At 37.9% G+C, this 72089-nt stretch overlaps 1 protein-coding gene across 2 annotated transcripts; it reads left to right on the forward strand.

Annotated features, from left to right (window-relative positions):
- Positions 1-4189: 4189 nt before the first annotated feature.
- On the forward strand, positions 4190-41024 carry MACC1 (MET transcriptional regulator MACC1). 2 transcript variants are annotated; one of them, XM_023920448.2, is made up of 5 exons: positions 4190-4567; positions 23622-23736; positions 25800-27838; positions 30284-30472; positions 35997-41024. In XM_023920448.2, exons 1-5 carry the CDS (start codon positions 4565-4567, stop codon positions 36207-36209), a joined length of 2559 nt encoding a protein of 852 aa, XP_023776216.2. In that variant the 5' UTR covers positions 4190-4564; the 3' UTR covers positions 36210-41024. The 2 variants fall into 2 exon arrangements, with proteins under 2 accessions (XP_023776216.2, XP_086710789.1); XM_086854663.1 differs by lacking the exon at positions 35997-41024 and adding an exon at positions 30668-34367.
- The last annotated feature ends 31065 nt before the right edge of the window (positions 41025-72089 follow it).

Raw genomic sequence — 72089 nt, forward strand, 5'->3', positions numbered from 1 at the left:
ACACACTTGTGCCTTGGCTGTAGCTTCCCATGCTATGGTACTCCTGCCACAAGTTCTGTGTATTCATTAAAGTCTGATGTCACAGACATTAAAACACATAAAATACATTAAAACACACTGTTTTATACCAAATCTTCACCTTGACTAAAATCTAAGAGACAGCCTGCTGGGGGTACAACACACTTTGAGAGCTGTTTTTTTGATGTTTAACATTGCCCAGAACTGTATCCTGCCCTTCAGAAACCAGGTAATATCTTTCTGATTCCTTTGGTTCACGATTTATCAGAAAAAGTAGGTTTGCCTGCCTGGGTGGAGTAGTCATTAGAGTTTGTAAAGCCTGCTTTGTTTTAGGTATGTGTGTTAGTGTAAATCATATCTCTCAAGAATGTGATTTTTGGCAGTGTTTGATACTGGCAAGAGCCCTAATGTGATACAGAACTGGCAGGAGTGTTCTTACTGGTATGGGATATACTCAGAGGCCTGGAATCAGTAAAAGCAGCCAGAACTGCTTCTGCCAGCATTACTGTATTATTAAGCATTTTCCAGCATAGACCTGTCAGAAAACCAGTTTTCACCCCCATGCTTCTCTTGGTTATTAATTGTTATTTTATTGGGAGGAATGTCCAAGCTGCTACCTCATGTGTAAGTATCTTTAAACTGAATAGTTTCTGCCAGGGAAGTTTTTGTACGATTTGTGGGAAGGGGCAGGGGAAGAATAATATATTTGACCATGTCTGAGTGGATTTTTTATATCCAGAATGTCCTGACATTGAACCTTTTTCTCCTCTCCCAGCTGCAATCATAAATCATAGTGTAGTGACCACAGCTAATTTGTGTTGGAAATAATTATAGAGGTAACTGTCATGTAGCCTACAGTTAATGGTGCCCCACTTCTAATGTCTTGAGGGGCAAGGAGTTTGTGGGGTTTTTTTCATGAGCTTTAGGGACAACTGAAACAAATGGGATTATAGTGATACACAATGTACAAGGAGGCCTTGGTTTTCCCCATTCTTCTGATAAGAACTGCAGCAAACAGATGCAGGTCCAAGAGTATATGTTACTTTCTGTCCCAGCTATTCCATCTGCTGCAAGCAAATAAAATATGTTTACACACAGAACCTAAGTGTGCCCTTTGACCCTACAGTCACTGCTAGGTTTAGCCATCAAAATATGCAGTTATTTAAATACAAAATCAGTGGAGGGGAAAGCACATGCTGTAATCAGACAAGAAGTGAAGGCATGGCTGCCACTTCCCATCCATGTTATGTTACCTCAAGCTAGCATGTGATTGTTTATGCTCCCAAACTTTCCAGGATCCTGCCACCACTACCAGTAAGATTGCAAAAGCCAAAGGATGTGGCTTGGTGGCATTCACCCACCTCCAAAGTGGGGCTTTTTTTGCAAAGTTTCCTGTGGTGTTGCTTTTGCCCTGGAGTTGGCAGCTACTGGAGACCATCTCTACTGCTTTTGCTGCAATTTTTCTGGGCTCAGATGAACTGACCCACCGTGTCTGGATTTCATCCAGGGTTTACCATATACACGTCCTTTCAGCTGCCAGACTTCCCTTCTTGGAATTATCCTCATTCATCCCTCTTCTGTTCCAAGAGATTTCTCCCTAAATTCCACTGATTTCAGTGACAGAAATATATCTGAGAAGTGGGTAAAACTTAAAAATAAAAAAAAATTAAAAATTTCCAGGTGAGCCTGTCAGCATCTGAGCATCTGTGATTGGTTTTGTCTGTGTGTACAGCACACATGTACAACCAGGGCAGTTAATTAAACCCATGAAAGTGCTTATTAACTGTCCACATATTATTTAGCATTCCTAAGGCCCAAGAATCTAAATCTCTTTCTGGAAGACTTTGCTCTGAAAATGAGTCAAACTGCAGAAAACTGCATCAAAAAACTGCAGAAAAAGAGCATCAAAAGATGTTCAAAGAAAAGCTGTTGCACTCTGGGCTTCTGAGGAGTTTGGAAATGAAAGCTGACCAGGTCAGAGCTGTTTCTGGAGTGACAGCAGACTATGCAGTGCCGTCTTTTAAATACCTGGTTTAGATGCCTTCAAGGTAAACTTTATTATGCAATAAGATAGAAGTGGCAGACTTTAATAAATATGTGGGAACTAATAGATGGTCACCCTTGTAGGGAAAACCCAGATAGACTATGTTAATACTTGGGCCTTTTTGTAGTTAGGAGTTTTCCAGTGCCTAAAGGGATGCTACAAGAAAGCTGAAGAAGGACTTTGTAGGAGCATGTAGGGATAGAATAAGATAAAAGGACTTTAGATCGAAAGAGAATAAGTTTAGATTAGATACTAGGAAGAAATGCCATACTGAGAGGATGGTGAGGCACTGGGACAAGTTGCCCAGAGAAACTGTGGATGCTCCATCCCTGGAAAAATGGTTGAAGGACAGGTTGGATGGGACTTTGAGCAACCTGATCTAGTGCAAGATGTCCAGCCCAAATAATGTTATAATTCCATAGTTTTATAAGGCCCAGAGAACAACTCAAATCCTGTAGATGCTTTATGTGACTCACCAGGGTCCCAGCTGCAGCTTTATGGGTTCTAAACTCATTTTCTACCTGAGAAACAGCTGGGAGGGATACTATTTTAATTGAGTTTTGATTCATACCTATAAAAAGGGATGTTAAAATCATCAGCCTAAACTTAAGGCCTTTCTGTTTATGGTAAAATACCACTAATAATTTTTAAATTATTCTTTATTCAGAAGAATGGATTATTAAAAACATCTGGCTCTGAAAATACTTCTACTTTTAACCAACATTTCTTTTATGAGGTAATGGTCCATTCAGAGAAATTAAGCTTAAGAAAGGTATCTTACCTAAACAAAATTTTAAAGAGTAGTCTGAGATAACAGAAAAGGTATTGAAATTTAGAGTTTAGGTCACCAAGATCTTAATTTATTTTTAGATTATATTAGTGTGACAGTGAGTTTCAACTGGTTTGGGTTATAATTGTCATTAGTATTAGACACACATGATAGACAATACGTACGTCAAGAAAACTCATAAAAACCAGAAAATGAAACATATAACAAAAATTAAATGCTTTCTTAATAGCCCTGGGTAAGCCACTAAATGTCACTGGAAATTTTTCCCTTCACCTCCTGGTGTCTGACAGGGTTTATCTCCTACATTTTCTATTTCCAGATCTTGATTTTCCAAACTATGCCTTTAGAGAAGCAGTGGTAGCCTCTGACAGGATGCTCTCTCAAAAATCTATCTGGTTGCTTAAATCATCTGGAGATGGGGAATCTCTTTTTCATCTTTGTCATGTATGGTGAGGTGGAAAAGACTGTTTTCTGGATTGGGTGGGAGAGAAAGTGTTCAGTTCTCTGAATGGTGCTGTAATGGATTGAACATTTAGTTGAAATAGTTGGCCATTTCAACTTCATTTTTTTCAGGGTGAAACTATTTGCTGAGTTTCACCCCACTTTGCTGTCAGATCAAACATAACCACTTATTTTGGCAGGTTGCTTATTTGATGAAAATTGCCTACCAATTAACATTATTCGTAAACAGACAGGATTCTGCCTTTCTCCAATTTTTTGTATCCTGTCTGAGTTATACTTCAACTCCTTGGATTCAGGTTTAGCAAGCCTGTGAAACCTCTTTCCATGAAAGGGGGGGATTTCAGCTGTGAGCCCTAAGTGTCATAAACACACAGGCAGCAAAAAAAAAAAAAGGATAGGCAAATCATCCCTACTCCAAGTCCCTGTGACATTCCTGTCATGTTTTTTGTTGTCTCTCTGTTCCTGTAACCTTTGTCCTTCTGAACTTTATTCTATGAAATCCTTCAATCACTGAAAAAAACCCCTGCAATAAAACATATGGGAAAAATTTTCTATTTCCTAAAGGACATGGGGCTAAAAAGGAACATTTCCCTCCTCACCCTGCCAAATGTCTCTGTATTCCCTCCTCTGCAGATATGCTAGGCTACTGCCACCCCTCCTTCACTTGCTTCCTTATATCCATTCTCTGACTTACACAGAGATGCCTAAACCGGTCATACAGGTTCAAGCAATTTCAGTCACTGTATTCACTGCCAGTAAATCTAATTATTTCTAACTTCACCTTAATCAGAAGGCCACTCTTTGAACCCCTCCCAGCAATTCAGTATATCTGCCACATAGTGTGTAAAAGTAGAAAATCCTCAGTCTGTTCCAGTGGCACACAAGGAGCCCAGGCTTCCTCCTTCTCCTCTGCTTATCTCTCTCCCCCCTGAGGTGAAACTTCCACACCACCTCTCCTGGTTTCAGGTGTAATCATAAACCAGCTTAAGGCAATTATGGGTAATGTAGTCCCGTGGTTCACGCCTGTCTGTTTGAACAAGCGGTGCCAGGTTCCTGCTAGACTGCACATTCCAGCAGGCATTGCTCAGCACTCCAAAGAGGGAGGCTCACCAGGTGTGCTCAGCACCACCTGAACCCTGAGCACGCCAGAGTGTTTCAAAGCCACAGCAGGAATAAGTGCTCCTTCAACAGTACTGATGTCTTGAACAAAAACCAAGTTTGGATCTAGGGAAAAGCTCTTGGTTTCCAGAATGGTGAGTTAGCTTTTTTGTCTTTCAAGTGTCTTTTGCTGATTACATTTAAAATACATTGGAGGATCTGAAACATCAGTCTATTTTTTTGCCTAGTACTATTACATCAGCCTAATACTATCTTTTGGCCATTTCTAGTTCAGGTGCTGCTGGAGAAGGTGCAGAACTTATGTACATTTTGAATTGTGCGATATTGTACCCTAGGGTGATTTGGGATGTGTGGAGAAAGGCACTTGCTGAGTGCTGGTGATTACCTTTGCTGAGAGCACAAATAATGGTGAACCTCCTAAAATTTTTAATCAGTCTTAAGCTTGCCTTCTCTGTATTTTACTTCTGTGAAATGAGCTGCTGTAGATCTGTGTGTGTGTGCACATGCTCCTCTGTGGGGTTTGGTTTTCTTGCTGGTTGATTGGTTGGTTTGGTTTTATTGAAGCACTGTATGAACTAAAACTCTCCACGCATGCAGCTGTTGGGTTGGCCTCTGGCTTTGTGAGATGGAGATCAGAATGGTGAACACCCCTTAACAATCCTCCCTTCCAACAAGGCAGCCATTAGAAGTCAGAAAAAGAGTGTTTAAAGAGCACATGTACTTCTAAACGCTAAAATTTTCATTCTCTATTAAAAGAATCCTTCAAAGGCAATACCTCCAGCCTAAATGGAGGCAAGACCTATCATGCTGACATACCTTGAACCAGCTGCCTTAATGGCTAAAAAATAACAAGCAGAGCTGGCTGGTCTGTTTAAAATTAGAAATATTCAAGTGAAAGACAAAAAAAGAAACAGTTCTTGTTCTTTTCCTACCTGTTAGCCCCACTCAGCTAATACCTCCTTCTTTCATACGGATGTAGTTTTTTAAGAAGAAAGATCAAAATTTTAACAGCTTGGGAATACTTTTTGTCTGGCTTTATTATGAAAGGGAAATAAATAGGTGTCCTCCTGAGTAACTGATATAGGGAGAGAAGAAGTGAAGGAATTATTCGGGCTGTGTAGATCTTGGGATGTGCAAATTGCCACACTGGCAGCACTTTTCCTGGCCCAAAATCATGTATTTGATAGTAGTTAATATAAAAGGCTCTGACACTGAACTTATACACTGAAAACAGTTGCACAGTGTCTGTGTTGGGTGGGACAGACACAGCAGGATTAACAGCACAAGTTCAAGCTGGTTATTGACGTGTTAGAATCCAGAGAATGGCGTTTGCCCCGGGTACATTAAAAACAAGGAATACCTACATCTGTATTCACTAAACTACACAGTACAACAATATCCTGTGGGAGAGTGCTCAACAGGCTAATTACATGGAGTCATAGAACCAAAGAACTGCTTAGGTTGGAAAAGACCCCTAAGAACATAAAGTCCAACCATTACACCAGCACTGCCACGTCTGTCACTAAACCACGTCCCTGAGAGCCACACCTACACATCTTTTAAATACCTCCAGGGATGGTGACTCCACCACTTCTCTGCACAGCCTGTTCCAACCCTTGACAACCCTTTTGGTGAAGATTTTTTTCATAATATCCAATCTAAATCTTACCTGACACAACTTGAGGCCATTTCCTTTTGCCTTATTGCTTGTTAGCTGGGAAAAGAGACTGACCCCCACCTCACTACAGCCTTCTTTTCAGGCAGTTGTAGAGAGCAATAAGGTCCCCCTTGAGCCTCCTTTTCTCCAGCCTAAACAACACCAGCTCCCTCAGCTGTTCCCCAAAATACTTGTGTTGTACCCCCTTCATCAACTCTTTCACCCTTCTTCAGACTTGCCACAGCAATATCTTGTAATAGAAAGTTTATTTAGTATTTAAATATTTGGTTTAAGTTCTTGTTCTGTCTCACTTCCTTGTCTTTCTCCTGTTATAAGAATTCTTGGATTATGAGAATTGTGCTCAGTTGAACACTTTTTTTTATTTAACATTTTTGTAACTCTTTATCATAGTGATTTCCCCCTTTAGACCAGCAATATTTGTGTTTTGTGGACTACATGTGGGAGGTTTCTATGAATGGTATCCAAGGAAAAAAAAAAATCTTTGATGATCGCTATCACTGGATTTGGATGTCATTCCTCTCTACTTTTCAAGATATATTAACTCAAGGTCCTTGAGAAACTACATCTGTTCATGCTACTGCAAACTTTGGTACGAGTCCCTGCAGGGAAGTCCACCCTTGAAAAATGGATACAAAATATGTGGAACAAACATCAAAAACCAATACAGTGCAGAAATATAAATCACACTGCTGTAAAAGTCAAAAGACAATCTTTTTTTGGACAAAACAGCCAAATGGTCAACATAATCTGATGATCTCTAGAGGATGTCCTCCTTTCTGAAGAGCTGAGCTCTGAAGTAGTGGCAGCTGTAGTTCATCATATTTCTATACCACAAACATGGTACATATTTGTAACAAAATTTGTAAAACAATAAGCATAGTTCTGTCTGGAACTATAGGCTCTTCTATCACTCTCCTACTGCATAGAATTGTAATTTACCTCACAGATCCCACAATGGAAAATAAAACATGATTTGGAAAGATAAAAAAGCTAATTGAATCTCATCCCTTTTCTGATCTCCCATATACTTCTGCTATCACCAAATGTTTGGTCTAATTTTAGCTTAGATCTTTTTTACTTCTATGGAAGCCTTTTCTTCTCATCTCTTGCCCTCTTTTTGGAATTATTTTCAGTTCATCTCCTTCAAGTCTGTAATTTCAGGAGAAAATAGGTGGGTTTTTTTTTCAGAAAGTGAATTCCAGAGTAAAGGTGATATCATATAGTAATGGAAAACGTGCTTCAATTATCCCTGCAATATTTTACCATCTTTTCATCTTCTTCTCAGTACAGATTAGTATCCCATTTGCATTTCTACATATCTTTTTTAAACTGCTGAAGGTCATACTTAAGCTTTTCTAAGAAATTTCAACTAGATTAGAAATCAATGTTTATGAGTGATTTCAAATTGTTCCTTTGAGACCACCTCTTATCTACAACAAACCTAATCTCACGCTGTCTGATTTATTAGGCTTTCCCATAGTTCTTCATAGTCTTCTCTAGTGTTAATAATCTCAGTCATTTTGCTTTGTGAGCAGTCAAATCACTCTCCAATGACTTTCCCTTTCCACCCTCCAGAATTTCCTCAAAGTGCCTTAGGTGTACTTCAATATGTGGAGTCACTGCAGTACCTCCCTACCAAGGAGCAGTGGTGAAGCTGAATCAGAGCTTTGGAGCACTGAAAGCATCAGAAAACTGAAACAATTGTATAGCTTGTGGCAAGGGAGGTTTTGGGCTCTGGTTTGGTGTCCTTTTGGTGATGAGAAAAGTTTTTAGGTTTGGAGATACATGGAATTTAATAGGAGGCATATAGTGATTAATTGCTGTAAGAGCAGGAATCCTTTTCTTGTGCAGCTGAACTTCACCTTGTAAGCCAGCCTGATCAGGGAGAAGATGGCTGACTTTTAGCTGAGAACTTATTATATGCTCCCTCTCCCTTGCTGTGTGGGTGACTGCAGGCTGAAATGCTCCAGAATCCCACTGCCCAGAAGAGAATAACTGAAGCTATAAATTTGGGATATGTATTTAAAAAATATATTAGATTACAATTATTTGAGTCCAAAATGTTGCCATTTTCTTCAGCTCTCTCAATGGGGAAAGGATATTTCTGAATTATTAGAGGAAGTCAGCCTTCAGTGGAGACTCAAAGTTCTTACAAATCTTTGTGTTCTTCTTTGCTGCGCACCAGCGAGATGGAAAGCCGCCACTTTAATTTGGGTAACTCCTTGAACTCCATTTAAGCTCTGTAATGGCTGCATGCTGCAGAATGGGGCAGTCCCCTTTCTCATACCCAGCCACTGCTTCCTGCAGGCCAGCACAGGAGAACATTGAGTCATTGTGCCTGGACCAGCTCCTGGTGAGACCAGACAAGCACCAGTGTTGATGCAAAGGAGATGTAGGACTGCTGTTTTCTGGAGCAGCCAGACAGCCAGCCACCAGTCTGATGGCATCCCAAAGACCAGGCTTAGCCTCAAGCACAATGCCATCTCATTTCTTTTCTAATACTTTGAAGATCTGGGAGACTTGACCCTTCTTCTGTTCCAACTAGAATTGTTGGTAGCTCTGAATTAATTCTTTAATCTCTCTCTCTCTCTCCATGTAGGCATATAATATTTCCCTGCATTAAATGGGGATTTACAAGTATTTAAATTGATTTAAATGATTCTAAAGCATATTGGTTTATACTTTAATCTGCACTGACCTCTTGTTAGGTATAATGATATTATTTCAGGTCTCATCTTTACCTACTAATTAATAAATGCCAACAGCCTTGCTTGTCCATTGTGCCAGTCATCCTGTGATCATGCCAAAGGAAGCATCTCCTTTTCCCTGGCTGAATAAGCTGTATCGCAAAACATTCATGTAACAACTTGAAAAAGAATTGCTCAAGCTCTCACCTGAGCCTACATCTGTAAAAAAATCCCAAAAGTTTCATGAGTCAATGAAAAACTTGTGACCCATCAGTAGCAAACCCTAAAGCCTAATTTCTGTCCTATGATCTTAAATGGGACCAAAGTTTGGATATGTATTTACATTGAGAATCAACTGTTTTTCTACATACACTAAGCTGTGTAATTAAAAGGAAATAACTTGGGGGAGGGACAACTGAAAAGACTTTGAAGTGGTTTGTTTATATTCATACATGATCTCATGCAAGACCTCTGAGCCCTGGAGAATAGGCTGTGATGCAATGATAACCTTCTTGGATTCATTCTGATCCTCTAGCTTTAGCAGGATCTCTGTAAAGGTGGGAGGGGTGGGGCACTGCAGAGAGACAAGAAATATCAATTTATTCATAGGACTGCCCTAATTCCTGTAGCACTAATTGTTACCTGTTGCTCTGTGTGAAATTATAGTGTCTCAAACATGAGTAATGACAGATTGTTCTGCTCAGGGATTCTTTTCTTTTCTTTTCTTTTCTTTTCTTTTCTTTTCTTTTCTTTTCTTTTCTTTTCTTTTCTTTTCTTTTCTTTTCTTTTCTTTTCTTTTCTTTTCTTTTCTTTTCTTTTCTTTTCTTTTCTTTTCTTTTCTTTTCTTTTCTTTTCTTTTCTCTCCTTCTCCTTCTCCTTCTCCTTCTCCTTCTCCTTCTCCTTCTCCTTCTCCTTCTCCTTCTCCTTCTCCTTCTCCTTCTCCTTCTCCTTCTCCTTCTCCTTCTCCTTCTCCTTCTCCTTCTCCTTCTCCTTCTCCTTCTCCTTCTCCTTCTCCTTCTCCTTCTCCTTCTCCTTCTCCTTCTCCTTCTCCTTCTCCTTCTCCTTCTCCTTCTCCTTCTCCTTCTCCTTCTCCTTCTCCTTCTCCTTCTCCTTCTCCTTCTCCTTCTCCTTCTCCTTCTCCTTCTCCTTCTCCTTCTCCCCTCCTTCTCTTTTCCTCTCTGGCTTGCACCAAGCAGTGGATACTAATACGGCAGAGCAGAGAATTGCTACAAATCAGAAAAATATTTAGGAGAGCCCTTTTTGCACCCTGGAAATCCCTGGTATATTTTAACCAGTAATGATTGTTCTGTAGTCACACAGCAAAAGGCATTGTGTGCACTACTCACATGTTCCCCTGATAAGTAAGAACTCCCCATGACTTTTCCTCATCTCATGTAATAAATGGTAGCAGAAACAGAAGGACAATATTTTGGAAATCTGAACTTAATCGAAGTTGAATTTTCCACCACTGCAATTTATTTTTTTTCAATAATACAGTATCAGACTTCTAAGTTTGTCTGCTATTACAGCATTTTACCAGATAAATGAAGACATGAGAGAGAGAAACACTGTAAGGTGTGTGTATCAGTAATTTTCTGCTATTTGTTATACATAGCTCCAGTTTACTTCTATCTGATTTCTGCTCATAGCTGGAAAGGGAAGACAAACATAGCAGTGTCAAAGCCTGCCAGGAGGTATATGAATACCTGCTTTGCTCCAGTTAATTGACTTTTCAGGCTGTGAGCACTTGAGAGAAGGGCTCTGGTGATATTTATGCAATTATTTTCATCCCTTTGGTCTGAGTGACAGGTCTCTCCCCATGGCACTTTCAAGTCCTGTTCCCATTCACTGGTTTTCTGAGTGGTCTGGGACAAGTTGTTTGGAGATGGATTTTTAAGGACTTAGCACATGTTTACACAATTCTTGCAGCAGGGGTTGAAGATATTGGAATATGGTTATCAGTTTCTTTGTGGTTTAGTCTTCCCGTCTTGGTTTGGAGTTCGGACTAGTTAACCTTCAAAGCTTACCTTTGAAGGTGACCTTCCAACCCAAGCTATTCTATGATTTTATGATATATAAACTTGTCTATCTCCATTGTCCCCCATCTCTACCCCTCCTTATCTTGTGCATTAAACAATCAGTTAGTTGGTACGATGCTCTGCTTTTTATTTATTTGTACAAAGCTTAGCAGAGGGATTCTATTCCAGTTAGTTCTACCAGAGTATCAATGAAAAAGTAAAAGAAAACCCTGATTTGGGCCCCAACACAATATAAACACCACCTCTGAGGCCCAGAATTGGATTTTTTTTTTAACATTTTCAGCTCAATAAAAAGTGATACAGTCACAAAATTTGTCCACAATAACAGATAGGTACAATTCTATGGCCTTGGTTCTTAATAGGAAGAGAAAAGATGATTGTTTTGTTGTGTTTTATTTCCTCTGAAATATATGAATAAATAAAATTTAGTGATTCTGAAACTATCAATATAGGATTTACTGGATTCTTATGTCTGTGGTGCCAAAAACTGTGTCTTGGCACAGATATGTCTGTGAAGCTGAAAAACCTAAATGTTTCCTAGGTGACAAATCACATCTCTCCTAATATGCAGAAAGTGCAGCAAAAGCTCACTCTGTTTTCCTAAAGGCAAAAAGTTCACTTATAGACTATGGGTTATAAGTCAGGGTTTTTTTTTTAAATGCTAATCTCTAAAGAGCTCTAAAATGAAATTACTTTTGTGGATGCTAGTGATTCAACATACTGAATGATGATGATAGACAGTGAGTTACCATTTTAAAATATTGCTAAAATCAGCAATTTGAGATGAATCTGCACTGTAAAATAAAATTATCTGTACCAGTTTTCACAACAGAGCAAACTTTAGTTACATTTACCAAGACTGCTGGGGCATAACATCATTTCTTCTTGGTAGGGAGTGAAATCTCCTGAAGTTCTGAAAATTAGAACTTGCACCATGTTAGACAAGTATCTTATGTTCTCACTGATGACCTTCTGTGTGATACTTTTCACTTTTGGTGGATGTGACATAGCTGTATAATAGCTAACAGAAAAGCATTACATTATAGAAAGTGTTTAGATCATAATGATTCAAGTTTTGAGCAAAGTTGTACATATTTTTATTTTTTACTGATGAAGGAACCTATACAAATACAACCCTGAGTGGTGATCTGTCAGGAGCCAACCTAAACCAGCTTCATGATGGTCAGCCTTTGGACCATGCACTTCCAAGAATATTTGCCCAATTAAAGTTTAGATGAAGTTTTGGAAGCGGAATATATTTAACTTGAGTATCTATTGACATACTTTATGTTTTTCTTTCCCTTTCTGCATTAGACAACACTTTGTTGGAGAATCTTGTGTTCTGCAAATATCTGCTAGTCATCATCAGTGACCTGAAATATAGATGATTTCCATAAGAGGGAGGCTGAAAAACACATTCAATAAATTGCATAATCAGGATTACATGTGTCTGTAGGATAGAGATAAAACAAATAACAGGAGCCTCCTGTCTCATTACAGCCAAGGAAAAATGCCTTAAGCAAAGTTACTTGGTGTCATGTGTCAAGGTGCTCATCAAGGTGTGTGCTTGATTTGCTATTTGTAACCTAAATGTTAAAAGGAAGTTTATGATATTTAGGACAGCCTGACACTTGTATACTTTAATCAAAGAACCACTGACAGTGATGGCAAAGATATGTGTGCAAAGGTAGGAGTGAGCTGATTGACCTAAACACTCTTTCAACTGCACTGTAAATGTATTGTGTATGTTGTTGTATACAGAAAAAAAAAAAAATCCAACACAAAATAACAAATCTGGTTAGGAAAAACTAAACAGTGGAATTTTGCATGTATGGTTCTGCATATTTCACATAACAAAACACACATTTTGAACCTTACTATCTTGAAGTGTAGGAGCTAGTTAAAAGTGTAAAACTCAAGACTTGCTGCCAAGGAGGTGAGATGAGTAAGGGAATGCTTTGATCATCAAAGTCAGTGACCTTATGGAAGGGCTGTGAATTCTTCCTCCCACGTTGTGGTACAAATGGAGCAAGGACAGTAAACTTATGAAGGTGAGACCAAAAAAGTTTTTCTTTAGGGCTGGCATTTGGAAGGTGTTCCTGAATAGGCTGAATTCTCCGAGCTAACACATGGCAGGTGCCTTCAGGTTCCTAACTAGGAAAATCAAAGCACTAAAAATCTATTGTAAGTGAAGTCTGGATTTCAGCTTATTTCCCTTGTAACCTTGTATTTGGTTCATTTCTGTCTAAAGCAAAGGCTGCTGTGCTGTTTCTGATCAGACTGAAACAGGCCATCTAGACTAAGAACTCTGGCTTCCCAGAAACATAGATCTCAAAAGAAATGGCTTGTGCTGGTACTTGTAGGGACTTTGTGTCCTGTGATATTTGAGATGGATGTCTATTCCTTTCAATCTGCTGTAGCCAATGTATGGGGCAGTGTTGGTAGTTTCCTCCAGCAGGGAGAGACTATCCTCCCCTCCTGCAAGCCAGGCTGTCAGGAAAAACAGCTCCAGAGGTCACATGAAAATTTCATTTCCAGGTAGTCGTTGTGAAATTAATGTGGTTTTGCACAATGTTTAAATATCCTAGTGCTCTCAAATCCATTTTCTGTAATTTCTGTTGTCTATTGTAGACAATAGTCTATAGAGAAATTTCATTTTGCATACCAGACAATTATTCTTTCTAGTGAGTGGAGCATCACATGGCTATATAGGTGGGTTTAGATGATAAATGCCACACAGGGGTTTTTTTTGTGTAGGAAGGGAGTAAAATCAAACAGCTTCAGCTTTTTCCAAGGACATAATAATATAAAGTATTGAACTTGCTTAGTATGTATAAAATCGAAAGTCAGGCATGCTCAGTGTCTGTGAATGGTGAGGCAAAACAAAGGATTGACACTAGGATTGTCACAAGGCTTAAGAGTTGCCAGTTCTTTCACCAGTTTTCTTGGTGAAAATTAATTTTCTGCTTGTAAAAGTTCTTGGAAAAATGCAAGAGTGGTTGGAGTTGTGGATTTGATTTGGTTTAGTGTTTAGGGTTTTATTTTTGTTTGTTTTATTTGTTTGTTTTTTGTTTTGTTTGTTTTTTGTTTGGTTTAGTTTGTTTTTGTTTGGTTTTTGTTTTGTTTTTCATTGGAAGCAAGGAAGGGGATAGGGACAGAACAAGGGAGAAGCTGGACAAAACATACAGTATAAATGCTGTGATTCTATCTAGAGTTACTGATCTACAGCCTTTCACTTCTGCTGAAAAGGCAATATCTTCAACTGTGGTGAAAAATACTAAAGCTTGCTGAGACAAAAAAATTGAAATAAAAGTCTGGCAGATATTTTGAATTGCTTGAGTATAATCAACAGCATTTCTGAATCATTGTCCTGGAGATTTTCTGCAGGGGTGTCTGGGAGGCTCTCTTTGGGAATTTGATAAGTTTGCTTTCTAAGCAATTTATGACTACATCTCTTCAGTTATTACTTTTATTTCAGGATGTCAGCCAGATATTTTGGGACAAATGAAAATTTTATTGCAACTAAAGTGACTATTTTTTTGTATGTAAAAGGATGAAATTTATGATAATTTAGGGGTTGGTTTGGGTTTTGGGGTTTTTTTTTGCCCTTTGGCATGTGAGAGGAGTGGAGAGTTTTTTCTATTATGGAGCTTGAGCCACTGACATCCTCATTTTCTGTCCTGTGCTCATTCCCTCAGAATCTCTAACACAGTGTCATAGCCAGTGAACCTGTGTGGAGATAGGGAAAGAAATAAGAAAGAAGGAAGCAGCAGCTTTATGGCTTCTTTCTCTTTGCACCACTGCCACATTAAATGCAGAGAAGAAATAACGTTATTATTAACATTAAGGTTTCTTCATGGCAAATGATATGGAAGGATGTTATAGAGCTGTGTGGGATAGATTTATTGCATCATTAGGCACTCATCAGTGTATAGTCCAGACCATACTGCTCCTGAGCAATTATAACTCCCTCAGCTGCTTTATCCAATTTTGCCCTCAGTGATGTTGGCTCAGAAGGAAGAGCAGGAACCAGTGGGAAGGTAGGGTGCCTGTAGCAACCTGATGGTCAGGGATGCCAGGAAAAGTAAGTTGGAGCTCTGCTGTTGCTTTTGGGGGAAATAGAGACAATGTGAGATAAAAGTCAGCAAGGAATGCCTGGGCTAATGTGGCATCAATCACTGATTGATTTTGGAGATCAGCCAACTGTCTGGTGAGAACCTCAGGAATGGCTTCTGAGTTGTTCAGGGAGCCAGGACAAGAGAATACACAGCCTTAAGATGCTTCCAGTGGGTAATACTGTTAATCACAATATAATAGTGTGGTTTTCCTGGATGGGAAAATTTGCTTTCCATGAGATACTTCATCTAGGCTAATGGTGTGCGTTACCAGAAGGAGAACTGCTGCTGAAAACACAGCTGGATACTGTGGTGCAGTGAAGAGAATGCAGGTAGATAAAGAATATAGGGATGGGAGGAAGAAGAGACCTGGAACAATTATCTCTTACACTTCTTTAAATAGAAATTTCTTGAAGAGTGACCATAATTGCTGCATAAAAGTGGATGAGACTGAACATGTTATTCTGCTTATTGTACCAAATGTTAATGACCAAAAGTGTAGATGCCCTCCTCTGAACACGTAGGAACAGAGAGTTCAATAATTGAATGTCAAGCATCTAGATTTAAAACTGAATTTAGACACATAAGGGCATGCAATTTATTGGAAACTTGTTGCTTCAAATCTTCCTGAACTTGATTTCTCCATCAAGTCCTTCAAAAGAAGATCCCCAGTGACAATGAACAGTGTATTAATTATTTTAATTTTTTTTTTTTATTTTTAATTTTTTTTTTACAGAATCACTGTCATTTTAGTTCTAAAACTACCAGAAATAGTGGAAGTAGCAGTTCCTCATTTTCATAGTTAGGGCTTCTTCCTTTTTCATCTGAAATGTGCAGTCTTCTGTAATTAGAGGTGGATCATTAAATGGGACCTGATATTGCATGGCAGTTTATCTTTCTCTGACTTAATTTTTGTTGCTGGATCTTTATCATTCTAGTGTCAATATGACTGCCATATTATTTCAGTGAAAGTATTCAGTTAACAGTAAAGAATAGTAGTTAAAGAGTAGTAGTTGAGAGTACAGTTCAGAGGCTCAAATGTCCTTCATTAGTAGAGAAACAATCCATTTAAACACGTATCCTATTTGATGGAAATAATTGGGCCTTTTCTTGTCAAGAGCATGTGTGATGGTTATGTAAAAGGAGAGTCTTCTGTATAATGAGAGGTGCTGTTTTTGGCTTTTAGAGAACAAAATGCATTTTTATGAACTCCCTTCTTCCCTTCAAAATTACATTGTCAAAAATAACTTTATAATATTGGCAGGTGTAACTTAACGGACAGCTCAGACTATTATTAACAACACAGGCACAAATGTTTTAAATGCAATGATGTCTCACTTCTGGAGAAAAGATCCAACCAAACTTTGGGAACTGTAATTGCCATAAAAAGCAACAAAGGAGAAGTTCACTTTCTGCAGTATATCTTGGAAGATGTCTCTGTGATTAAGACTCCCTCTCTGATGCTATTTTTGCCATGTTCCTAAAGTGTTAAGGATTATTAAACAAGTCCTTCAGTCAAAACAGATCAATACACAAGAACTAGGTAACAGTCTTTCCCTGTGAATATTATTGCAATCTATCAAACATACTATATGTGCTGGTACCTGCTCCTTGTGTCTTATGTGGTCAGTCAAGTAGAAAAAAATGTAACTTGTGGATGTATTGAAGAATGATCATACTTGCAGTTATTAACTCTTTGAACTGACCTCTAATTATAGCCAGAGGAATCCTTACCAAATGGATTTACATTCTTCTAATATATTTAATATAATTATTTTTCCCAAATAGGTTGTTGCCTGTTTTATTATTTTTTTTCCATGTTGAGCTGTTCATGTGCCACATGTTTTTCATTGTTGCTGCTATCTCAGTATTTATCTTCCTCTATATTTTCCAAGGAAAATGGAACAGGTGATTGTCATGTCTCCCCCCTCTTCACCATGCCATTCCTGCCCTACACAACTGGGGTACCTGTTTTGCTAGTTTATACTTTTTGAAAGCTTGCCTGAGTTAATTTAAACCTTGTAAATCAAATTCTTCATGTGTGTTTCTGTGTTAATTCATTTTTGGGTCGGTATGTGTGCTGGGCTTTTTTTTGTCCCTGCTCCAAATTAACCAACATCAAACAGAAGTGGTTCCATGTAAAAAGGTTCACCTGACAGTACAGACTTTCTGACATGTTTTTCCACTGTGTTAAGGCAGAATTCTGTCGTGCTCATGGAAAGAAGCTTTTCCAGTACCTCATCTCATCAAAGGCACAGCACATTGTGGTGTCCCCTGTATCCTTCTCTGGGCACTCACCTCAGTTTGCTGAAAGCAGGGCACCAGGAGCCCAAGGCACCTTTTACATGCCTGGCTATCAGGTTCAATTTCCTGCAAGGCTCTCATTGTGTATTTTGCTCATGCATCTTTAATCTACACCTGTCCAAAATAAAGTGTCGCTATCCAGGCAGCACACTGACAGGCAATTTAGTTCCACAGTTGGATGTTCAAGACTGGATCCTGACATAGTGTCAGCCACATCACTTTGTCATATCATTCTTAGACTGAAATAGCAGAAAAACCGCCCTACATATTTGCAACCTATCCAGATGATTTGGGTGCTCAAAGTCTGTTGTTAATATTAATTACAATAATAATTTCAAGGGCTTTAAGAGCTGTGAGTGACTAAAACACTGATCTTTCTCTGTGGGTGGCTTCCTTGATATATTCTGCTTTACCCTGATGCTGTGAAGAGAGCACAGCTCTTGCAGGATTTTTTATCCCATCATTGGGCCAGATGAAATGTTTAAATGTTGAAAGTCAAGAGGGATTTTTTTCCCTGCCTGTGCTCATCCCTTAAATTTAAAAGTAATTATTTCTATGAAACATGTAACTCACAAGTGCCTAATTGGCAATTTCTATGGAAGAACTGAAGAACTACACTACTTGACTGGGGTTTGATTGTCTGGAAAATAGATCCTTTGCTTACTTTCTGGCTGGATAGTAGATGTGCTATTTTCTATATATAACTGGAAAAGCTGGAAGAGTGTTGCTAGAATCAAGTCTTTGGGACAGAGGAAGCTTTTTTTTCCCCTTTCTGGTCATGCCCCAGTGACTCTGAGGCATACAAAAATTTCAGTTTGTGCTACCACTACTTCTGTCCCCCACCACTGCTTCCTGCCCTCAAAGACCTCAGCTCATATCTATCCTGCTCAAAGATGACTTGTGGCATTAACAGATTCAGACATGAGCCTTTCCCAGGGAAGGACATAAAAAATACTCTGCAGGGTTGGGAGCACTCTCTAAGCCATGCTAGTGGGCAGATGTTTCAGCCTTTATCTCCACTTGCCACTGACAGGAAACCTGCTCAGTTAAAGAGAGTAATTCCTGCAAGCAGCCTAGATGTGAGAAAAATTCTTAGTGGAAAGAGAAGAAGAAATCAGGGTAATGAAATATAGTACTTTGGAGGTATCATGTACTTAAAACCTGTGATCACAGCTATAGCTCACAGGGATATAAATAGCTAGCAGAGATTTTGAGAATCCTGGTAGCTCCCACTTCTCTAGGTTGATTAAAAATGTTGATAGCTGAGGTTTCTGTGTCATCCTAGCAAAAGTACTTAAAAGTACTTAAAGAAAAGCAGCAGGGCTCTAGTTCACATGCAGAACATGGTAGATACAAGCTTTGCCTTGTCCTGAAATGCTTAATGCATTAGTTATGGTGACATTGAAACAACTTGTGGCACCTAGAAATGGAAATTTTATATTGTAGTGAAACTTCTAAATTAAAGGTTTTCCACACAGAGTACTTTAAATATCCACTTTGAAGAAACAGCTGTTGGCTTCAGTCAGTAGTACAATATTACAATACTTGTAGTATTGTAAGCTCTGTGAACCAAAAGCTGTTTCACAGAACCACCAAAAGAGAAGAAACTAACTGTGCTTCTAAAGCATTCACAAATATACACACTAAGTGAGAATCCAGTGTGGTTTTTAACATTTTTTTTTACAGGTGTAAGGACATCCATAGAAGAATTAGGCTGATAAACTTGCAAAGTTTTCTCTGTTCATGAAAAAGAAGAAATATTGTAATTCCACAGTCAAAGTTGGATCATTTAATTATTTTGTTAGTGAGATCTTTACTTTCTGTTTCCTGTTCTTGAAAAAGTTTTTAGTGAAGTAAGTAGAAGGCAACAAGTTTCTTTTTTCCTGAGGCCTAAGTGAAACAGTGGAGTATTTCAGAGCAGTAGCTAAACCCTAAAAGACAACATCAAAACTTGAATACACATTCCTGAGGCTTTTGGAGAGCAATATTCCCAAACGTGAAGTTTATAATTGAAAGTAAACATTCTACCACTTATGCTTGTAACAACAGTTTCAGAAGCGTAGATGTGTGTAAGGGAAGGAAGGATACTTGCCTTGTGGAAGGAGTGTCTATGGTACAGCTATTTTTATTTGCACAGTGTTCCCCAAACAGGTGGAAAAGCAGTCAGTTCTGGGTTGTGCAGACCTGAGCAGAGGCTATAAAAACCCACCTGCAAAATAGTGGAAATCTACTGAGAGGATGACCCACTTCAATTCCCATTTTTGTTGTGCTGAGAGTACCAGCTCTACCCTTTAGCTCCAGCTCGGGTGAAGTATTACGAGCTGTGATTGTGTCAGTTCCAAGCAGTTCCAAGCAGCCATGCAGACATATGTTGGGTCTGCAGAAAATCCAAGCCCTGGCTTCAGTGTGAATGGCTCTGCAGATCCCACAGGGCGATAAATTTTCAGAACATTGAAAAAGTAGGTACCAAACTTGGCAACTATTTAACAGCAGAGTAAACTTGTAGATGTATCTGTTGAAAATTCCTTTGATTACAGTCAAAATGGCAAGACACTGGGTCATACTAAATCATTGCAGCTGGATATTAGCACTTTAGGGGTTGAGGGGTTTCAATGCTGAACGTTAAAAGCCAATTTTGTCTCTGTTAGAAGTGAGATACAGATGCATTTCCTTGACTGCCTCACACGCACCAGACTAAAATAAGTCAAAGGCTTCCTCACTTCAGCTGAATGTTCCATTTGCTGTGCTGTACTGCCACTGCCTACAGTACCCCAGTACACTGTAATCAAAGGTTAGTAGCTTGCATCCAAGAGCCTCTCATTGAACCCTGAACTGCATAAAGCTGTCCTAGGCCTCAAGAGCCAAGGGACAGCTAAAATATGGCTTATTAAAGTAGCTAATGTTTACTCAAATATATGTTAGTCTGCTGAGAATGAGCAGTGGTTTAAGTTTGTTGGTCAAGTGCAGTCCTTTTGTAACAATCCCTCTTCTGTGTGTTGCTGTCACTTTAGAATTCCTGCTCTTCTCTCTATGTAATAGAATTTCAATATTTCAGTATACTCAGTATTTGGTTAGATGAGGAGAATTTTACTTAATATTCTGCTGCATTTACATTTCTCCTTTCTTAGAAAGAAACTCAAAAGCCTAACAACCCAACCTATATAAGTAGGAAGTCATTTTTCCCCATGTAACCCAAAAATGAGCCTGATGAATGAGACACATCACCATCACCTGTGTCTGTTTCTTGCTCTGCCACTGCTAATACAAAGACCATGAGTCTTTCTGAATAAGGTAGCACTGTCTGTGTGGGGAACACGTAGAAGTCTATGGGGAGACATGGCCACAGGAGAGCTCTGTTCTTAACCAAACCTACCTTTGCAGAAGCATTAAGGTAAAATGGAATATAAATTTCTAGTGTTTTGCTCTGGGATGCTGATACTTCAAAATGCAACAGAATATGTTCTTATTTTTGAAGGCAAAGGCTGTGGGAAAGTGTTCACCTTTGGGCTTTTTTTTACTTTCTTCATTACTAGTGTTTTAGACACAGCAGGATATGGTGGTGTTTTGGTAGTGAGACTGGGAAAAAGAAAAAGGTGCACTTGAATTTTGAAAGACCTGGAAGAAATTTCCGGAGGCATTTTATGCAGTGAAATTGCTGTCTGTTGCAAATCTGTCTCCTGACTTCTGTGAAACTGAACTTTCTACCCAACACTTTCTTCTTCCTCTAGGGCATCGAGTACATTTTTCTTCTTCTGTAACAGTGCTGCCAGCAGTGCTCTGGGTCCTGAGTTACATGCTCTTGTGGGTCAAGCAAACCCCAGCAGAATGCACCTGGCTAACTGTGGCTTGCCCTCATACAAAAAGTGCCACATCTCTCAGTAGTCATTCAGGTTCACTCACTGGTCACCTCCAGAGCTGATCTCTTTCCAACCTCTTCACTTCTTCATTCCCTCCTGACTTCCCACTGTGAGCTGACATGCCATCAGTCAAATAATTCCTTGCACCATTAAGCATTTGTCAGTTTACATCTTCCCTATTCAGTTGCTACAGCAAATGAAAAGCTTGGTCTCTGGTTATTCCTATACATAGTTCCCTCTTTATGCAGAAAAAGCTTTTCAAACCTTTCCCTTTCAATGTTGATCGGTATGGCTGTATATCCCACATGCATCAATCTCACTTCTCTTGTGAATGATTGCTCTTCAGGATTTGTTCAGGTAAGTTCCTAGTTAATAGGTTTGTGCTATCAAAAGTTTAATTTGGGATGCTGTTTTATTGTAGAATGTAGTCATGGGAGAGCATTTGGTAAGGATTTGGTTTTCTTATTTTTTTAGTCTCACAGAAAGAAACTGGGGCTTTAGCCATTCCCAGCACTCAGGCTGGAACAGAGAAGAGGTCAGACCCAACCCTGATGTCAGCTCATGTAACCCTGTGCAGGAGGCACATTGCCCAGTACCCAGGGGTGTGTGTACAGCTTGTCCCCAGCATTTCCCACATCCCTTGACATTCTGGCCAAATGTGGTCATCTTTTGCCCAGGAATGTTTATATATCCCCTTTTCTCTCATCCTCTGCTTGGCTGTCCTGAAGACGTGTCTCAATCACAAGGGATCCCTCATCATCCTGTCATACCAAGAAATGCTTTCATGGGGGTGGAGGATTATTTTTGAAAGTGGTTTTCCTTTTCAGTATCTGCCTTTTCTATCTCTGTGCCAGGCTAGTGATGAACATTTTGAGGAATTCCCAGAGGGAATGTTTAGGAAATGGTTTATTCTATTTGCAGAAGTCCTTATTGTTTAAAAAACTTCCACATGCAGTCTTGTTGTCATGTCTCTCTCAATATAATCCCCCTGTGTAAAGAGATTGTTTTCCTTTCTCTCTTCCTCTCTTCTTCTCCCTTCTCCTTGGGTTTCCTATTTTAGACCCTGTACATTTGCACTCTTATGCTCTTTCTTCAGCCTTATTTACTGCCTCCCACTTTATGCAGCTACTGAAATAATTGTAGGTGTTTTGACTATTTAAAGAACTGTTCTTAAATTCTCCTGTGTATTACCAGTAAATTGTCAGTTAGAGATTAGTGCTGGCAACAAGCACTAAGTGACTGGTACTATAAAATGAAGACTTAGTTTTTGTACATTTATTGAGATTTTAGACTATGGATACCTTATGCTGGCATGATTAAAACTCCACAGTGTGTATGTAGAAGCCAGAGATAAAAATCTTGCGTGTTTATACAATGTGTTCAGTTTCTCAGCATTTTGAGATGTAGCAGCAAAGCAAAATTTATTACCTTTGAAGGAGTCTGTATGTTTATCAAATATACTCACTAATCAGAGACAGAAGAAACAGTGATATCTTTATACAGATATGGAATGCCAGATCTTGGAATCAGTGGTGTTGGGATTAAGAAGGTATCTTAATTTCTAGTTTTGTTCTGGTGGGGTAGTAGCAGCGGAAGCCAGAATGTATTGGCATTGGAGGCTAGCTTTACCTACTAGCTAAAATCAGGGCTCCAAAGGCCAAATAAAAGAGATTTCTGGTAATAAAGGAACCTGAAAGTCCATACAGCCCTCAGAGGTGCTGGGTGACTGACCTTGCATGCTGCTTGTGTAAAAACAGCACCATTATCTGAAGACACCACTTGTGGCATGAGGAAAAAAGTACCAATTTACATTTGCAGCGAAAGAAAGAGATATCTTAAACCATGGCATTGTACAATGAAAAAAAAACAGCTGGTTTCTGCTTTCTGTGCAGTAAGCTTGGATATAAAGTATGCTTCCTCTTCCCATAACTCACCTACTAGAACTGGAACAGAAAATTCCTTTTTCTAACAGCCACAACAGCAAAACCAGGCCAATTTTTTTTTTTTTTCCTAATTTTAAACATGATAAAATGAGATCTGAAATGTTTGCTGCAGAAGTAACAGGCTGCAATATATCAGACTCCTGAAAAAGCTGACTATGTTATCCCATGTATGGACCCAAAACCTTCTGGATTTTTTCTTCCCTCTTCCTCCCCCTTCCTTGTTTCTTTATTTGTCTCATTTTTTCCCCAGATATTTTAATGTATCTGTTAATCATATGGTATGTGTGAGAGGATTCTGGGAAATTCACTAGGTGATGTCCTGCTTTTTAGCACTAACTTGAAGAGTGTTTCCACAAAAAAATCTCTCATATTTTATTTCCTCTAGCCTTCTTCTTTCTGGGATGCAGTAATTTCAGCATGTAGGACACTAAATGCTTGCTTGAAACTTCTGTAACTTTTTTTTTCATGTCACACTACAGGAACAAAGCTCAATTACTCTTCAACAGTTTCCCCTTTTTCAGATTGCATACTTGCTGATATTTTTATATGCTTAACTGTCTTCTAGGAGGAAAGCTCTTCCAGTAGTGGAACAGATTCCCTAAGCAGTGGAGAGATTCCACGAAGCCGGTCAGAGGGGACTTTGATTGATGTGGATGACCGGACACCTTCAGACAGCTACAGTATGGCTCTTCTGCTCTTTTCTGCTAAGGCTCTCCAGCTAAAGTCCTTATTTCTGCAAAACTCTGTGTCAGGCAGGTTGGCAGGAAGAGTTGAAATCTTTAACCTTACATTAACAAAGGCTACTTAGATTAAGTTTACTGGGGGTCAAGGTGGGGAAGAGAAGAGGAAGTTCTTAGCCAAACTAGATTAATTTAGGGTTTTGAGAACATGATTGAAGTTAGCTCAACTTAAAACCCGGAGTCTTGGAAAAGTCGACTTAATCTCCTTGCTATTTTAACCCCAAAGATGAGAAAACTTTGCCCTCCACAAGGTAGGCATTCTCTTAGCTTCTTGTCCAGTAGCAGATATAACAGCAAGCCTGACACTTGGTGTGTAAGTTGTGGAGCAGGAATTATTTCTTTTCAGACATGCTGCACCCCAGTAATTGTGCTGTTGCCTTGGCGTGAGAAAGTGTCTGTCCTAGTGACTCAGGCTCTGACAGAGATTTCTATTCATATTTTTTCTTGTAGAAACATGCCCTCTAGGATGGGGAAAAACCCCAAACGCAAACCTTATGTTTATTTTGGGTTTAATTAATCTATACTTTTAATATTCAGTACTGATTTGACTGTAATAACATCGCAGCACAAGGAAAGATTTTGGCCTATGAGCAGAGACAAAAGAACTTTTCAGTGGGTGCTTGAGCAGTACATCCCCCTCTGGTGATCCCCTGGTCAAGACAGGGTGCTCGAGGAAAAGGAGGCTGCCCCTGGGCTCAATCCCCCTGGCAGCTCACCTGGAAGGCTCTTGTCAAGACAGAGCTTTGTAGATAGGCAGCTGGAAAACAGGTAAATTCCACCTTGATTCTTCCAAACTGGGAATTTTCCGGAACCGTGGAAAGACTTCATGGCTTTGGCTTTTTATTACAATTTGAAAAAGGAAACAAAAAGAGAAGTACTAACATTAAATTTATTTATTATTTTATTTTTTTTTGTGGCTGTATGCACTGTCATGTTTGCATTTGTGCAATATAAAGTAACCTTGGGAATGGAAAGTATTATGGAAAGTGTAATAATGTAAGCTATAGATATGGTGAAAAAAATAGAAATAGTGACTTTTCCCTCTAAAATTCAAACTCTTTGCAAGAATGTATAAAGAAGGGATGGTATAACCTCTATATAGAGAGGAAAAAATGGCAAAATGAAGTAATAGAAACACTTAGCATAAAAAGTTGTAGGTATTCCATTGCAACAAGGGTGAGTCACAATCAACTGTAAACCAGCTTCTCTGAAGAATTGTTATTATAAAATGTAAGGATGCCTTTTCTTCAGAAAAAATAAATATTACTACTAATAATGAGTATTTTTACTAGAAAACATATGTAAATATCAGTTATACACCCGTATTTGTCTATTTAAATGCAATCTCAGAAAATTAATAGTTACACAAATATGTCTCTCCAAACGTCAAGTTGTACAAGGTCTCATAAATTATATCAATGATTGTTTTCTAGTGGAAAGCTATTATAACTAATTCTAGACACATGGAGATAAATTGTAAGAGTGCTGTTATCAATTTATTGCACATGCACTAGCATGAAGGGAATCTTGAATAGTGCATTTATCTGTATAGTCCACAGTGATTGAAAAATGAAACTGTAGTTTAATCTTTGCAAAGAGATAGACACAAAGGAAAGAAATGCACAGCATTTTGTAAGAGGCCAAAGATTAATGGAATATAATGGTTTGAACCTTATGGAACTTTATCATACTCAATGTCAATTAATAATCACACAAGTTCATAATGATCAACACCTCAAAGAAGATGCTTTGCATCCTTCAATACTAATTTGTTATTTAGCGCTAATTTGTTAGCACTCTTTCTATTTAGAAAGATTCTTAATTAAATCAACATTCATACCATTTAAAAACCTGAAGGAGAAACATATATATAGAAATTATCTCTGTGTATTTGAGGAGGAAAATTTAGTCACCTCTTAGTTTAACAGAATATCAGTTGGACATGTATGGAATTTCTCAAGTCTCTGTGCTTTAGGAAATGCTTCTTTTTTTCTTTTAAACAGATACCAATGAAAGTAAACTGGATTTGGATATTGACTGGCCTGGTGTATTCAAACATGCCCAAGCTGTTTCCAAGACTAATCCTTTCTGGAATGAACTGTCGGGATCCAACCCTTTTGTACATGACATAGCTGCTTCCAATAGAAATGAAAATAATAAACGTCTTTCTATCTTAAAGGAAAAACCTTACTTGTTCTCTAAAATTTCTAGCAATAGGGACTCTTTGGATTCCTCAGGTGATGAGCTGAATATTGATTGTCTCCTAAGAAAGACTTCAGTAAGAAGATCTGGAAGATCCAAGAGTGTCTCCGACTTCCTGGATATAGTTGATAACCAAAGATTTAATCCTCACAAGACAGCGCCTCAAAAAACTATAGCTTCTGATATGACATGGTTTCAAAATGACCGCGAGGCCTACAGGATGGCTTGGCTGAGTCACCGACAGCTCACCCGGTCCTGCCTGGATTTAGAAGCCATGAGCCACAGCCCTGGATGGGCACAAACACAAGCTACAGACATCCACGTAGTGTGTAAACTGAACCACAAAGGGGGTTCAGTACAGCTACCTGACTCAGATATCAACATTCATGTCCCTGTGGGTCATGTATCACCAGGAGAATTCCAAGAAGTTGGTTTAAAGGCTATCCTTAACCCTCCATTGTCGTGCAACAATGAGCTGTCCAGCACAGTAAGTCCCCTGATAGAACTTACACTGAGCAACCTCAACACGAGCGAAGCCATTTTCCTAGAAGTGAAAGTTGCGGCTAAAGTGAAGAGCGATCCACTCAGCCAAGTTATGAGTGATATTGTGTGTTTTTTTAGTCTCAACAAAGAAGGACCTTTTAAGAAGCTGGAGAATTGCTATATTTATCAAGATACCATACAGGTGAAGCTAACAGACCTAAGTCATGTGATGTATGCAGTAATTGCTGTACAAGCAAGCAAAATCCAGCCTCCAGCAACTAATGTGTGGGACTATGTCCATAGAACAGTCTCAGTTGGAATTTATGGTCCCAAATATATTCATCCATCTTTTACAGCAGTTTTTACAGTCTTTGGTCATAACTACATTCCAGGAAAACTCACAATTTGTGATATAAAAAAAGGGGGGAAAAGTATGCCTCCTGTGGTGTTTCAGCTGTGGGGAAAGCATACATTCCTGCTTGAAAAACTGCAGGATCTAAACATTTCTTTGATATCCTGTGATCCAGACTTTCAAGTAAAAATGGAAGATCAAAGCAAAAATATTAAAAAGGAGGAGTTGAAAACTGGTGAAATGGTGCGCCAACAATTCCTGTTTTCCATGCTTGGATGCAGGGAGATGCATTTCTTTGTTTTCCTTGTTCAGATTAAAATCTTGAAAAGCAGCCAAGTAACACAGTTCCACGTTACGACTCCTGATCCTGCTCCAAAATTAAGTGGAATTATTAATAGGCCAAAACGCCTACAAAACCGCAAAGAAATCAAGTCTGCACCATGGCTTTTGATACCAACAATAAAATATCCAAAGTTTCAAGACAAAACTTTGAGTGTCAATACTTATGGAGTGGCTTTGAAAACTGTGTTACGCCAAAATAAGATCGACTATTTGCTGGAATATTTTAAAGGAGACACAATAGCACTGCTTGGTGAAGATAAAGTTAAAGCCATTGGACAAACTAAAATGAAAGAGTGGTATGTGGGAGTTCTCAGAAAAAAGATTGGTCTTGTACATTGCAAAAATGTAAAAGTGATTTCCAAAGAACAAGCTATGGACACTGCTGACAGTGAGCTAACAACCAGGAATCTTGTTGAACAAATTGCACTGCCTTTCAAAAAATTGACTTATATCTACTCGGTAGTTCTGTCTACAGTATCAGAGAGTGTTTATGACTGGAGAGCTTTAGCTGAGGTGTTGGGATACTCACACATGTCTTTGGATGACTTTAATGAGGCACATATTGATAAAGAATCAGAAAGAGTTGCGCATGTGGTGAAGAAGATGAAGCAAGACTGCCATGCTAACAAAAAAAAAAGACTATTTCTTTATGAACTCATTGTTGTAAGTATTGCATGAACTAACTGGCTTATTGGGAATGAATTGCCAAGAAACTACTCAGTAGTAATGTGGGAACATGAAAACATTATTCTGTAACCTTGCAGGATCTTTATAAACCTGAATATATCACTAAAAGTTGTAGACACCAATAGGTGGAAAAAGCACACAGACTCTAATAAAGAATAATACTTTGATCAATTAATCCTGAAAAGTCTTCTGTTAATGCTCCAGGAGCTGTATTCCTTCAGTAGGTTGACTAAGATGACTTTTTTTGATTTTTAAATAGTCACGATTGAAATTGTTTTGTCTTTTCTCTTGGTAAATTGCTTTCCTGAGAAATTCACATTCCTGTTTATTAAGTAACATTAATATACTGTGGGAATTCCACTATACATACATAGTTATAGATAGATATCATCTATATGTATCTATGTCTATATGTCTGTCTATATCTATATCTATATATGCATAGATTTTTGTCTATGCTAAGTTGAATGTCTAGCTTAGCTTCAGATATTTAAAAGGGACATCTTGATCCAAATGTTGAGGGCAAGTTTTTCTATCCACACCTTACAACGTCGTGGTCAATGTTATAGTGGCCCAAGAAGGATATTGCAAGTATTTCAGAATGTATTTTCATGGACCTCCTTTGTAAGACATTGGACAACTTCTGTGTGACTACATACTGCCAAATGGGAGTCAAAAGATTATTCTAATTACTTCCAGGTAATAAGTTGCACTATCAACAATCTTAATTCACTTACTGATCTGCCTGCAAATTCATTTGAAATTAATTAATGGTCACTTAATACTCTCCTTGGCTTTGAAAGAAAAATTGTCCAACCTATTAAGGGACAGAAGGTAATTAAATTTCTTATATGAAAATAAAGCATTGCAGAAATGGATGCTTAAAAACTCACATTGTAGCTATTCACCTAAAACCTGAACTGTAAGCCTCAACTGAGTTTACTTTTCATAACTAGTCTATCCCCTTTGAAGTGCTGACAGAAATTTCAGCAGGATTCAGAAAGTTTGGATCGCAGAGGCCACTTAAAATTCTTAAGAGCACATCAAAGTTTGTGGAATAAAACTGAGCCCGTGTGAAGTACAGCAAAGTCCGTCATGTCTCTTTACAAAAAGGGGAGGGTGACCTAAAGGTGAAATTGTCCAAACTTTTAGCTGAATACAGTGAAACAGAGTTCATTACAAAACAGGGGAAAAGTGGGGCATAATTAGATTAAGCTTATAGAATCATAGGACAGCTTGGGTCAGAAGGCACCTTAAAGATCATTTCGTTCCAACCATCCTGTCATGGGCAGGACACCTTTTACTAGACCAGGTTGCTCAATGTCCTGTTTTGTGAGATTTATGTATTTTTGCTAGGAAGTACCAATGCAGGTCCTTGTATTTGTAGAGCTAGATATAAATCTAGATGTCATCCATGTAATTTTGGGTAGAATTTTCACTTAATTCTTTTAAGAAATCTCAGGGTTTTGTGTTTTATACCATTCTTGCTTATCAGAGCAAACACAAACTGAATGAGTTTGTCTCCAGTTTAATGGAATTTTGTACAATACACTGTAGTCAGCTTCTCACTACTCTGTCTACTGAAGTATTATTGTTTGCTGTGAGGATTTTATTGCTTAATACTTTAAAATTAAATCACACGCATATCTGATTTCTGCAGAAATGCTTGATATTTCAGTAGAAATCAGTATCCTAAAAACAAGGAAAATTTCTGCTCTTGATCTTTCCCTGAAAACCTCAACAGTTTCAGTGGAATATTTTGGTGTTAATTTGAGAAGAAAAATACCCAACATTTATTTTTCCCATTAGCTCTTATCCAAACAAAGGAGAATGCAACATATATCGAGATTTTGCTCCTTCAACCATTTTAATTTGAGTGTTATTAAATGCTTATTTGGCAAGGAGGAGGGAAAAGTTTCATGTTTGCATTTCTCCTCAATGACCAAAAAATTATTAGTTCTGTGGGAGGAGTAAATCAAAAGGTGCTGGCCAAAGTGATCAGTGATTTTCCATATAAAGCCCTAGCTGAAGGACCACACCTTAGTATAACAGTGCTTTAACTTTATTTTAAAGCTCATTTCATACTTCTAGGAAGCTTTTTGCTTTTTTTTTTTTTAAATATTTTTGTTGGAGAAGTATGTTTTTCTTTCAGGATCTGTAAGCTTGGCAGGACCCATTTGATACTGGAATGCTGAAGCAGCTGAATGCCAGCTTGATTTTTTTCTAGAGCTTGTGGGCAATTTTCCTCTGAAAGTGTTGGCAACACCATTTTGTAGAAAAAAACCCCACACATTTGTGAGAACACAAAAGTAAAAAAAAGTCCTGTTTGCGTAGAAATGCAGAATAGTGCTATAAAATTAAATTAGAATGCTCTGTTTGTAATTACTGGTGAAGGATCACTAATGAAAATCATTGTTGCAGGCACTTTTGAAAATAGATTGCCAGGGATTGGTGGCACGTCTTACCCAGGACACCATCATCTTGACTTCAGCTGTCAAGCTTGGCAAAGGCTGGCGGGAGCTTGCGGAGAAGCTGGCCCGGCTCACAAAGCAGCAAATAGAGGCTTATGAAGTGCCCCACCAGGGGAAAAATGGAGCAGTGGCTCTGGAGGTAAGGGTCTGCTGTAGCAGCTCATGCACAAACACAGCCAAGAACCTTCCTTCTTCCTTGTTTTGCAGCCTTCTTTCCTTTTGCACTTTCCAGTGAAGGTCTCAGACCCCGCCTTGAGCTTCAGGGCTGGGTTCAATCCTTTTTTATTGTCCTGTCCACTTGTTAACCTTACTCTCACCTCTACTGTCATTTCAGACAAGTGAGGAAGACCAGACAGTCCTTGCAAGAGCCACTTCTAATCACACTCTGTACTTCCACAAAAAGGAAGCTGACTTCTACCATTAGTACTTTTCTGTGCCACTGTAACTGTTGTTACCATTTAGCTTAAGTAGCATGAGAAGAGGTTGGAAGCCCTGACACCAGTTTTACTTCTGATGTATGAATGTGGCAAATCTACGCTTTATATTTATAGCTTTTCAGGTAGATCATGATTTTTTTTCCCCCTTTGTAAAGCATTTTTCTTATACAGATTTGAGCTCTGTATAAAAGTCAATTTATCCTCTCAGATCTAATTTAGTGGATACACATCTAAGGAAAAATTTAGGTGCCTAATTAGATCTCTAGTGCCATTCAAGGTGACCAGAAATACTCATGGCATCCATGCAATGTCAGATATGCCACGAGACTTGGGGTGGATGAATCCTTGTCCATCGGGCTGAGCATCGGTCAGCCTCTGCCCCTGGCACACCTTTGCCTGGGCAACCAAGTTACTTCCTGCCCTTCTCTCCTCTAACACCAAAGCATGCAGCAGTTCCTGTTCTTTCCCACAGTTATGGGCCAATGACTTCTAGGTTCCAGACTGGTTTTTACTCTGAAAACATCTTTTTTATGAGCATTGCTGAATGATCTTTCTGACTTGAGAGTTTACATTCAGGCTTGACTCTCCCTCTGCCTATATCATCATCTCCTGATTATTGCAGGTAATGTACATGATCCAGACTGCATTCCTTCTTTTTCACCTCTTTGTGCCAAAGGAATTGCTATTTCCCATTCACAGGTTCACAACTACTCTAGATAATTTTTTTTCTTCCTTTTCTTATTTCCCTGTATCTGATTCTTCTTATTCCCTGCCAAACATATTCTCATTTCCACTGTCTGAATCCAGTGAATCTTGTTTTCATCTGCTTGGTGATAACTATCAAGATATTTCTGCTCTAATCATGAACTGCTACCTATTACTCCTTTTGAATGCTCTGCCCTCCCTCCCCAATCAATATTTGATCAAAATTCTATGAGTTTATTCATGTGCTTCTGCACTTTTCAACAAAATTGTCTCCATAATTGTTGTTTGCAATCACTGCCTCCTTCTCAGATCCAGTTTTTCTCTTTGAGCTATTTTGCGTATTTTTTTTCTGTTCTGGGTACTTAAGTCTAGATGCACCTTTCTCCAATTGTTCCTCATAAAATTATCAGCCTTTTCAATCCCATGTCTATTCTCTTGTTTTTTTATTTTTTACTGTTAGGCACTGGCTTGCCTGATTTCCTACACTTTTGTTCTAGTTACTAAGCTTTCTGTGTTTGGCTAACAACCCCCACAGCTTTCTACAGAAGGAATTATTGACATCAACAACATACAACTCTGCTGTTCTCCACTTTATTTGGGAGTGTTTCCCCTTTGATAACAGACAGTAGAAATAAAACAATCTTATAGCTGTTTTTCCAGCATCATAGCTATTTATTTTTATATATTAAGAAAATTTATAAATAAACATTTACTTCACTTTAAATAGGTTTTGATTTTCCATTAAGCCTATCTTCTACCTCAGACACCCTACCTATTTGTTTTCAAGAATTTTTTGCATTATACTTACGGCAAACCACCAAGAGAATTCTCTGCCTTTCAGTGACAATGTCTGCTGACAAAACATAGTGCAAATTCATCGTAATTAAAAGCCCATAATACAGTACACTATATTTTCAGAGAAAATTCAACAAGCAAAGATCAGAATTTTGCTGTATTTCTGTGTCATTTCTCAAGTATTATATTGGGCCTATGAAAGGTTTATTGGTTTGTCCATGTGGGTGTGAGTTCAAAGCACAAGGCTTCTAGCACTGGTGTCTTGTGTGATCACAATGTGTCCCCCAATGTCCTCTGAATCTAATCTACATCTCATTACTTTCTAGCAAACATCACTGCTTTCTTCTGACCTCTAAACTTTTCTGTTGAAAGTAGTAGTTTGCCTTAAACCCAACTAAGTTGGGGGAGGTTAATAAGTTTTGACTAGTTCTTAAGGATTATATGAATTATGAGGATTAGTTCATTCCCCATCAAGGATTGTTCCTTCATCAGGAGGATTGATTGGTTGAAAAATGCTTCTGCTTTTAAACTTCCTATTTTTCTTGGTGGGAGAAGTCTTGCAGATGATCCCAGAGGTAACTTGGGGTACATACAGTTGGTGTGTAGATTATGAAGCATTTTCCATCAGTAAATTCCAAATCAGTTTGCAGTGGATGTAGGTATCATTATTGTGTACTCAGCAGAGGGAGTGGAAAAGAGGGAAAACTCACACACACAGCTGAGATGAGACTTGACCAGGATGCTGCAATGATTTAATATTTTGCCTGAGATGCTGCTTTGATAAAATTCAGGAATGTTGATTCAGTTCACACATTGCACTAGAGTATGTGGATGTGTAGAGGAATCTGCATTAGAACCACTGCTGGGTTTGCAGGATTAGTTTAATGTGATGTTATTGACGAGTTAATTGTGCATCAATAGTGACCAGTTTGTAAAGCTTTTGGTCTCTACATTCTCCTTTTTCTTCTTATCTTTTGTCTTAGATTAAAAAACAAACAAACAAACAAAACAAGACAGTTGCAATAGATTAGATGAAAACCAAAGTTTGTATTTAAGATATTTCAGCCAATTGTCTTATTAAAATGTCAGACTGAACTTCAGCATAAGTCAAACCTAACACATTTTCATATTCATCATCTATTCACATTCTAGTGAAGACAAAAGACTGTACCCTCATTCTTTAAATATCCTGGTCTAACAGGAATGTAAGAAAAGGAAGAAAGACGCCCAGAAAATACATAGCCAGTAACAGAATTTCAGGAGATACCAGATTCTCTTGTAAGAGGTACCAGCTTCTCCTGTTGTCTACTTTGGCCATCAAGCTAAAAATAAGGATACAAAAACTTTCTGGTCCCAGCATAAATACAACAGTAGTGACTTGCTTTAGTTCATTAAAATACGTTAGAACATCTAATATTTACAGGAGGACATTAAAAAATCACTTTCAACTTAGCCTCTCTAAAAAAGCCTGAAAGAATGCATCAATCTCCTTCTTCCCAACTACCAATCTACTTTTCTCCTTCTGTAACCTCATGGTTATGACTTAAGATAGACTTGCTTAAAGTAAAAAGTAGGCACCATTTGTTTGCGTTAATGATGATACCTTTCTCTCTTGTAGACCTAAAATGAGAAAATTCGCTGAAAGCATAGGCACTTTTTTATTACTTAAATTCAAGGTACAAAGTGGACTAATCAGACTGTGAGACAGTAAGTTTAGACTCGAATAGACTAATTAGACTGTGGGGCTGTAAGTTTCTTTTTTTTCTCTGTTTGGGTATGGCAGCAGAAGTTGAGAGAAATGTTTACAGAAACAATGACAGAATCAGTCTTGGGCAAGCTGAAAGATCTTAGCCCAAAAATATGGAGAAAAGTTCAGAACTATGAGCAAAGAAATTCTTCTCCTACTCAGTTCCTTCAGGGATCAAGTAAATAAAGCTTAAAGCAATGAAGAAAAGATTTATGTTGTGTACTGTTTGTAAATTAATAAGATAATATTGAGGAAATAAGCAATTTCCTTCAGAATTATCCTTCACAGTCATAAAATAAAACCTGGCTTTTTGATGAAAGTGGAAAATATGCTAAAAAATCTCAACTTCCTGATCACTTTTGTGTGTATATATATACACATAAACATATACATACATATATATATATATATATCTCAATGCACAGTCATCAGTCCATATACATTTATAACCATGCATAAGTGTGTTCCTGTTAAAACAGTGAATGACAGAACCTCTAAGGAGAGTCATGGGTTTCTTCGTACATTTGTGCATCATCCCTGCAACCATTAACTCAACTGCTGTTTGCAAAACCTTTATTGCCAATGAGGAGAGGGAACCAGAATTTTTATGGCCCAAGTAACATTTGGAAAAGCAGTAGCTGGGAAAATAATTATTTTGTTTGTTAACTGAGCAAATTTACTCAGCACTTTGAAAGATAAAAGTCCAGCTTGGTATCTGATTCATGCTGCTATAACTTAACTAATGTCATTAGACCAATGACAAATTACACCTGTTAAGGATCTGCTCCATTTGTTTGGCATAAACCAAATAAATTGTAGTTTGAAAAGCAAAAAACAACTGGTAACTAATCTTTTTATTTCCTTTCTTTCTTGAAGGAAATTTTTAAAATTTTATGTCCTGATTAAAAAAAAATAAAAAATAAAAGCTTTTGACTTGCCTGTTTTAGAGTGTTTGGGTGCTTTCACCCTCTTTTTAAAATAGATTTTGCAGATAAATCATGTTAGACTCATAGTATCGTTAAGGTTGCAAAGGACGTCTAAGATCAGCTATCTGATAATACCAGATTATCTAGATCAACCATTATCCCAGCACTGCAAAATCAACCACTAAACCATGTCCCTAAGTACCAGTGCCCTTTAAATACCTCCAGGGATGGTGACTCAACCACTTCCCTGGGCAGCCTGTTCCAATGCCTGACCTACCTTTCAGTGAGCAATTTTTTCCTAATATCCAATCTAAATTAATTAAGGGGACTTCATTCTGCTCCCCACCCTTGTTTTCCAGCTCAGCGGAATGGATACCCAGAGAGCAACTGGTCTGGGCATTTAAGCCTGAGGCAAGGAAGGCATTAAGTACATCAACCTTTCCCTCATCCTTTGCCATAATGTTCCCCTCTGTATCCAATAAAGGCTGGAGATTCTCCTTAGCCTTCCTGGTGATGCTGACGTCTTTCAAGAAGCATTTTTTATTGTCTTTTACGGCAGTAGCCAGATTAAGTTCCTGCTGCTGTTGTCAGGAAACATTTCTTAAAGGTAAAAAGCATGTTTAAAATTTCCAGGCTGAGTAGAGGGACAGTAGGATGTTGATAAGTGGAGCAGTAACCATCAAAAGCACAGCCACATAGGGAAACTGTCACTGGGTGTATGCATTGCAAAAGATCAAAATTATTTTCCTTCCACTCTTGTTCTTTGACTTACAGTTTCAGACAAGGATCTATTTTGACTTGGTGACAATCACCTGGATGAAGAATTTATCTATTATTTACCTCTCTGAGAATTTGAGACTTTCATGGACATAATGTAAATGAGATTACTGGAGTTTTTATATCAACATGCCTCTTTTTATAAAGCATTTCAGCATGCCTAGTGATTAAAAACTTATTTTCTCTTTTTTATGACTTTTCAACTATTAAGCTATTTTTTTTTTTTCAATAATTAAATTTCTGCTACTAAATCTCTTTTGCCCCCTTTATTTTCAGATGATGTGGAAACCTGCATATGACTTTCTCTACACTTGGGCTGCCCATTATGGAGATGGTTACAGGGATGTCTTACAAGACCTGCAATCAGCCTTGGATAAAATGAAAAACCCAGTAACAAAACAGTGGCGAGAGTTAACTGGAGCTCTGATTCTTGTGAACTGCATGGAGGTGTTAAGGGCAAGTGCCTTCTCCAAAATGGAGGAAGAGTAGATGGCCAAAGTTTGATTTTGGAAAATCTGTTAGGAAACTATACCCCTGTCTAGAGTTTATTTGTGTACATCTATGTTTCAGTGATACTTGTAGAGCATGACAGAGTGAAGTTTGTTTTAACTGAGTTGATGTTGGGCCTAGCCCTATGGTTCACAACTACAGATTTCCAGAGCATGCTAGTGGCTTCTGAGTAAGACAAGAATGGGGGATTAAACTAATGAAGTCAACAAAAATGACTTGTATTTTATAGGATACTTTCTAAAAGGATCTGTTTCTGATTGCATTGACTTCGATGCAGAGCTCAGTTTTAAAAACAGAACTGCTCATGGATGAGTTCAGCATGTGGGGCCTAGGTTTACATTGTTTTCAGTGAAGTATTAAAATCTAAATATTTAATGCATTTAATATTTGGTGCTCGAACCCCTCAACTCTAAGTCAGTGGGTGCAGGTTAGCCTACAAAAAAAACTTCAAGATTCTTTCATCCTCAACTGGGACAATGCTAATCTTATTGTCTCACAACACAGGAATTAAAAGATTCCTGGAAAAATAGGTGTGTGCTGCAAATACTCAAAAAATAGGTGTACAGTGCACCTTTCCAAAACAACTTCTGGTATCTATTTTAAAGACTGGAAGAGAGAAGATAAAATCTCAAAAATATTTGGTTTTGATTTTTTGTTGATGTAACTCAACAGGTTTCTGTCTCTTTTTGTATTTTTGTTAGTTTATTTTTCTGCAATTTTTTTCTCCATTCTGCTGAATGGAAATTGCAGAAAATTCTGGAGGCCTTCTTTATGTACACTGTCCATTCCTCTGATCATTTGTGTAGTCCTTCTCCATTGCTTTTAAATAAGTACACAGGGAAAGGAGACTTTGTAGGAACAAAGGCTGGAAACAATTCATACCTGCATCTGTTGATTGCTTTCTTCTACCTCACTGGATATGGGAGATGACTATTATTTTTCTCAAAAAATATTAACAGTGGGGTGCTTTTTGGATTAATTTATTTATGGAGCAATTAATTATAACTAGTCATATTTTCTAAAAAGAACCCTGCTTAGATGCTATCAGTAAAAATCTCTCAATTATTGAGTAGATTATTGCAAGTACAGAAAATACAGGCTGAATAATATTTACAGGCTGACCAAATATTTTAACCGAATTTTTTTAACATATTAAATATATTTTTAGTAAAGTGGTAGATCTAAAAGGTTAAATCCATTTTGAGGTCCTTTGATCAACATTCATTCAGAAACATCAGCAAATACTCATGACAACCACTTGAAAAGAAAATTGGCATTCTGCCATCATTTGTGGTTGACAAGACAAAGCCAAATTCTTTCAGGAATATCACAAAACAGCACTTTAGTCCAGAAACTGCTCTTCCTCTGTTATCTTAGTTCATTTTTATTAAGGGAGGATTTGTGATTCTAAAATAAGACTACATTTAGACATTTAGACATTTTTCTTCCCCTCTCCTTTCCCCTAACCTTTCTCTTTTCTTCTTTTATTAAGTTTTCCCAAAGTACCCATCCAGAAGGAGGCTGAGGAAGGAGTACTTGCCCAATGAATTTACCAAGTAATAGGTAAATTCATTCACCAGAAGATCCTCTAGCATTAGGGTATTGACTGAATTAGCATGCCTGCAAGTTATCTGGCTTCAGAGGACTTGCCCTTGGTTTGCAAGATGATGAGAAATTCAGACCACAGAGCACTGTCTGCAATTGCTGATCAAGGGAAGGTGGAGAGAAAGGAGTCAGATTACCAAAGCTCCCTGTTGTTTCAGGTGCCAGCACCAATTTTATATCTTTTCCCACACAATTTTAAGAAGACCTCTAGAGAAAATATAAATTTGTCTTCTGGTCTGCACTTCAGTGAAGAGCCAGCTTGTGCTTCCTCCTGCAGGTAGTGAAGCTCCCCAAAAGGTGAGAAAGTAGGTTGTCCTACTCTTTGATGCTGCTAGATAACAAAAATATATAAAATATATTAATAGACACCTTTATAGGTAAAAAGACACGTGCAAATATTAAAATATAAAATATTGAAAACTACTACAAACTCCCTGAGAATTTTTTTTTAGGTTTCCCAGACTGCTTCTGCTTCCACCTTCCACCCCACTCATAGCAGACTGTGAAACTTGAACAGGATTTTGTAGTGGTGCAAGGGGCCATACACCAGATCAAATTAAAACCTCAGGGAAATTTTTTTTTTTTCTCTGTCAGAGCTAAAATACCAGGAGACATCACAAAGCAAGTCTTTCAGCTTCACTAGGTTGTCCTAATATCTGCTTTTCATGCATACCAGCAGGCTATGTTCCCTTGCTTAAAGTCCTGTTAAGCAAATTTTTTAAACTTTTTTCTTTCATTTTTTTCCCTCTTTTGTTAACCTGGGTGCAACAGCTAAGCAACTCAGCTTACATCTGTCTCTGAAGATGTGCTTCCATCCCTTTATTGCACATCTTAATTTCTTTAGTAAATGTGTGTTTGCTCTCTTTTTCAACAGGACATTTCGTTGTTCAGTCCTTAATTTCTCTGTTATGAATGTTAGTCAAAAGAGTGGGGAAAGCTACAAGAAGCAAAATGGCAAAAGTCTACCAAAGTGGCAAAAGTCTACCAAATATAAACTATAAAGGACAAGCTGCCCAGAGTCTTTGAAGCTGAAGGAAAATCCATCCTGAGAAGGAAGTCAGTGGTTATGGTGTCAGGAAGAGAAGAACCCAGGGACCAGAGGCTGCTGCCTCTTACTCTCATGGCCAAGCCCTTTCTTTGCTCTGAAAGTCTTTTCTGTCTTGAACAGGAGTTGAATTTGGCGCAGCAAATTTAGCAAATATTAACTCAGTGAGTCAGTGTTCTCCTTAGCTTGCAGAATTATGCAACTGGTCCTCCAAGCATACTTCTTTAAAAGGAAATTTATATCTGCCTGTAGCTGTGCTGTATTCCAGGGCCTTTGACAGCTGGTTTTGGTTGCTAATTGCACTCCCGTTTTCCCTTTAAGCTTCTGCTCATATGAATGAAATGTGCACTCGTGCAAAATTCTGTTTACTTTAGCAGCCCACACTGGATATATTTTTTAAAAAAAAGGTATTAAAACCTCATATTTTATTTTGTGGTCTAGTATTCAAAACCACAAAATGCCAGTGCGGAGTGAAAGCAGCTGCACTCAACAGCAACACACAGCTTGGAGCACATGGCTTAGGTAAACACGCTCTGTTCTTGACCTTTTCTCTCTTCCTCCCACCCTGTCAAGAGAGAACAGCTTTCCCATGAGCTTGTACACATACTTTCTTGGGTTTCTTCAAAGTGAGATGCAATTAACAACTCCTTGGGAGGAGACAAGGAAAAATAGCAGCCGCTGGTCCTTGCCTTAAATGACCCTCTGTTTCCAGGTTCCCTAATTTCTTTGTGTAGAAAACAGCTATGTTAGCCAGTTCCATTTCCCTTTGAAGCTGTAAGCAGAAAACCCCCCCACCTTCCTCCATCCTTCTGACCTCTGAATAGGTGTTTCTTAAGCAAATGAGCAAATGAAATTTCTGAGTGCATTTGTTGCTTTGCGATTTCACCTACCCATGAAATCTGGAATCATGGTTCCCTTGGTTGAGCCAGCACCTGAGTGGGGCAGACACCTTCCATCGTGGTTAGTGGCAATGAAAACCTGTCACTCATACTAAAAATGCTGGGTTTTTGTTCATCTTGCAGTGCAGAGGCTTCATGCCATTCAATGACAGTGCAGTGACATATTTCTGAATTAGTAACAGTCAAGGCTGAAGAGAAAAAGCAAATTATTCAGCCCCGGAAGTTCCAGCCCTCCAGTTCAGTTTGGGGAAGGGCTCAGTTTCTTAGGTTTCTTTTGCTTTTTTTGGATAGCAGAGGTTTAGAGAAGGAAAAGGAAGTTTCTTTTAAAATGTAAGTAGAAGGCTACTCCCCAAGTCAGGCTCTGGGCAGCAGGCTGAATGCCAGGACCAAGCTACACGTTATGAGGTGCTCTTGTGGAATAGTCTAGTGAAGAAAATTGGAGAAGGCACCAGCCATCTTTCTTCCTACTGAGAACAGAAATGTGGAGAAGTGGGCAAGTGTTTATCAGGTGATTTTTTCATGAAAAAGACTGTTTTTCACAAATCCTTTCTGTAAACCTAAGCTGTGGGGAAAACCAACACTAAGCAGTTCCAAAGGAGCAACTCAACTTTGTTGTGTTGAGCTGACTCTAAAGACCTAATCCTAAAGGATCTCTGGGCTCAGTGAGTGATCCAGCTGACAATGACATACTAAATAACAAAGGCAATTGTATAGAACTTCAGATGGCAATGCAGTATTCCCATCTAAATCCAGGGATCCTGATTTTTCATTATCTAGCAGCTTGTTCAGCTATGGACAGCTGTACCAAACAGGAATATAAAGCTATGCTGTTTTGTTGTGTTTGTGTCATAGATACAAAGATTTCCTGTGAAAAGATGGGAATAAAATAGAGAGCAAAGGGTTGCATTTCCCACCATTCCCAGGAACAGAATATAACAAATTATATTCTTCACATTATTGTGGGATACCAACCATTAAATTCTCTGGCAATGCCCTAGAACAATTGTAGATATGTAAAGAAAATGTTAGTCTAGTGTGAGTGATAACCATTGCTCTTGATAGTTTTGTTGCCAATAAATATCTACAGACACTATGGGATATTCAAATAACTTGTGATTACTCTTAGTACAAAAAGCGCCATTTTCTATTTCTTGCCAATGTATATATATATGTATATAATCTATTTTTTTAGCTTACAGTATATATTTTTAAACAAAATAAACAAAGTTATATTGTCCACTGGAATCCCTTGTGAATTTTATTTTGGTTTTGTAAGACTGAGAAGAACAGAGGACAAGGACATGAGGTGAAAGATAATGGTTCTGTAAATACCAGGAAATGAGCAATGTCTTTATGCACATTCCTCTTCATTTTTAAATCCTGTGTGTTAAAAAGATGAATACACACTCCTTTGACTGTGTTCATAAGCAAAAGTAATTTGCTGATATTGCTTCCAGAAACAGAATTATCTCACTCTTGAGAAGAGGGCAGTCTGTGGACGTTGCAGTGGAAACCAGGCCTTCTCACAAGAATATGCTCTCAATTTATTTTTCTTTTTTTTTGTTGGAGAATCTTGAATGCAAGCTCAAAAGCTCAAAAAGATAAATCCTCATTTGAAAAGGACATGCAAAACTAACACAGGCTTCTGAACCTTCCACAGAAAGAAATAATAGTGCTGATTAGTTTTTTAATTTAATTTTTATTTCGGTTTTCTCAAATCAAATTCTTATAATCCTTTCAGTATAAGTTGGACCAGAACACAGTCTTAAGGACAGGAATATATCTTAAATCCTAAATTTATAGTTAGGATTTAAATTTAAATCTATGCATCAGGGGTTACTGTATGAACTGAAAGGTCAGTTTACATATCCATTCTAAATCTCAGGTTTTAAAATGTAAATGAAATGGCCTGGCAGGAATAGGGATAGGCAGCACAATAGTCCCAGGAGACCAGACAAAGAAGAAGTGTGTTCACTCCACAACTTCAGAGCCTTTAACATTATGTTTGTGTCAAATTCAGAACAAGATCTAAAATACAGCCTTGTCAAATACAATACCCTGAGAACAATGGGAATCTGGAGTGACAAGGGGGAAGGGAATATGCAATGACTGCTCAGTTTGTCTCATAAGAATGAAGTTATCAGGCAAGGAGTTTAAAAAAAAGCAAAAGTACCCTTTCATAAAATGAGGAATTGGGGAATATGTTGTTATGGGATATTGCTGAAGGCAAAATCATACACAGGTGCAAAAGAAAACCAGTCAAATTTATAGAGAAAAAACAAAGTACCTAGTGGATGTGGTGGTTTGTCTACAGCCACCAACTTCATATAACATAGAATTGGATACTGAAAATGCAGCAGGGAGAAATACTATCCTCCACCCATCCTGTTTCTCACAATTTCCTCTGGAGACTGTGCGTCTGGAGTGAGCAGATGCCTGCTCTCAGCCAACCCTTCCTGCACTCTTATAACCATGAGGCTCACATGGTGCATCCCAACAGGCTCCTTTCCAGCACCTGCCTCCCTTCTGCCCCACTTCAGGCAACAGTTCCTCAATTTATTTAGCAACAGCCATGGCCCTTCTTCAGCTCTGTGGCCTTGAGCCCAGGAACAGCTGGGCTGAGCTGTGATCCTCTGACATGCTGCCTCTGGCAATGGGGTCACTAATAGGGGAGCACAGTTCTCAACTTTAGGCAGGGAGACATCAACCTAGCAAGAATCCTCAGGACTGGCCCTGCTCCATAAACTTTCTTTTCTCTCAGGATCCAACATAGCCTTATTTTATGCATCCAAAAGAAAATCATGGAGAGGAGAAAAGATGAGTGGAGGAAAGAAGTAGCAGATTTTCAACAAAATTTTAGACAAGAAAGCTCATTTCTTAGCTTTACTCACAAGCAGGAAAAGTTATTATTAGAGTCTGAAATGATTTCATAGAATGCCACCCTCTATTCTTCATACAAAAGGCTCTATTGCTATTAATAAAAGAATTTAAAAATACCAAACAGCCAATGGATGATTTAATAATGCTGCTTATAAAACTAATTGTGTATAACTGAAAAGCTCTCCCTGGGGTCCAATTTGCAGGAGGGTTAAATAGGATTATCAAATCTTAAAGAATAAAAAAGATAAAAAAACTCCCAAAGCCCTGAAGCCCCAGGAAGAAGGATTTGGGACATTTTGCTGAATAAATTATAGATCTCAGTCATTAGAACCAGGCAATTATCTCATAGAAACAGAAATTTGTATTGATCCCATATGCCTGTGAGCTTCTTTAAAAGTTTTAGGTCAGAAGCTTCATTTTCATACACACAACAAGACTTTTCACCTGGGGATCTTTAGCCAGCAGGATGACCTTAGTGGCAAGCCATTTACCCTCCACGTCAGGGTATCAAACATAATAAACTACTGTAGAAAAACTAAAGGGACCTTATCCTTTCCTCAATTTTTATTTCCTTATAAAAGTTCTATGTTGCTCCATAAAGCAAAAGTGATGCTGTGGCTGAGATGAAGAGAATGAGAGTGATCAGTGCAGATCCATGTGGAGGCTGTCTGGTACAATTTTCCACCACAGGTCCTGGCTGGAAGTGCTCACATCAGTCCCACAGAGGCACAGACCTCTTTGCAACCCATGCTACAAGCCTGCCTTCCCAGCATTTCTCATCCCCCCAAACCCTCTTGCCTCTCTCTGTCACCGGCAGTGCGACCTACCTCGGACCAGATGGAGAGGCAATACAACAGAGATGGGAATGACTGAGGGTGCCTGGAAAACAATTTAATAAAGCACCAACAAAAAAGAAGCTGTGCACAGTATAGGACAATTTCAGAAGACCCATCAATGGGGGAAACATGACAATATGTAACAAATTTTCTTTGTAACATGTCGCCCTATTGGGAGCGGCAAGAGGCACGACACAGACTCTCTTGTGAGTTGAACAGGAGAGAAAGGTTTATTACCTCAGATCTTCTTTTATAGACTGATACGTGAAAGTACAGAAAAGTAAAACTCTTATTGGTTAGTAAACTAACACATCACCATCATTGGTCAGTGGGGTTCACCACCCCTCAATCTTCTCTTGCAAGAAAACAAGGAACAGACAAACAGCACCTGCAAGGCTGTTTTCTATCTCTGAGGATTGTTTTAATTCCTCCTTGTGATTTCCCAGGTCACTTTCTCAGGCAAGACTGAGAAAGTTATGCAGCCTGCTATTCCACAGGCACTGTGCTCCCTGCTTTTCTCATAGTTAGCATCCATAGTAACAGAACCGTGAACCAATGAACAGTTACATTACTATATATGTAGAACACTACCGACCAATCATTAACAAGAACTAAAAACATTACCTTATATGGATCAACTGTATTAACATAACTGTTCCCATAAATCCCGTCCTAGTCTCCATAGCCCGAACCAGCTGTTTCCCTTCCTAGCATCCCATCTCCCATGGCCTTTGATTGATGCCACTTTGGTGTTGACCAGGGCCAATCCGCTCCCGGCCCCCATTGCCCAGCTCCCACATCTCTCCCCAGAGGTGTCCTTTCCTCAGCCCAGCTGGCAGTCATTCATTATAGGCTGCCACTCCATCCCTCCCTCACCCACTGCTCTGGGTCCTGGGAAATGAGATACCCATCTCCTCTCATCCCCAGTCCTCTATACTTTCTCCAAAGCTTCTTCTAAGCTAAACAACCACTTCCAACAGCCTTAGCTCCCTAAGCTCTCTTCCAGCTGTAACACACCTCTGTGAGCTTCTCTCCAGCTCTCACCTGCCCCTTGCCCACCCCATCACAGCCCTGCAGGTCCTTGCAGGATTTTCACAAGATCTTGTGTTACCTGTTGCTCAATCCCTTGTCAGTCGATGCTCTGCTCTCCTGTTAGCACCACAGTGGCTGAGCACAGCCTTTTGTTTGGCTCTGAGCTCAGGAATAGACTTCAGGATCCAGCCCCTCATGAGACAGAAAACAACATGGATACAGGCTGCCTCAGCCAAAAAAATCTACCATCTACCCACAGATGACTTTGAAGGCAGGAGAGCTGAATATATCCAGACAAAAATCCAAAGAAAATACAGAAACTTGGTAGTCGTGTCCTTTAATAGACAGAAACTGAAGGTAAAATCTGAATTTTGACCCCTAGGCTTAAAGAAAGTTTCTCAGAGTTTTCTGGTTTCTTGCTATTTTATACATTTTTAATGAATTAAGCAAAGACATTTAGGAGAAACACTAAGGCCAGTATCTGTTTAAGACAAGGACTTTAACCTCAGACGACTTTTGTCCTTTTAAACGACTTAGAAAAAAGCAGGATTTTACTTTGGAGATTGGGTTGCATAAAGGTAAGCACTGCTGGCACATGAACTCAGTATGTTAATCTAAGAGCAATATTGACAGACTATTGCATTTCTACAGAAATTTGTGTCAGGTTACTTCACCAGAGAAGGAAAATATAACAAAATACAGGATATGGAAGACACAATAATTAAAATCAGTACATTAACAGCCAATCAACACACTTCAAGCCCCACACATTTCAAGTCCTCTTCAGTTAATTTTTGCCTACTTTAAAATATGTCTGGAGAGAAGAGGAAGGTAAAAGAAGAGAGAGAGGAAAAAGAGAGATCATTGTTACTTAAATGACTATGATTGTTAGCTATTTGTACTACATCAATGGCTGGTTTGAAGCTGAAGATCTGCTGTGCAGTGATCTCCAATAATGGAAAGTGAGAAAAAGCACAAGAATCGAAGTGAAGCTAGGAAAGCCTTTTTTCAAGGTCACACAAAGGATATCTCCAGGACCTTTCTAAACTCTTGTTCAGGCCTTATGCATTAGGCATTGATATCTTAATAGCTATGTGGATTATCATGAAGCTGCATATTGAGGGATAGCTGTGGTTTTGCACAAGGTTCACGAATTCTTCCAGAAGCATTTGTAGGCTCTTCGGTGTGTGCATGTTTTTGTCATCCAAACCGACACATATTCTCCAGTAAGCCAAACTTTGCCATCCTTTGCACATGAGATCTATGCATCACACTGTGCTGGAGAAAGTGCCCCCCACCTGACCGGTGGGCACTCCTGGGAGGGGTCAGTGATACCTCACCACATGCAGATGTGGGATGAAGCCTTAGGAGAGAGGAGCTAGCCTGCACTGCAGCTGTAGGCCAAAACCTGTGATGAGCTGTACGATTAGCTATGTAAGAGATTATTTTATTCATGTACTAATGGACATCTAAGACAGAATGTTTTTGTAGAAACCCTGAATGCTGTGCATCTTTTATTTCAGCCTTCTATTTTGGCTGGTAAAAATAAAAGCTGGGAAATATCTCTAGCAGACAAAGACACCCATAGAGGAGTCTCCCTGTTTCTGTGTAATAGTCAGCTGCAAGTAACACCAGAAACTGTGTGACACCAAATCAGGAAGTGTATCTTGAGAAAAGACAATGCTTAAATAATCCAGACAACTTTTCTACATAATGTCAGGTACATCTCTAGAATGGGCAGCAGTGGGATTTGTGATCGCTTTTTATCAACTGAAATATTGTTTCATATTTCACCATTCCCAAAGTGAACAGTTTTCTTGTAACTTGTTATTTCAGATGAGCTTTTTCTAGCAGACTACCTCTTTCAAACAAATATTATTGATTATAGGAAAATAACCTCCCAGGCTACTTAATCTAAATGAGAATATGGACTTACCTACAAGTAAGTCTCCAAATAATGTACTGGCTTTGCATAATTTTTTTTTCCCCTCAAATCCAATTATTTTTTATCCTCAAGAATACCCATTAGCTTAGAATAGTGCTGCTAGGTCTCTCTTTTTCTAATTAACGCAGAAGGGACATAGTAAAAGATGTTTACAAACTAAAGATGGTTTGGATGGCTTCATTATGCACAACAATAAGTTTTCACTGTACTATGAAAATACCTATATAAAATCAGTGGCTTGTATTCTGATGGCTTTATGTCACCAGACATTACAATTTTAGGACTGTACTCTTGCAAATGCTGACAAATTACCCTGCCAAATCCCACACTATTTCTCTGTATATATCTATATTAAATGCCCTGTAGCACAAATTATCAGGGACTTTTCTCCTCTTTTTTAGAAAAGGTACTTAAAAATCTAAATTTTCTCCCCCCCCATTCTCCCCCCTTTTCTGAGCACAAGGATGCAGCACTTGGTACACAGTGCAAAGAAACATTTTTGTGGGAGGTACTTACTGAAATGCTGTCAGCACATGACTAAGGTTATAACAAGCTCAAAAGTGCTTACACAAAGGCTAAGAGGAAGCCAAAACAGTACAGAGTAATAGGCAGAAAAATGTTGAGGTTAGTTAGAGAGTTCCTGTATGTTGTTGTTAGTTATGGCCCACCTAAATTTTGCAAAACAGCTTGTCAAAACAAAATGAATACTGATGTCAGCCATTGTCTCAAGTCACAGACTAATGAAAACCAGAGTGATTCTTTGTCATTCTGGAGCTTTTTCTCTTTCCTGTGTTTCATTTAGTGGAAAAGCCTCATAGTTTCCATGCATGAATGTAATAATAGGAAAATATCCATTCCTTTTTCTAGCCTTGTTTGGTTCATATACAGTTCTGGAAAATATTCCCCTGTAGCTGGTACTCTCCTCAAAAAAAAACCCAATCACTTTTGATCACAATACAAAATAGAGTAATCATACTCTAGCTTGCATTATTTTGCCTGTGCTCGTGTTTGTAATTAGCTTAATTAATAAAGGAGAGGATCATAGGAAAGTTTCGAAATTTTAAGTATGAAATACCTCCTGAAATTAAATTAATGGCATTCAAAATCAGTCTTCAGAATTCTGTCCTTTTTATCCTTATTCTGATCATTAGGTTCTTATTTTTGGCTTTTGGTTGATTTGTTTGGTTCTGTATTGTTTACAGACTGCTTTAATTCCCCCCACTTCACTGACATATTAACATCAAGACTCATTAAGATTAATTTGAAGGCAACATATAATACTATATAATAATATTATATATACTATATAATACTATAACACTATCTTTGTGTTTCATTACTCTTCTGTTTTAGCTAAACCTCTTTCAGCCTCTGACACATCTTAGCTATTGATGTGAACATTGAAAGAGCCTGTGGAGAATTGTAGTCTGATGCTGATAGGACACAGCTGAAGGTCAGGAGATAATTTAGACCAATGGATTTAAAAGAATTTATTACTGTGCTATTTGTAGCAACTGATCCAGAAACAGGCAGAATCAGTACTGTTATGCTAAGCACTGCATAAAGTCAGATCAAAAAGCAGTTGTCAAGACCTCATTGAAGCAACCACAGAATTACTGTAAAGGGCACAGAGATGCTTTTCATCTATTCTGGAAGGTCACAGGTGTCCAATAATTTACAAGGCCATAGTCCCTTTGTCATGACTGGCTGATACCATTAGCCATCTGATTCTGCAACAGCATTATGAGAACCATGGACGCAGTTCTCTTGCAAACAAGGACTTTACACATGAATATTCATGATTGACTGTACAGGACAAGTGAAGGTGATTGACATTGAACAAAGAACTGAAAATCACATGTTCTAGCCATGGTGGCAGCCATTTCTTGCATTTGCTCCTGCTGTGATGTTTAATAGACAGCAGTCAGTTGAAAATTCAGACTGACCCAAATTCCTTGATTTGGTCACTATCATTGTGTCTGTTCTCATTATTCACTTGTACAAACTCACAGAACTGGCAGTAGAAATGATCAGGAATAACAATCTGGCTCAGTCATCTGACTAGGTGAGCTTCCAGAGCTGCCTACTTCACTGGCTTCTCTGAGTTTCTGCTGCAGAAAATCTGGAGTTCAAACATGCATCTCACTATCTTGCTGCAACATGAATTGTTTTCATGGTCACCACCTTCTCCTGAAAAAAACTTTTAGGACAGCTCTGGTGCCAGATCTTTAACTGGCCCATGCAGCTGGAATTGTGCTCTCACTTGACAGATCCTCTGGAGGAACCCAGGGTGCTCCAGCACTGTTATGTAAGGAATGTCCTCCTGCTATTTTATTACCATGACGTTTAAAGGCAATTCAAGGTCAAATTCAAATGAAAGCAGACATTCATGTAACTCCAAAGTAGACAATGTAGTTACACCTACTTATACAAGACAGCTGCAAATTTGAAAAAAAAAAAAAAAATATGTAAGCAAACCCAGTGTGCTTAACTACACTTGAGAAATTAGAACTATCACTCTTTCTGTACCTCTTATAAATATGGCCTGTTGTCATATCCTTCCAAGGTGATGTGTACCCCAAATTCCTGCTGTTAGAGTCAATGATTAGACAGATCTCTTCAGAGAGCACACTGTGTCAGTGTGGGATGCTGACTTTTGCAGTCAGTCTCCTCTTCAATGCCTTTTGAAGGGATTTGGATAGGTTTATCTTTTTAAAACTCAAGGAGGAGATTTCCAGCTGGCCAGCTAAATTAGTAATTTCTTCTTAAAGGGATCAATACCTTCCCCCTCCTTTGCCATTCTCTGACAAATTTACATCCAAAATAAAAACAATCCCTTGTTTTCCTGAATTAGTTTTCCACTCATTCAGTGAGTTGAACTGGTTACCTTCATTGCCAGAGCATGATTTGTCTGTTTTTCCAAGTCCCACCTAGAAATTGTTTCTTGACCTGGAGATGTCTTTCCATTCTGAATTAAAATAAGCGTGGTGTCATTTGGAGAAAATGGCAATGGAAGACCTCAGCTGCTGCCTGTAGGTAAGCACCTTGCTACCATTTCAGGGTTTGAGGTAGCAGTTGTCCAGACAGTAGGAGAGAAGAAATATTTCACCAGGCATGTCTGCATCAGAGGTAAGAAAGTGATTGCACCAAATTAAGAAGGGTGAGGAAGGAGTTACAACCCCTTGAGAATTGCACTATATATCCGTGGATGATTCATTAATTATCAGAGGCTACCTTCAAAATTTTCCACTTAAATTTTCAGCCTATAAAACAGATATAAAACTCATATGACTGGTCAGATGTACAGCTTGTGTATATATTAATCCAGTATCACTAATGGAAGAGTACACTAAATGAGGCTTGGATCCAAAGCTTTTAAAGTGGCAATAAATATATACAAATTATATAACATAATACATACACAAACTCACACACAAATTTTTAAAAGAATTTTTAAAGTCTTGTTGGAAGTGTGCTTCAATTACAACAATGTCAAAAACAAGCTAGGCACCCTCTTTGCCATCCAAATGAGAAGCAGGCTCTGAAGGCCTTTGGGTGCTGTGGCAAGTGGAATCTGACTTTACTTCAAAACCCAGCAAGTGTTTGGAGACACTTTTTAAATGGCTTGATGATTTTGCCAAGCTGCTTTTATATGGTTACCTTCTCCTGGGACAAATACATCCGTGAGACAAGGTAGCTAACTACGGTAACTAACCATAAAATTTGTCCATTTGATGTCAGCAGCAGGATGCCAAGAGCAGGGTAAACTGGATAAGGTTTAAAAGCACTCTAATTATTTTCCAGTGGCACTATTTGCTTGACTGGAAGCTCTTTTCTTTTGAAAATACTCACAGATCATAAATTTCAAGTGCTGGCATCCTTTTCACTTCTTTTACATCTATATTGTAAAATTAGCTAAAAAATATGTTTAAAATGGGAATGAAAAAATATAATGTTTATTTAACTGCCTGAAGTATATAGATTATGGTTCTTATGAAAGATAAAACAAAGTCCACTGTGGAGACTGAGCAGAAAATAATGACTCTACTTTTGCTTTTGACACCTGGGCCTCAGACTGAGTCTTTTTCTGAGTTTTCTTGTACCTTGGATGCTGACCACCTTTAGGTGTTTAATTCTATCTCTCTTCAAACACATGCTTTTATGGAAGGAAAAAAACTATGAAAAAACAGAACAATTTTCAGTCCAGTTGTGCATAATTTTAATATCCTTGTTTAAGGATTTTGAGTAGTGGTTTAGTTTTACATCATAAAATAGTGTTACAGTCAGCTGAGGGATGCCTAACTGTGCACATGCTATTTGATCCCTGCAAGATTTCCCAGCCTAATTCAAATGGAAAGCAAGGGACAACATATTGTTTGTATATTGTTTATTCTAAATAGGCTTGTAAAGTTGTTTAGACACAGACCAGGTATTTTCTACTGGAGACTGGAACTGGAGACTACATTATTTCATGTTTTAACTAAGCCAAGTGGCCTCACTACAGTTTTCACTTTTCACATCTGCAATAAAATCTACTCTCCTGGACCAGTATCTTTTTCTCATCTTTTAACAAAAACCACAAGTAATCTAAGTCAGATGACCGAGCCAGATTCCACCTCTTAGAGTACTGACTTAGCATTTAGAGAGTGTTAACTGAGCAATACAAAGTGCTGTAAGCTCTTAATAATAGTAAATGGAGGAAGGAAAAGAATATATGTGTGATTTGAAAGTGTTTTCCATAGCCCTGCAATGGTGACTTAATACTTGTAGTTGTGGTTTTTTAGACAAATAGTAGTTTAGAGAACTGATAGTTTCTTGGTGGTGTGTTACTTAATTAACAAACATCAAAAAGACCTAAATCTCACCTCTTAAGTCTCCAGTCTAAAGGGTTGAAGGCAGATCTTAGTAGTAAGAGTCACTTTCCATATTAACTGGTGAGACCCTAAGGCACAGTAATCAGCTCTTACAGTCTAAATCTTCTTTAAATCTCCAGCTCCTAGAAGCTTATTGTTCAGAAAATCTGTTTGCATTTTCTTTTAGGAACCAAATGGTTGCAAAGGAAAGGGTTCAAAATATATCTGAAGAGCAAATCTTTAAAATAAAGCCATAGGGTAAGTATAAAGTTTACAAAATGTATTTTTCAACTTCATCTTTTCCAGGGTTTGTCTTACGATTATGAAACTCCTGAACTCTTGTGATAGACAAGTGTTTTTATAGAAAACATTTGGCATTCCTGATATCCTCTTAAATATCTTATATTTCTGCTGCATACTGAGAAAAGATTATGAAGAAGCCACATAATTGTTAAATAATTTTGGTGAACTTTCAGCTACATTTTTAGAATAGATGAGATTTGCCTAGAAGCCCTTGAAATTAATTTCTCAAGCAGAGTATTAATCCCCACAAGAAATAAAAAAAAAGTTGCACAAATGGTCTCTGATAAATTAGAATATAATTGCAAATGAGCAATTTGTTTCTAACAAAATACCAGTCGCTTTGGCAGTCATAAAGAAAAATAGATTTTACTTCAGCATTGACTTACTGGAGTGTAGCAGTTCAAGCAGCAGAAGTGAACGTGTAAGCAGAGAGATGAAGAGTTTTAATAAACTAATCTTTATAATAACAGGCAAATTTTCTTTAATAAGATTAAAGACAGAAGAGAGACTCTGGGAAAAAATAGAAACTTAATTTTAGAATTCAAAATCCGTATTAAAGGTGCCTATTGGTGGAATTAAAAAAAGTGATAACTTGCAGTGATTTAATATATGATTCCTTAATATTTATTGATAATGTTTATTAGATCACCAGATTTCTGTAATGATATTTAAAATATTTGAATACATTCTATTTAGTTTTTAGTAGCCTTTAGAAAAATAATTCTGACAGGGAAAATTGGAAGTCGGTATGATGATTTCCATACTTATCAGAGCTGAACTCTGATTCAAATCTTTAAAATCATGGATCATCTTATTATAGTTTCATAATGGCAATTAAGTCATCAGGTTTCCATGCAATACATCTCTATGTTTTAATGAAATGAAATGGAAAATAACATGGTAAGCTCATGTGATTCAAGAGAAAGCTCCTCTTCCATCATCCTCCCCAGTCATGTTCTAATGAACAAAGCTTTACAGAGAAGAAATGATCCCATTCCAGATGCCTAATTAGCCCCACAGTCCATTCAGACTTTGAGCTGCTCAGCAAGACTGCCAACAATGGAATCAGTTTAGACAGTGATTTTTTTGCTTAATAGTGGTGTTAAGCTGATTATAATTCTAAAGGCTGGACTGAATACACACACACACATCTTCCATAGACCATTGAATACACACAGGCACATCTTTAAGATGGGGGATTTATTTAGCAAAATCTCTTTGGCAGAGAAATCTTCCCCTCTCCAATTTATTCAAAATTTTTGGATAAGATTAATAAAATTCCAGGAGGACTTCAGGAAAAAAAAAAGAGGGGTAATAAAAAACATTGTGAGATATCAGAATATTTTTTTACATTTTCTAAACAGAAAAAAATTGGCTAATTTTCATGAAAGAAAAATACCTTTCAAAAATGGAAAATAAAGGAAAATAAGGAACAGGAAATGCATTTTTGGCTTTGGGTTTTCTTTTTTTTCTCTCTCTTTTTTTTAAGTTATTAGTTTTATCTAGAAAAAAGTCTTTTGAGTCCACCTAATAATTTTCTTTGATCAGTAACTGAACCACAATAAATTAAACTGCAGAATTATTTGTAAAACTGCTGGAAAAATTTTGGGATTCCAGAACCAAAAGGCAGTCTATTCCATTCGGCAGCAAATACACAGCCCTACTTCTGGGCTTCTAAACTTGCCAAAAAATTGAAAAAGATGAGAGTTTTACCAGTACAGTGTCAAAATACAGCTGGCATGGCTAACACAAGATGTCTTTCTCACCCAGTGCATTTAGAAGGAAAGGAAAAGATCTTTCTCTGATGTCTGTAACATCCTCCCTTTCCAAAAGTGAGACCCAAGCTAACCACTGCACCTGGTTTCTATTTTTAAATCGTTTCCTGTGATGGTAAAGGCAGGACTCACACACAGCACTGCAGCATGCAGTAGGCAGGGCTGCACAGGAAGGGTGATGCTGCCTCAGCTCGGGGGTCTCTATTACAGTATTGATTTAATTGCACAAGGTTAACTCTGAGCCAGCCCTTCTATTCTGTACTCATTTTTCAGATCTTTAAACTGTACCAGAACTTGTGTCTAAGCTGAAACCTATCCCCATGACTTACACTGGAGAAATTGCTTACATCAACTATCACATCTCACACTTTGGAAGGAGAGTTTATAGGGAACTCTTTGAATGGATTCATCAAAATGTGGTGATCTGCTCTTAAGCCAAGTCTGAGATTTTCAAGATACGCTAATGACTTGAACTGTCTGTTTTTGAATCTCTAATTTAAGACATTTTTAAAGGATTGTGTTTCAGAAAGTATTCTTTTAAAATCTGGCAACTTAAGTGTTTAGTCTGCTAAAAACTTGATCAGAATCTGTGGTTTGGGCCACTCTGATAACATTATATTGGTGCCATGAAGTTATTTACTGTTCTTCAGTGGGTTGAATTACAATAAAAATCTAATCACTGTTCCTTCAATTTTTGGTATACTCCTTCCCTAAAAGATCCAAATAATAAATCTTCATAATATTTTCAGGTAAGTTAAATATTCACCTAGTATTAAGATTCTAAAAGGCATAATACTGAGCATTTTTGGAACAACATTTCAGACAACCCATATAGACTTTCTTGAGCATGTGATTCATACATCTTTTACCAACACTTGAAAGAATAGGGAGTTGTGTTCATCTTTATTTTACAGTTGGAAAACTGATGTACCTGAGTCCAGATAGGAAGCCTGATCAGAGGATTGCTTTGAAGTTGTCTCCTTGATTTCCCTGTCAGACTAAGGCCTGGGAAAGTAATTGTTTGCCTATTCTGCACTAGGAGTACTGGCAAGAGGACAGCACTGTCTGTTTCCTTATCTCTGCAGTTACCAGATGTACAGGCTGAATATCACACATTTGACAGTTCACACATCGTGGATTTCTTCCCCTTCAGCAGCTTTTCCTCTTATTCTAAAGTAGTATAGTAATGGTAGAAAGGTGCAGGAAGCAAAACTATTTACCTTTGCTCTTGACAAAGTGAGTCAAGCTAAATGACATGTTTTATTATCCTCACTAAAAAATGGGTATTAAACAAATTACAAGTGTGTTAAGAATATTCAGTTCAGCTTAACTTCCACTGAAATCAAACATTTTTGTGCTCATACTTAAAATTCTTTGGTAAATTGACTGTTTAACCTCAGATTGTATTCGAGACAATTAAGTATTCATAAAGCACTGTATATCAACCTTAAATTGTCATGTTTCTAATAATTTATTTAACAAAACTTAATTTTTAATACCAAAGTGTCAACCTTGCAGAAGCATTTACAAGAGGTTCAGAAAAAGAATCACCAATAAAATGTTTGGGTATTATATAAAAGCCATTTTGCCTGATAAAAATCATTAGTTCTCTAACTAGTATGTTTCATTTAGTTTTTCAGCCTTCACTCTGAAAAATTTTAGGGAGGGGTTGTCAAAAACTACAAAAAAGCTTATGTCTAGCTTGATTTGATGTGATTCTAATTGGGTTCGTACATATTAGATGTACTGTTTTTAGGGAAGGTATGACTATTGCCAGTAACAATTAGTTTGAAAAACTGAAATTCTGCTTTATTACTTAAAAAATACAATTAGTGTACTTAAATTATCTGAAAATTACCAGCAGAAACCATTGTGCTATCTTTACTTTTTACCTGATTTATTTTTCAATTGTCCTTTTATTAAAAAAAAGTTAATTTAAAGGGTACTGTCAGTCTCCATGCTTTCTATTTGCACCAGTGTTCCTACAAGCAAGAAAGTGAGCTGTATTAAGAGAACAAAATCTTAAAATTGATTCATCTCTTACTGATCATTGCTCAGTTTTATTGTAATACAGTGTGCTGGAATGTGTTACTAAGGCAGGAGCAGTCAGAACACCTGGATGAGCTTGTCTTGTGGGAGAAAACATTGGGGTTCATTATCAGGAATAACCTACCAATGAAAAGGAACCCACTGCTGAGGGTGTGAGACCCCCACTTTTAAAATGCCACATACCTGGTTGACCTCACCCTAAAACAAAGGAATGGGGTTGATGACCTTTTAAGATGCCTTCCAATCCTGTTTTTCCATAATCCTATGATTTCATGACATATGAACCTGCAAAATGTATTGACCAGCATTTTAGATTATTTAAAATGAGCAAAAAACACTGTGGAGTGAACATTCACACGCCTCTAATCTGATAACTAAATTTTTGCTGCCAAAGCTGTACTCGTTATATAAGCAGGCAATTTGAGTGGTTAGGAAAAGACTTTCTGAAAGTACTTTCCCAGCTAACTCAAAGGACAAGCTATAGTTTAGGCAGGGAAAGGGAAAAATTTTTTCTGTAACATAATTTCAAAAGAACATTAGAGCAGATTGTTCTTCTGATTTTCCAGATGTAATATTAAGAAAAAGGAATCAAGGGTTGCAATATGGGTTTTTTGCAAGCCCACTGGCTGGTATTTTTGAAGAGTGAGAGGTTACACATAATTATTCCCATGGGCTGCTCTCTCTATACTCATACCTCTGCTGTCTCTTAGATGTCCAACTACACATTCTTAGTTCCTCTGTGATGAGAATATATTCTTTATATAGATATCATATATCTGGTATGCCTTGATGGATTCATAGCTGGATTTCCTAGATGCCATAACCAGCAACCACAAGATACAAGGAAGACTAGTTCCTCAGTAATGCAGGCAATAATTAAGTGAAGCTTTCATGTTTTAAGCAAGTTTCATAATCTCTGCCTATTTTTCACATTTAGTATCTTCTTTGATCGCTTTGTTACACATCTTGCTACATCTTTTTTTGTAGCTCAAATAATCTCTATGCAGAGAATCTCCTTTAGCAATGCTGGCATGTCATGGTAGAGTTATGGGGTGGGTTGTGGCCAGAACTGGAGTGGACGCACAAAGAACTTTAAAAGCTCTATTTCATGTCTCATGGACATTTTGATCTCATGAAAGATTTCTGATATATGTGGCTACCTACCTCTTCTGATCAATTAGCTGGTTACATGTTACTGGGAGATGGTGAGTTAGTCTCAGTTATAGATGTGTAATTTAGCACTTGGATGTTCCACACAGATAGGAAATCAGGACAGAAAGTTGCATTGCATTCCCCAGGAACATACTCCTGGCAGTTTATACTCATTCTCCATACTGGTCTGAACAGTCTAGCAGTGAGCTGTGGAAGACAGATCAAAGCTGAGGTCTGAGGACCACAAAAACTAGCTTGTTTCTACAATAAGATGGGCCTCTGTACAAGAATTGAAGAGTATATTTTGCAAGAGCCAGAGATTTATGGGATCCTTCTATCTTTTCCAGAGTGCCTATGCATAATAAGACCAAAAATAAAATAAAACCTGAATCTAAAAAAACCAAATACCACTCCCCCAACCCCCTTAGAAAAGGTACAGAAAAAAATATCTGTCAAACCCCAACTCTATATTATTCAAGATTCATGCAGGGACAATGAAGCTGCAGAACAAGCTGAAGTTATATTACTTGATATGAAACAGTTCGGGTATGAAGCTCAGCAATTTTCATTAGGAAGGATTTCTCAAGTTGCAGAAAGCTTTTTTTAGTCAAAACTACTGGTACTGTTTTTTCTTGTACTTTTGACATTCAGGTGAGAAGAAACTTTGGGTTCAAAGCCAGAGGTGTCATAATTCAGACCAGGAAATTGGAATCATATTTCCTGTTCCACACTCTTGTGACTCATATGCAGCCTGAGTTTCCTTAAAACAGAAGTCCTGGGTACTCTGGATTAGATCTGATAATCCAGTACTTCAGAAGTGGGAGAGAAACCTTTGGAAGGTTTTGCTAACATCCTGCTGCTGATCAGTAAATTTTCTAGAACTGTCATGTAATTCTATAAGGCAGAAACAGCATTATGCCAGTAGCAGCAGGAAAAGTAAAGGTGGGAATATTTAGCAGTACAAGATTCAGATCTGGGTGATGTCCCTGCCTTCACTGTGTGATGCTGAATAGCTTGGATAAGAGTTTTTAATGAAAACCCCAGCTGCATCACCTGCAGTATTCTGTAGGCCAAGTGATGGCCTTGGGCATACCAGATAATAAGAATAATTCTCCTCTGCTTTTGTGTAAAAGGCCAAATACATCTGTGTTCTTCAGGTTTGTTGTCTATGGTAGATAAATTTTTCAGTCAGGTTTTCAAAGGCACTGCATAAACCAATATGTTATTTTAATGCACTCTGCACCACATTAATGACAGTTCTTCAGCTGCAAAGAGGTTGTTCTTGCCTATGTACTAATTTGTTAAATTTGTCATTTTATAGCCACAGTAAGACAAAAAGGCATGCTTCAAATTATTTTCTCTTTTTTCCAGGTGTAAAATTTACCATGCTACCTAGAGTAAATATTTTCCAGCATACATTTCTGCAGTGCTGAAAGTACAGCCTTCATTGTTTTTAGCATGTTTGTTATTTTCTGAAAGTACTAGCAAAGAATGTAGCCTGTAGATTAAAGAATTCAGTAGTTTGAAGTAATGTTGCTATGTTGCATCTCATCCTTGAAAATAAACCAAATGCTTTGAAGCCAACATTTTGTCCCTGAAATCTCATTGATGCAGCTTATCTCAAATTTTCATGGTTTCCCAGCCATTAGAGCAAAAAAGAAAATTGATACAGAGAAAGTCATTCCCCCTTCTAGTGTTAGAAAATAAGCCTGTAATCATAGGTCACTTAGAAGCTAAAATCAATACTGCACTAACTAAGAAAAATTTGAACACCTAAACTCTGAAAAAAAAAAAAAGTCAGAATAAAATACATTTCCTAAGCATCCTAACATCATTGAATTTGTGGGAAATCAGGAGCATCTTTGTGCTTACAAATCAATGATGTGGGTTCTTTAGCTTGAACTTAGCGTAGAATCATCTTGAAAGAAATGTCATTAATATATAAAGAAAGCCACTCATTTCTTCTACAAGTCAGATGTGAAATCCTAACAAACTCCTCTTCTGGAGTGTGCAACAATATATATTGCTGTGATAAAAGAGAGGACACACTGATCTCCAGTGGCTCTAAGTGTGCAAGGTGAAGAATTTTGGGTAATTTTGTTTTGCTTCCTTGGTTTTTTCAGTAAAGCTGGAAAAGTCTCTTCTGGAATGATGAGAAACCAGCTACACAAGAAGGTGACTCTGTTTGCACACCCCTTTCATCTACGTGGTGCTACAATGAAAGACATCCTTTAACAGGATGGATTCTCTCAGTCAACACCCAGGACCTGACTCAAAGGTCATTTCTCACACTTCTAAATAGATGAAAGACTATATTGCACTTCTAGAGAAGTTATCTTTCTTAATTAAGTGGATCATTTTGGTACTGATTTAAAGGAAAAAAAGTTCATATTAATGAAATAATAGTTCTCCCAAAAGAGTGAAGACTTTTCTATACTAAATGATGTTCCCTACAAGCCCTAGACTTATCACTGGCTTCAGGTATTTAAAATCCTGTAATTTGATGAGATAACAGCATCTAAAATGAAATAAATAAAATCACCTTTATAAACTAAACTTTACAAAAGGAAGGTGAAAACAAAATAAAATCCTCTAAAAAACCCATTCATGCAAATCTTTTAAAAAAGACTGTATGGAAACTTATAAATAAAGTCTTAAAATAAGAATTTGGCAGAGATGGGTTTAATAAATATTTTATGTAGCTATCAGCCCTACCATCTAAAACCAAGTCTAAAAGATGTACATGCAACTTGAGTTGATGTTAATATTATTTTTTCCTATAGCAAATGAACAATCTAGTAACTTTAATTTAGCCATAAATTGGATCTGTTAAATGTTACATAGACCATAACTTCGAATAGCATATCTTGCCATGCATGTCAGAAAGTCACTGTTGTAGATAAAAAGAAACCTTATAATTTAATACTTCCCATCAGAAACTTTTTAAAGGAATAGCCCTGTTGTACCTATTCTGTTTCAATTGCTCCATCTTTATCCACACAGCTCTACTCATTAGTGTGCATCATGAAAACAATGGCAAGTGCCCTTTACTAGCATGGAAAATGGGAAAATGAACAATGTTAAATCTCCAATTTATTTTGCTGCCTTTTGATTTACCTCTTTTTAATTACAATTTCATCCTTTTTCCATGGTAAAGGAATGTAATAAAATCTCCTTAAAGCACTCCTTATGACTTGTTTGCATCACCACTGGGCTTGTTACTGGTATTTAAAGAAGAGACACTGGACCTCCTGGATGTAACCTTGTGACTCCATGTACCATAATTAAACCCCAAAATTATTAACAGTATGTTTCCATCACTGCTTTTAACCTTTCAGTTAGAGACAGCGAGTTCTGTGTATGCAAGCCCTTGAGACTTAAAGAAGAGATTGTGCTCAAAGCTTGTTTTTCCCCTATGAAATGCGTGTCTGAAAATAGCTAAGCACTTCACACCTGGTAAAACAAGTAATTCCTGGATTAATCTCAATTTATTTTGAGTACTGCCACTTCTTGCTGTGTATTCTGAGAATCAGCCAGTTAACTGAATACTACAATTTCCTTCTTTTCAAAATTAGTGTGATATAACCTGTCTGATGGGGGTTTCTCAAGGTTGCTACAGTGTTCCCAAGTTACAAGGCACTGTAGAAGAACTACAGGTCTGTGTTTTGCAGGAGGCCAAAATCATGATTTCTCTCTGCTTGCAAGTAATTCCATGTATCAAAGTGCCGTGTGCAATTCTGAAATGAAAAATGCTACATAAAATAAGTTATTATTATGAGGTTTTGCCTCAAAGCTGTTAAAAACTCATATTTCTTTTGGATGGAGGTGGTTATGAGATTTTAGCTGTAATGCAAAATAAAATGCCTTGCACTCTGTTGAGTTTAAACCACAGTGACCTCCAGAAAAATTATTTGCTCAGTGATAAGTTTGAAAGATCTGTGCAATCTACACAAGTGGACCCATATATACCACACTGGGACTTCAGCAACACATACTGACATTTTCCATAGAAAACAAGATGGAATGGGGACATATAAGGATTTGACCTTTACCAATACTTCTGAAGTATTATTTCAAGTGTTGGTCATAAATCACATATATTTTTATATTACTGAATTTATCTATGGGCTCCAAACCCATGAAACTTCAAATTGACTCCTCATTCCATAAATGCTTGCCAGCATATAGACTCTAACAAAAACAAATGAACATCATATTAATATTAAGGACACATTGATACTGTCATGTTATTTTAGCCCAGTTAATTTTGGACAGAAAGTTTATTGGAACAGACTTGTTTTGTTTAGACAAAACAATAATGTTCACATTTTCCTTCTGGGACAACTGATATATGAAAGCTCTGAAGTGCTGCTGAGCAAAGTAATGGTATATTTTCTAGGATGCTATAAAACTGTCAGTTCTGGCTGAGATGTTTCTGATAGTCTCACTACTGAATGTTAACCTTTTGAATACCATCCTGATATTCTGCATGATCTGACTTGTTTTATTTATCAAAATCTCCAAACAGTGTTTTGGTAAAGCATTACTAATAAAGGTGGTCGAAACAGTCAATTTGCTTTTTAATGTAACACCTCCACATACATCTACACTTCATCAAGGGAATTTCTGAGAAGCTTTATGAGATTTATCCTGGTTAACTTTGTAGCTGAAGTTTTCAGTGTCAGTTTAAAAAAACAACATAATCCCACAGCCTGGCTCTGAAGGATTTGTGCCTGGGCATGAGCTGGAGTCCAGGTGCCTATGGAGTTGGGGCAGGGAGCACTTGCTGTGCTGTCACACTGGCCTCCCAGCCCAGCTGCTGCAGGGTCACAGGGCTTGTGACCCACGGTGTTGAGGTAAATACAAACCCTCCCTTAAAAAAAAGAAAAAGAAAATCCAAGAGTGCAATGGTGCACATTTTCCTTCTAGCAACTATGTGCAAGCCTGGACATTTTGCAAAGGGATTTCACAGCAAGAAGGAGGCATGTGCTGGAAAACAAGCTGTGTATTCATATTGCAATTTTCTCACTCTAAATTTACTTCATGGCCCAGGAGCTCTTTCTACATACATTGCTTTCAAATATTGCTTTCAGAAATAGTAGGAGAGAATGCATGCTATGTTAGTATCTTGGCATGGCAGAGTGAGGGAAAAGTCCCATGTGTCAAGGGATGCAGAAAGTGCTATCCCATTTCTCAGGTGCTGCCTCACTGGTAAATGAACAACCAGCATGCTCCAGCACTCACCATTTGGGAAAAGCTGGAGATAGAACCAGAAATCTGGAAGTCCTGCAGAAAAAGGGCTTCTTGTTGTGGGGGGGTTAAAAATGACCAAGTGCATCAACTGCAAAGAAATAACACCAGTTAAAAGCATGTCCTAGAGCAGCAATTCATGTGTAAATGTTCCTTTCTGAGGGGAGCTGCAGGCTGGGTGATGTGGTGCTGGTGTAGCTCGTGCCAGGTGGCTCTGGGCAGCAGGGACTGTGGGCAGAGGGGAGCACCAGCTCTCTCAGTGAGAGCAGAGGAGTGGTAGCCTGAGAGCCATTGCCAACCTGGCACTCCCCACACCAAACCACCCTCCAGGGTTAGTGTCTCTGCAGCACCACAGCTAGATCATCTAAAAATGATGGGATGGAAATTATGTGCCCAAAACCAGTAACAGCACCATCACTATAACCAGAAGATTTTGAAATCATTTCTGTGAAAGGTACCTACATTATTCATGTCAACTTAGGCCAGTATAAGCTATATAAAAATTATAAACTAAAAGCTATAAATTTCTCTGACCCTCTGGGCCCCACTGCCTCTGCCATAAGCTAGGCTTTCTGAGGACTGAATTTAAACATAAGGTAAGGTAGCAGCTGAGACTGAAATTTGACTTACGTTTTATTATTCAAAAGAATTCCATAATTGATCTCTTAGGGGATTGGGAAAGCAAGGATTACCTATTTTTAAGGCAATGCCTACTGTGCTGAGGTCCTAGAGATCTGTCTCTGCCATAGTTTTGTTTTGCTACCTCTTTGTAAGGTGTTGTGAAGCTTTTGAATAGTAACCCCTGCATAATGATCTCCCCAGTGTCTCTGTCTCTCCTGGGTTACAAAGGCAATGCTGGTATTGCCGCAGGGTCCTCTGTATGCTGTTCACTTTTCCAGTCCCTATGAACACTTTCTAGTTTAGTCACCTTTGCTCCTCAGTTCCAGCAGGAGCTTTTAAAAATATCCCCCATAAAGTTTTACACTGATTCAGCATCAGGTCTGTAAGTAACAAGGACCTGCCTTTGTGAAAAAAAAAGACCAGCACCTGTCAGTACTGTTTTTTTCTTTTTCAAATGTTAGAATTAGTGGCTGCTTCCTGCAGAATTTACTGTTTATGACATCTGTTGGAAAACCATTTTGTTTTTCTGTAGCTTTCATACCTATTCATGCAGAGTGCACTGAAATCTTTTTTTTTAAAATAAAGGAGCAAACAAGCCAAATGCATTTATAATACACTAAAAATTCTATTTTCTTGTTAGAGCACATGGACCATTTGAGACAAAGCTGGGAAAAAGGATCAGCTGAGACAAAGACATTAGGACTTTATCCATTTACTAATATTGTTTGTTCAAATGGTGAAACAAGACTTCCTTGTATGTGTGTTGCAGGATTTGCAGCATATTTTAAAGGTAGGTGTTGATTCATACACAGCAGTTCCTTTCTAGCTGTAAAAGTGACTTTAGAAAAATAGTAGTCTTAAATCAGCCTGCTGGCCACCATTCATTAACAGTAAGGAATGCTGATATTACTATTCCACTTGTCCCTTTGTAAATCAGTTCCTCTTTTATCCTGAACTCCTTCCTTCTTTTCCTCCCTCATAATTTTCCCTTGAATTTCTGGTGAGCTGGTTGTTCTGGCAAAGTGAGCACAATTTGTTTCTTATTTCTGCACAATGCTATATCCAGACTGAGCAAGAGCAAGAAAAAGGTGGCTGGGGAAAGAGGATGAAAGTGCAGTGCTGGTGAAGTGTCCCAGGTGCAGACTCTCTCCAGAGGGACATGTGATATTTTTTCATGAAGTGTGACATAATTCTCTCTCTTGCCCCCTTCTTTACATTTCCACCAATATGCTCTTTAGATTTATTGTTTGATTCACAAAATAATTATTTTCCCATGGCCAATATTTCCTGAATATTAATGTTTCAACATTTTCTTCTCAGCAGTGTGCATTGAGCATTTTCCTTAGAAAACTTTCCTTGTCCCACCTGTAAGGAAACCTGGAGTGTCCTTTCTCCAGATTTACATTTCTTACTATTTCAGTTATTTTCTGGTCACAGGTGGTATGCATGCTTCCTGGCCATTTTCTATTTATGAGAAATGAGCAAACATTTTTCTCCAATTACAGCTTAAGTCCACTGTAAGAACAAGTCTGATTAGATAATTAAAACTTGAGTTACACAGGAAAGGGGGATGAAAAAGGGAGAAGTGAATAGGAGAAGGGGAAAACCACACAGGAAATATGAGGAAAAAACTTTCAAAATGAAAAGGTGAAAATAATTATGAAATGAGAAGAAGGGAAACCGCCAACATATTTTGATTTTTAACGGAGTAAGAACATAGGTCTGATTTAAAAAGCCTACTGACCCACCTTATTTCCACATTATGCAAATGCTAAGCCATCTGCACTCCAAGACAGGAGACTTATGGAAAAAACAGCATTTCCAAGTGATTTTCTAGTACATGACAAACACTGTTACAGTTAGGCTATAAAATCTGCATTTTCTTCTTCTACTTCAACAAACAGTCTGCTGAGTTCAAATGAGTGGTTATTGAGTTGTTGGTGAAGATTGGAACTTTATGAGGAAGAAATGTTTAGATTACATTGTGTTGCATCTTAACAGCTCCTTAATGGATGTTTAAAAAAAAAAGAAAATTTTTTGTCAAGATGAATGTGAAAGTCATGAACTGCTAAGTCTATGTCTTTCCTGCACTGCCATGGCTTGGTTACTGTCCAGCTACCAGCTAGCAGTAATTTAACACTGAAATGAGACTGTTTGTACTTGTTGAATATACTGTTTGAAAACCCTCTTGGTATTATAAAGTGGCAGCCAGCTACTGGTGAGGTTGAGAAACCCTGCTGTTCCTGGAGTCTGCAGGAAGGCAAGGAAATTCAGGGAAAGCTTAGAATGACAGTGGTTGAAACAGAATAATCCCCTTGCTACCCTTTAGCAGTGCGGACTCGTTGCCAATACAAGGTAAGCTTTGCCATGACATGCTGCCTGGAGCTGGGACAAAGAGCTGGAGGAGATAAAGCCTCAGTGTTGGTTTGAAAAAGGAGGAATATTAACTCAAATGTAAGATTCTAACCCCAAAAAATCTGCGCTGCATTCTAAAACTTCATGGTTAGAGGGCTAAAATTATGTCACAAATTAAATATCCCAGCCTTGTAACCAAGGAAATTAGGAACTGGTATGAAAGTAGAAGACCTACTTTTATCTGTTTTGGTGTTTATAAATATAATAATTATTTTTAAAATTCAGGGATGGCATAATACATTCACATATCCCAATGGAGGATGTATCTTACACTAAGTTCTTTCTCTATCAATTAAGTGCCCTAAGGGTTGGCCTGCAGAGTCAAACGTGCAGCCATTCTTCAATACTATTTCCATTCTGGTTTATAACTCTGATAGAGGAATTCGCCCCCAAACTTCGAATTTTCTCTCTTTGACCTTTTAAGAGCAGGTTGGGGTCCTTTCTGCCCCTTTCCCCATCCAGGAGACATCTCCCACCTACTTGTGGCATTCAAAGTTTAGTGCTTAGGATGAGGGAAGTTGTAGGAAATTATTACAGGCAGTCTGTCACAAGTTACTATAGCTGGAGAGTGTTTAGATAGCGTGGTATCTTGCACTTCCCACTGCTTTATTTCTGTGAAGTAGTAAAACATCTCCAGCTAAAACGTCCCTTGGAACAGAAATTTCCTTTATTGCAACATGGCAGCCTCTCTTTGCCTTGTGTCAGCAACAAGGGTTCTGACTTGTCTGTGAAAATCAGCTGATATTGCTGATATTGATGCTGCTGAAGAGAACTAATACGATTTTCTCAGTTTTCCTTTCCTTCCAACACCTTACTGTTTTTTTTCTTTTTCTGTCAGACACCTGTACTCTAGCTTTTTATACTTAAAAATACTTACATTGTTATAGATAAGGTATTTTTGGTCAAGAGCAGAGACCTAATCTGAAAAACCTAATGCATTTTCATTTTATGCAGATTCTGAAACATCTAATGTCACTGATTTTCACAAAGAGATCCCTGGGTTAGCTGACTAATCCATATTTTATGCTAACTCTTATAATTACAGACTGACTTAATAAGGAGTAGTGATCTAAGAGATCTTCAAAGAAATTTTCCACAGTTGCCACTGTTTTGTCGCTGACCACAGTGACAAAAATGACAGTAGAGGCAATGTGCTCTTTTGCCAAGTGTAAAAGATCTGTGTTTAGAAAATGTGCTACAATCAAAAATGAAAATAAGAAATCCTGAGCCTCAAAAGACCCCTAAACTCCACCAAACAAAAAGAAGTCTTATTAAGAAAAAAACACAAACAGGCCTGAATCCTAAGTTATTTTTTAGTTTGAAGCCTTCTGTCTTTGTTTCTGAAAATGTAAAGTGAACTCAGAATAACTTTTCAAACTTTGCCATGCAGTTAAAGGCCTAGAGATTTCACCTAAATGAAAGTAGACAGTCTTACAATCACCAATCTTCAAGAGACAGGTCATTTACTTAAACAGCAAATGTCAGGAGACTTCATCTTAAAATCACGAGGTTGGCAGTGCAGAAAGGCACGTTCCCTGCAAATCAAACCTATAGAGTTCTGGCACATTTGGGCTCAATCGTCCTTATTTTTAGCACAAATCCATCTCAAGAAATAGCTTTAAGTGTATTGGAATAAAAGTCACACATCAAAAGGATAAGAGTGGTGTGGAGGCCCATGGAACACTTGGACAGAGCTCTGCATACTGCTGAAGAAGTATTATATATTTTTGAAAAACTTTAAAATTGTTGAAGGACTTTTCAAATACTCTAACTGCCTGAGACTGGAAATTCCCCAAAAGTGAGTTGAAGGTAGGCAGCAATGATCACGTAATTAATAACCTTGAGCATGACTGGGAGAATGTCAATGAACCCTGTGTTTGAAGGGAGATACTAAACCAGAAAAGAGAAGGGAATAATATTAATGCTCAATCCTGTAATAAGTTCGCATCAGACGTTAGATTTCCCTAAATCAAATTGCACAGAAAATGACTACTATATTACTTCAGTTACAGTAGCCATTCCAGTTTGACAAGTGCATAAAACACAATAAGAGGCTATAGTCATTTGTAAATTCCAGCCAAGTCCCTTGTATGAAATTTATAGTTCTGAACACCGTGAGGAAATAAAAGAAATCTTTACAGAAGAAAAGGCTACTCTCCCTTGAGAGAAAAGTGAACCTATTAACTGACATCCAATATTTCTGAAAAAAATCTCTACTTTTTCACTTTCTTATAGAATTCAGCAGACTCCTTTGTACTGCAGCTTCCAGATTTCCATAGCAGAGGGCAACAACCAACAGCAGTTTATTCTTCCATTTCTCATTGTAATGTGTTGCAACTTGTCTATGATTTGCATTAATTAAAATGCCAGAGCTTTGCCCTGATGTAGGCAAGCACCATGGTCTGGACACAAGGAAAACCTCACCAAATGCAAAAGCTCCTCCTGGCTTGCCTTATTAGAGCTTTTTATATCTGTGCCATAGACACGAGTTGGTCTGTACATCTCGGGCCTGGTAAATGTGGAATTGAGGCAAAGTAATTTTGATTTTTTTTTGTACCTTGGAAGCAGTATATTCCTTCTAATTTTTTGTTTTAATACAGGATTTAGTGATAGCAGCCGGTCATTTTTCTGTAAAGACTACAATTTGGAGAATCATAGCAAGCTAAGCCACAAGCCAATGAATTCCTACACATGAGTTATCCAGCTGACTCAATGTAAGACAAATGTCCTTGTTCCATTAGCATGTAATCTTAGTACTACAGACACAAAATGAAGACAACAATAATCAATTGGCTATTTTGCACATTGCCCTTCTTAGAATGGTGCAGGACACGCTGCTGAGGTCACTTTGCTCCAGATGAATGAACATGTGTACGTTTAATACCTCTAGTTTGATCACAACATATGTTGCTCTAATTAGAATTTACTAGGTTTTGCTGTCTGTTTAGAATCCTTGATAAGTTTCTTACCAGAACTATTCAAAATATTAGAGTCTCTTGTAACAGTTATATATGAGACAAATTACACAGAAATTGGAAGACAGCACCAATACATTCACTTGAATGTGGCAGAGATGGGAGTTTATGTGGAGCATAAATCTTTTGCGAATATCAGTTTTCCATCAAGAAATGGTTACATCTCTTCTCTGGATCATTGATTAGAAAAAATATAACCACTGTTTCTTCACTTGCTTTATTAGTTAGCCTGAAAAGGTGTTGCAGGTTTTTAAAGCCATCCACCATAAAGTATACTGGTTATATATAGTAAGAGAAAAAGAAACATAAGGAACTTAATGCTATTGTTTGAAAAATAACTTTTTGTCTATATTGTCTGCTGACTCCAAGGTGTCCAGATGCCCTTGTGTTTGAAGCTCATCATAAAGCTTATAGTGTTTATTTTAGTGTTGATTGCCAATCATTTCTGTTTTTTCAAAGCTTTGCTGTGGTACTATCAGGATGCCCATTACAGCAAGTCCTGGATGAAATGGTCAGAGAGCCTAACAGGTCAGATATCAGATGGACTACTGGGCCTGATGTTTCTAGCCATAAGATGACTTTCTTCCCATTGGATGTTATTTCCAGGACACTGGTGAGAAGAATTAAATCTAGAGATGATTTTTCGTCAGAGTCCGATGAAGCCCCCTAATGGATCTTGAAATCTTAGTGTTTCGAAAAACACCAATTTCCCACCCTAGTTAAGCTAGAAAATGTAGTAGCTCTTCATACTGTGAAAGGCTTTGGAGTTCTGTGGAAAAATACTAAAATAAAAAGTAAAAAATGAAGTAGACAAGCAGCAGCAGCAGCAAAGCCCCCAAACCAAACTGCCAACCAAGTTTTCTTTGAAAGTTAGGATCTGAGGCAGACATAAACTGCCCCGGAATTTTTACTGCATAGTGCAGTTCACAGGCTTTATTTTCTTCGTGTTTGTAACACAATACTGTCCCTAGAATTCCAAACCTGTGAAATCTGAAACCAAGTATTGCTTTGAAGCAGTGAGTGCACAGTGACACTGTTTCTGCTGGAACCACTGGATCTTTATTCTTCTCACTGACTTTAAGAGCCTGTCATCATCTCATCCAGAGGTATTAAAATACACCAATATTCCCAGCTCTCAAAAGGGCAAATGAAAATCTTAAAAACTGGAGAAAACACAGCATTTTCTGTGTGAATGGTGGGTGTCTCCTCTCCCTCCTTTCCCAACAGGCCACATCTGCTCTCCTGGCAGGTGAGGCTCTGGCCAGAGGGGTTTGTTCACCCTGCTGAGCAGCGCTCTCTGCCAGCCACAGATGACTCATTGTGTGCCCTGAACGAGCCCCAGCCTGACATCTCCGTGCAGATGTCCCAGCCACTGAACATTAGTGTTCTACACTCTTTGCTGCCCTCAAATTTAACACCCAAGCTGAAAAAGCACTCATGATCATGCTTTTAATCAACTGCCTATGTACTGGCTTTTCCTAATTAGAGGATGAATGCATAAAAAGTGACCCTTTTAGCCTCCTGAGGGCATTATTCCAGCAAAAGTTACTATCTAAACCTAGAAATCTATTTCTATTTTAAATATGTATTATTTAACTGACCCCTCCCACGGTGCTTTACAGGTGAAATCAAAAAACCTCTTAACTGGTTTTACCTGATTTCCCTGAAAATAAAGGGTTAGATCTGATGCTACCTAGAGAAGGAATTTGAAGCTCGTTCCAATTCTGAGTAAGAAGATTTAAGTCATTGCAGACAAGGTAGATTATTGCTCATATCCTTTTATGAACAGGCAGAGCATGAAAAGACATTTCTTTACAGCAAATCCACGTAATAAACTATTCTTTCTGACAACACACACTGCTTCAGTTGCTTGGATTACTGGCTTGTGTGACCTCAGCCACACACACACACACACACACACACACACACACACACACACACACACACGACAGAGCCCAAAATAGAACCAGAAGATGAGTCATGATGTTCAGGAAGGATTTCAAAACAAATGGACCTATTTACTTGTGCAGCTGTCTCCCGAAGCTAGTACTGTTTTACAATGGTATTATTGATTTGTTCTCATTATCTGCATCTGAGAGGTTAGTTTGTTTTTGTTTTTGATTGGGGGGGATTTGCATTAGGTAATTAAAATAGCAGTTTAGTTCTTCAGAGGACGCATTTCAGGAATAAATATGACACACACATTCTGGATGATCTAAAATAGTAGCATCATACCTAAGATATCTTCAGCATTGTAGGGACTGTGCTTCTTGCTTGCCAAAATGCCATGCAATTGCACAGCAGTTTAGTTCAGCATTGGGAAATATATGAAATATAATGCTTTTTTTTTGTCATTGCATGAGGGATGGTCCATTCTATCACAGATTCACAAGGCTGCTATGTGGTACACATGCTATCACTGTGATATTCATTGTTATATCTGCTTAATTGTGATTGCTGTGTGACTAAAAGAAAAGGTCCAGTCACAAGGTGAGTCTATAATTTGTATAGATTTGTATCTAGGTTTGTATGAAAGTATTTTTCAGGTAGACAGAGATCTGTTTGAGCACAAGCCCCAGTGCCTTCCAAAAGGTAACAAACAATTAAGTCAGCCAAATTCTCAACTTTTTCTTTTGATCTAGCACAATGATTTTGTGTATCTTTTAAACAGAATTCTTATTCTGAAATGCTTCTTGCATTTGACAGCCAAACTCATAGTGCTTCATCAGGCCTAATTAACTCCTTAATATGATACTACTTTAATACAAAAACCAGATGATGCTTTATTTTTTTTTATTATTATTAATATTATTTTTAATAAGTTCACCCCTAAAGGCTTAAGCCAACTGCTCTTAGCATGATAAAATGTGCATTAACTTCAATGGAATCTGGATCAGACCCTAAAAACAAAAGATAATTACTACATAAATCTCAGGACCTTGTGCTTCCAGTGTTGCTAACTTAAATGGCAACATCTCTGCAAGAATATTACAGACCTAAGTATTTACTATGGATTTATGTCAGCATTGCCCCATATGAAAGACTCACCATTTATGATAGAAAATGAGAGGCAAACAAACCTCAAGCTGACAAAGTAGTAAGAGTTAACATCTACAGATGAAATTATGGTGTTTATCACACGTGAGCCTTTCTGGAAATCAGTAGGTTGAAATGAAAATAGGGCATAAAAGATTGCTTTGTTTCAGTAATGAAAGAAATAATGAAGGAAGCCTTATACCAGTACTGCTTGTACCATGGACTTGAGGTCACCAGGAATTATCTGTTTGCTTTACAAATGCTTGAGCAAAGGGTCAAAAATTCATAACAAGACCTTTATTAAACAAAATATTGATGAGAAGAATTTACCTTTAAAATATGTCAATATCAGAAAAGACACTGGCCTGATTTCTATTAGATGTGCAATTTAATGTACAGCCAGCAGGCAGCAGAGGTGACTTCAGAAGGATTGTGATTCACTGAAATTAAACTGAATTTTATTAATCACCTTGTACAGCTTTTGTTTATGGAGTTTAGCCTTTGCATTTGGATTAATGCTGTTTAATTTACTAAGAAGATATTTATATTTTTGATATATTTTGAATGATGCTGACCAATAGTGGAGCTGATGCAGACCTTGTTTGTAAAAGTCTTCATTCTGACTCCTTCAGGGTATTTCAGACTCCAGACAGGCAACAAAAAAGCCCAAATAAACAGTCTGAATACTGATCCAAATTCCAAATACACAATACTGAATATTGTATACAAACCTATATATATATCACAGATTACAATAAAATAATAAAAAAACCCATTTTGTTAATGTGTTTAAGCAACAATTGTGTCCTTTACTAAAAATCACTTCTTTCCACTCACAAACTAAGGACTCCTGAATTTTTTAAACAAACACGAAAATCACCAGTATAAAATTATGATCAGTAAAAAACATCATAAACCCCTCATTTATATTGGTAGATATAGTCATAAAAAAATCATCATTTTTAACTCTTTTCAGGCCAGGTAATGTTTTGATTTAAACAGTGAAGTCACAGATGAGCTTGTAGAATGCAGTGATCATTCTAAAAATAGGACTTTGGTAAAGACAGCTTTGATTCATTCTGCAGACTGCCCTGTTACTAAGAAAACTTATTAACAGGTACAGTTTTGAACCCTTCCCTTGCTTCTTTTGCCTCTAGAAATTTATGCTGCTCATTTTTACAGGTATAG

The sequence above is a fragment of the Cyanistes caeruleus genome, chromosome 1 (assembly GCF_971803275.1).
Source record: "Cyanistes caeruleus chromosome 1, bCyaCae1.hap1.1, whole genome shotgun sequence".
In the NCBI taxonomy this organism is placed as follows: domain Eukaryota; kingdom Metazoa; phylum Chordata; class Aves; order Passeriformes; family Paridae; genus Cyanistes; species Cyanistes caeruleus.

Excerpts from the sequence above, each read along its gene's own strand:
- MACC1 (XM_023920448.2), top strand. Across the intron at positions 23,737-25,799 it reads GACACCTTCAGACAGCTACA|ATACCAATGAAAGTAAACTG; the intron begins GTATGGCTCTTC and ends TCTTTTAAACAG. Across the intron at positions 30,473-35,996 it reads ATGGAGCAGTGGCTCTGGAG|ATGATGTGGAAACCTGCATA; the intron begins GTAAGGGTCTGC and ends CTTTATTTTCAG.